The sequence below is a fragment of the Haliotis rubra genome, unplaced genomic scaffold, assembly GCF_003918875.1.
Source record: "Haliotis rubra isolate DU_JTF1 unplaced genomic scaffold, ASM391887v1 Scf396, whole genome shotgun sequence".
Classification (NCBI taxonomy): Eukaryota; Metazoa; Mollusca; class Gastropoda; order Lepetellida; family Haliotidae; genus Haliotis; species Haliotis rubra.
Window position 1 is genome coordinate 634,894 of NW_025767075.1, and position 72,089 is coordinate 706,982.

General features: G+C 40.1%; 3 protein-coding genes across 20 annotated transcripts in view; 2 read left to right on the forward strand and 1 right to left on the reverse strand.

Annotated features, from left to right (window-relative positions):
• Positions 1–345: 345 nt before the first annotated feature.
• LOC124286916 (low-density lipoprotein receptor-related protein 2-like) lies at positions 346–20,064 on the forward strand. Its single transcript, XM_046723372.1, has 16 exons — positions 346–525; positions 1,242–1,452; positions 3,617–3,789; positions 5,945–6,181; positions 6,845–7,013; positions 7,904–8,031; positions 8,427–8,583; positions 9,100–9,209; positions 10,779–10,907; positions 11,633–11,827; positions 13,369–13,611; positions 15,384–15,572; positions 15,850–16,059; positions 16,303–16,512; positions 17,756–17,858; positions 18,734–20,064. The coding sequence occupies exons 1-16, from the start codon at positions 462–464 to the stop codon at positions 18,816–18,818; spliced, it is 2,613 nt and encodes an 870-aa protein (XP_046579328.1). The 5' UTR covers positions 346–461; the 3' UTR covers positions 18,819–20,064.
• Positions 20,065–20,454: 390 nt separating this feature from the next.
• Positions 20,455–54,712, reverse strand: LOC124286912 (hemicentin-1-like). Of its 14 annotated transcripts, XM_046723357.1 has the most exons (31): positions 54,532–54,711; positions 50,027–50,190; positions 47,953–48,094; positions 47,033–47,284; positions 46,155–46,412; positions 45,559–45,816; positions 43,122–43,379; positions 42,253–42,510; positions 41,677–41,934; positions 41,084–41,341; positions 40,208–40,465; positions 39,679–39,936; positions 39,086–39,343; positions 38,210–38,467; positions 37,681–37,938; positions 37,158–37,415; positions 36,558–36,842; positions 35,879–36,136; positions 35,426–35,710; positions 34,481–34,768; positions 33,442–33,699; positions 33,078–33,335; positions 32,367–32,651; positions 31,700–31,984; positions 31,129–31,383; positions 26,355–26,654; positions 26,023–26,151; positions 24,135–24,162; positions 23,295–23,332; positions 22,922–23,020; positions 20,455–21,517 (listed from the first exon to the last, which is right to left on the reverse strand). In XM_046723357.1, exons 1-31 carry the CDS (start codon positions 54,596–54,598, stop codon positions 21,468–21,470), a joined length of 6,822 nt encoding a protein of 2,273 aa, XP_046579313.1. In that variant the 5' UTR covers positions 54,599–54,711; the 3' UTR covers positions 20,455–21,467. The 14 variants fall into 14 exon arrangements, with proteins under 14 accessions (XP_046579313.1, XP_046579318.1, XP_046579316.1 ...); XM_046723362.1 differs by lacking the exon at positions 40,208–40,465 and having other exon boundaries at positions 54,532–54,712; XM_046723360.1 differs by lacking the exon at positions 39,086–39,343.
• A 12,882-nt stretch (positions 54,713–67,594) lies between these two features.
• LOC124286918 (probable jasmonic acid carboxyl methyltransferase 1) overlaps positions 67,595–72,089 on the forward strand; it is an 18,776-nt gene continuing 14,281 nt past the window's right edge. Inside the window, exons 1-3 of one of the 5 annotated variants that reach the window (XM_046723373.1) lie at positions 67,595–67,817; positions 70,709–70,834; positions 71,187–71,279. In XM_046723373.1, coding sequence (XP_046579329.1) covers positions 70,741–70,834; positions 71,187–71,279 — 187 coding nt within the window. In that variant the 5' untranslated portion in view covers positions 67,595–67,817; positions 70,709–70,740. Of the gene's footprint in view, positions 67,818–68,946; positions 69,049–70,708; positions 70,835–71,186; positions 71,280–72,089 lie in introns of those variants that run through there. The other 4 variants (XM_046723377.1, XM_046723375.1, XM_046723374.1 and 1 more) reach the window with 4 other exon arrangements.

Sequence of the window (72,089 nt, forward strand, 5' to 3'; positions counted from 1 at the left end):
CGTCGTCGTCCGTCCAGGGACGTGGGCAGTCACAAAATCTACTCCTTTCTGCTGCTTTCCGATGATACAAATGTGTTCCAGACAGTTTATTATGATCATAGAACTATGAATTGATATATGTTTAACATTTAGACATTAAAGTTATTTCCCATTCTTCCCTACTTGTTTCGAGCAGCATAGCTTACATAACGCAAGGATAAGATGATAGTTGTCTAGTTATCACAATGCTTGCCATTCCGATAAAAAATCCATTCATATCATGCGGACCAACTGGTATGAGTTTGCGTCAACATACCTCGGCGGTATAAGGGAGATATGGTATCTTGATCTGGATATCACCGATTGTCCTTGTACGTAGATATGTGGCTACATAACGTGCCCGTTCCTACAGGCAACAGTGTTCGGTGTTGTACACACCTCTAAATCTCCGAGCATCTCTTACTTGTACCGATCCACCGAATATGTCATACCACAGCCCTTGGTCACCATTGCCACTGCTGCTACTGTTGTCGCATCTCACACAAGGTATGTTGGACAGATCAGATGTAACCGGAGCTTCGAGATACTGCTGTAAATGATGAAGTTGGGTATAGTCAAAGCATCGGATAGGCATCTGCATGTATCTACAAACAGCCAGCATGATAACAATGTGTCCTATCTGTGTCATGTAATATTCAAGCTGATTACTATTTATGATTATCTGACAAACAATTAGGGGATTGAGGGTTGACTGAGATGTTTTGAGTTTCACAAAGAAGACTTGACTTGAACACATCACACATGTATTTTTCTAACATGAACACATCACACATGTATTTTTCTAACATGAACACATTCTACGTTGATGCGTTAACGTTTGGGGCATATTTTTACCACTTGTCTGTGACGGTGGATAAGCGAATATGGTCTGGGCGTTCATTCATTCATTCATTCATCTTCGTACGTTAAACAGTCAACAAAGTACAAACTTTTGTTTTTAAATCGTTACACTGTCTGTTCGACTTGAGAACCAGGGAGAGTAAAGAAAGGAGGTTCCGTTGAATAGCTCACAGGGCACAGTATGGGACGATCATCTGACTCACCTCAGTAGCAAGGCCATCTTCAGAATGACTTATTGTTCCAAACACACTCAATTAACACTTAAGCGACTGAAGGGTGTTACACTGTCCAATGCTTACACATTGACGGAAAACCTTCTGTATATGGTATCTGTACACATTCACACACCTGTATTTTAACAGTGTTACCGATGACGACGGCTGGAACGTCTCTATCCCCTATGTCAACGCCAAACCCTGCTGAAACGTTTGTACGTCTTGTCGGTGGATCTACCTCCTATCAAGGTCGCGTAGAAGTGTACGCTTTTGGGTCATGGGGAACAGTTTGTGACAATACCTGGGACGTCAAAGATGCTGCTGTCGTTTGTTCCATGCTTGGATACTCTGACTTCTCGTAAGTACATAAATTCTATGTTGATGTCCCATGTACATATGCATATGTATCAATAGTCGGAGACATAGGGGTCAAAGTGTACTCCATGCTCCCTCTGACCTCACACATATTCATCATTAGGTTGACGCCCGTGCTTTACTGCGTTATCAAATATTCGCTTCATCACTGGCGACAGTGCACAATCGTGTATTTTATGTACGAGAACAACTTGAAAACAAAAAACCCTCCAGTTTTTACTCATGTTTACTCGATACAAAATAGTTTCGAAACTCTGTGGCCGGACATCAATATCTTTACCTGTACAGGCAGAAATATTTACGTATATTAGACTCCATTCTGATAGACTTGTCCCCATGTGTAAATCAGCCACCATTTGAGCCGCCTTGAATCTATAACTGTTTGAAGATGACCCCAATGAAGGATTGCATTCTGACTGTTTAAAGCACTTTCGTATTTTAAACCCATGACACTCCTTGATACTCTAGTTTGGTTTAGTATTCACACTTATTATCATGTTCCGTCTAGGCGTCATTGGTGTAGTGTGTTGTTTGATAGTGGATGAAGATGAAACACCATTGTTGTCAACAGATGGTTGGTTATGTATGAAGATGGTACACCATTGTTGTCTACAGATGGTTGGTTGTGTATGAAGATTGTACACCATTGTTGTCTACATACGGTTGGTTGTGTATGAAGATGGTACACCATTGTGGTCTACAGACGGTTGGTTATGTATGAAGATGGTACTCAATTGTTGTCTACAGACGGTTGACTATGTATAAACATTGTACACCATTGTTGTCAACAGATGGTTGGTTATGTATGTAGATGGTACACTATTGTTGTCTACAGACGATTGACTATGTATAAAGATTGTACACCATTGTTGTCGGGGCGGTTGGTTATGTATGAAGATTGTACACCATTGTTGTCTACAGATGGTTGGTTATGTATGTAGATGGTACACCATTGTTGTCTACAGATGGTTGGTTATGTATGAAGATGGTACACCATTGTTGTCTACAGATGGTTGGTTATGTATGAAGATGGTACACCATTGTTGTCTACAGATGGCTGGTTATGTATGTAGATGGTACACCATTGTTGTCTACAGATGGTTGGTTATGTATGAAGATGGTACACCATTGTTGTCTACAGACGGTTGGTTATGTATGAAGATTGTACACCATTGTTGTCTACAGATGGTTGGTTATGTATGTAGATGGTACACCATTGTTGTCTACAGATGGTTGGTTATGTATGAAGATGGTACACCATTTTTGTCTACAGACGGTTGACTATTTATAACGATTGTACACTATTGTTGTCAACAAATGGTTGGTTATGTATGAAGATGGTACACCATTGTTGTCTACAGACGGTTGACTATTTATAACGATTGTACACTATTGTTGTCAACAAATGGTTGGTTATGTATGAAGATGGTACACCATTGTTGTCAACAGATGGTTGGTTATGTATGAAGATGGTACACCATTGTTGTCTGCAGATGGTTGGTTATGTACGAAGATGGTACACCATTGTTGTCTGCAGATGGTTGGTTATGTACGAAGATGGTACACCATTGTTGTCAACAGACGGTTGGTTATGTATGAAGATGGTACACCATTGTTGTCTACAGATGGTTGGTTATGTATGGAGATGGTACACCATTGTTGTCAACAGATGGTTGGTTATGTATGAAGATGGTACACCATTGTAGTCTACAGACGGTTGACTATTTATAACGATTGTACACTATTGTTGTCAACAAATGGTTGGTTATGTATGAAGATGGTACACCATTGTTGTCTACAGACGGTTGGTTATTTATGATTTTACAGATTGTTGTCAAACAAATGGTTGGTTATGTTGTAGATGTCAACAGATGGTTGGTTATGTATGAAGATGGTACACCATTGTTGTCTACAGACGGTTGACTATTTATAACGATTTTACACTATTGTTGTCAACAAATGGTTGGTTATGTATGAAGATGGTACACCATTGTTGTCTACAAATTGTTGGCTATGTTTGAAGTTGGTACACCATTGTCGCCAACAGTGCTGCGTACGCTTATCTGTGTGAAGGACGATGGTTCTCCAATGGTGTCTCCTCGTATCTGTGTGTTGTAAGATGTGACATGCTTGTTGTGTCCACTTAGATCCGGAGGTTCTATCCAGCGCCAGGCAGCCTTTGGGGAAGGCACAGATCCAATACGGGTGCAAGGTTTGGCATGTCTTGGATCAGAGGTCTCCATCACACAGTGTCCTGTTGGCGGATGGGGAGCAGGTAGTTGTGGCCATGACCAGGACGCTGGTGTCACGTGCTCATCAGGTTGGTTTCAGCCTATCCCGTGTTTACTTACATGGAGGCCGTCGATGTCATAAGCTTAATAGTAACATAACAAAAACATGCCTGCTCGCATATACGTCAAGTTGCTCAAATATTAACATGTATCTCATTATAAGGACTCGATTCAGTGGCATGTCTGCATATCCGCATCACGGGCCCTCGTGTCTTTGCGAGGGTTAAAGATTTTAAGAAAGCTAAAAAACATTTGAGGACTCGAAATGCTTTACAGTATAATACATTATGACAAGGCCGGACAGTTCGGTGTACCCCACCTCCCTGCTTTGCCGATCGCTACGCTAGGGTACACCGAAGTGTCCGGCCTTGTCATAATGTATTGTACTGTGTAGCATTTCGAGTCGTGGGTCATCATTTGTTTTGTTTTAATCTTTAATCTTCGCAAAGACACGAGGGCCGGTGATCTGCATGTGCACACAAACAAGATGATGATTGTATCGTGAATGTGTCAATGTATATGATTTGTAGCTACGCGTAGGATTTTCGCATCAGAGATGCATATTAAAGTCTCCAAGTGATAGTTGAAATGCCCTCGTGGTCCAACCCATAATTGCCCAGATAATTATCTCACAAACTACAAGTCCCAAATCTCCACGAGAACTGGAGAAAAAAATGTCATCCCTGTTTAATATTAAACAAATTAAACAATAATCCAAACAGCCAATGTGAATCGAACGAATTACACGTGTTATAGCAGGGATAATCTATATATAGGTCACACGCTTGCTTTCTTTACCATTTGTACTAATTAGCGTGTGCTTCGTCATGCTCCAACGCACACAGTGACTTGGTTCGTTCTCAGCGCAACTTCGGCTGCGTTTAACAGTACTTCAGCCAATTTATTGTTTCAGTCGGAATTTTACAATGAATGAATGAATGAATTATAGCAAGAATTAAGAGCAGGAATTATAGGTCAATGAGTGAAAGTAAAAAAGAAAAACAACAAAGGAAAGAAATACATGTGTGAGCGAATAAAAGGATACATGATACACCACGGCCATCCATCCACAAACATGTTAAAGAACGCAAAACTATCGCTAGAACACATGTGTTAAAATTTAGCTGTCCTATTTTTAAAAATTTACTTTGAGACATTTTTCACATTAGTAATTAATTCAGATATCTTATTGCATGTGTGGAATGGCATGGACATTGACAGAATGTTAACTGACACTGTCACACACACCTCGAAAACAGAAAGTTTAGAACTATCACAAAGCCTTGTAAACACCTTTCCAGTTTTGTCACATACTAGGATCAACAAGAAAGAAAGCAGTTTTAGAACTATAACACTCAAGCATCACAAGCATCAATGGCGGATCAGAACAGATCGGCGATATGGTTATTTTTCACATACATCAAATACACCCTAACAGTTTTAAGTTATAAATCTATCACTATTTCTTGCAAAAAACTTTCAACTAAAGGTATATTTCCGTTCTAAAAATTAAACGAATATGTGAAAAAAGTTTTTAGTGATAGAATTTAATCTTTCTTTGCTGTGTACCGAGAATTGAAGCCAGTGAGCTGCAGCATGCCGACTTGAAAATTTACTACAAATCTACTGTGCTAATACTGACACTAATAACAGTTATGTGACTTAAAATGAAGTGACAGAATAGGTAACTTATCTGCTACATGTAGGTTTTCAGTTGTCACAACACTCAGCGAATGTAATCAGCTGTTGAAAATAAACCGGGCTCAATCTTAAAACCTACGCAGCCGCCATATTGGCTACACTGGTCACTTGACGAGCCGAGGCATACACTAAAGGGCTTTTTGAGAAGTGACCACTCCCTGTTATATAGTCGCCCTGGTTCTAGTGGCATTCAGTCAGGACAGCCTTCGTTTTCAAGACACAGTCAAATTTCATTGGTGGCGTCCAACATGTGATAACCACGCAGAATAAAACATACAGATCACTAATTTACACACATTTATATATATCACACAGACAGGCTGTACACTTAAAAGCAGCAATATATATATTCGGGCGACATGAGGGAGCGGAATGGGACAATAGGCTTCACTGTGACATGAGGCTATTCCTTTTCACTTTGAAATAATTCATTGCATAAATATATATTATGAGATCCATAAATGATGCTCTTATCCATTTCAGCACAGCGCCCCAATGACTTCCTCCTCATAACAGATTCGGCAGATAAGAAGATCTACCGTATGGATGGCAGCACCTACAGCTATGTGAACATACCAGTGTCCTCAGCAGACAGTCCCGTGGCCATTGGTTATGACTTTGTAGATGGACGAGTCATTTGGACAGACGTTGGTTCCAAACAAATTCGCAGTGTGACACTTTCTGGCACAACGGAGAAAGTTATCTGGCAGCTTAATGCAGGTAACAGTCCGTGGCCTTTCATTCATTTATTCCTCACGTTCCCATTTTTCCCATTGAAACACTCATAGACACATACGCACAGACACACAACAAAAGTTAACAAATCAAGGCCATTATTATGCAGTATGCCAAGGGCCACGGATTGTCTGTTTCCTTCTGGAGAGTCCCTAGTTTAGTTGTTGGCGATCTATAGCCAGTTTTTATATTGTATTGTCCAAATAGTGCTATTAGTTTTAATTTTCCACACTAGTTTTAGTTGTAATTGTGATCGTCGACAGGTTTTTATAATATACATCAATTCCTCTTCAATGCCACATATGTACTCGTCACGATATGGCTGAAATATTGCCGATGTGACGTTAAATAATAACTCGGTCACTCACTTTCAATTAATCAATCCCATTTCATTTCATTCAAAGTGCAAACATGCAGCAACTTCGTCCAAATATTTAAAAGATATACATTTGTAAAAGTTAAATTAATCTGAATTTTATATCAGCGTCCACCCGTTGATGGTTATGCAAACACTTACACACACCAGCACCGTCCGTCAAGTGTAACAATCACGCAGTTGACAAACCACTCAATTCCCATTCGGTTAATACAAGGAAGTCATGCTGAAGACCATGCTCACACTAAAAAATGTCCTTCATATATCGACAGTGGCTGTGCCCAATGGTATCACCGTCGACCCAGTGACACGCTTAATATTCTACACAGACACTGGCAACAACATCATTGGACTGATGACAATTGACGGCTTTGCTCATCTCACTATTGTCAAGGAAGATCTGGATGAACCCAGGGCCATTGTAGCTGACTCATCCACTGGGTTGGTACACACATCTGTCATGTAGGGCTACCTATAACGATGCTCATAAGTTACTGTTAAGTTCATATGCATCCCAATTTATTTATGAAGATCCGTGATATAAGAAACATTGAAGAAATATCACCCAATCATCCTACAGCCAAATATATTTATATATACATGTGCTGATAAAAATGAAAAATAAAATAACAACCCAAAAAAACAATAAAATTAAGATTTGAACAAAAGGTGGTGTTATTTTCAAGACCTAACCCGGCATCATCAGCATTTTGATAGAAATGGTATCATCGCTTCCGTCATTGCTGCCCCGTGATCTATCATAAGATTGCAATATGTTTTACTATTCATATGGATATGTACATTGATATTGAACAGACTCTTCTCTTTTTGGTCTCATAACATAGCTTCAGTTGGTAATTTTTTCTGCCGGGATATTACTTTACGTTATCGCTCGTGCCACGTTGGACTGTGGTTCATGGTACACATGGTTACGTTTTTATCTTGGTGTCGGGGTGAAAAGTAACAGCATCGATTATTACCTATCACCAATGTGACTTCATAGGACAATCCTTCTTGTAATATTTTACGAATGTAGTCTAGAATCTGTTCCAAAGTTATTGGAAGCAAAGTGCGTAAACATTTTTAATGTAACCGAAAATTGAGTGGGTAAGTGATTTCAAACTTCTTAATTCATGAACATATCAACGAACTGATTCATAGATGTGATATTATTGTCAGTGTATCAACTGTAGTACTGACAGTGAACATATGTTAGTTCATTAGAATTAATTACGATGCTGACTTGAATCCTTTAAATATATTCAATGTCTGGTTGTGGTAGTAACAGATCACCAACGGCTTGCCCCAAGTGTTGTCATTCTATCCCCCAGACTTATCTACTGGTGTGACTACGGAGACAGCCCAAAGATCGAGAGAGCGTCATATGACGGGTCGGTGAGAACCCCTATTGTTACAAAGAATCTTGTTCGACCGACAGGCATCGCCATCAACTCCGACGGTAGTTCATTCCACGTCTCTTTTGTTTTGGTGTTAATGAATATAACATAGTACCAGTATATAAACCCAAAACATAAAACGTATAAAGGGGCATTTCTGCTATCAAAGAGATATTTGCAGGGATTCACCTCAGTACATGTAGGTGATTACTGAACCATGTGAAGGGTCCCGGTAACGCTTCTAGCGCAAACTAATATTTACATATGTCAACTTACCGAAAAAACATTAGCTGCATATTGAATGTTACCATCATATAAAGGACATGGTGTTATTGCAGCTGATTACAGTGGTCAGTCGGTTCAGGATATATCAATTTACCATTGTCTTCCACCTTATCCCACATACACAGCATGAAAGAGGACATGTAACTAATGGTATTTTCTTGCTGTGTTGCAGGCAATGAACTATTCTGGTGTGATGAGGGTTCTGGTACGATTGAAAAGTCTCGGCTTGACGGTCGCAACCGCGTCGTTTTGTCTTCCAGTGTGGGATCTCAGTATTTCGGCATTATATATTTCAGCGATTATCTTTTCTTCACCGACTGGAGCAAACAGTAAGTCGACCCAGTGCTTCATTACATAGTTTAGGGCTCAGTTAACACTTGTCAGTCACCCGTCTGCCCCAACAGTAGGTGCATGCTTTGCTTCAGTGAACATTTTTCAGTCATCTAACTGTCCCTGTTTGAGGTGTATGCATTGTTTCAGTAAACACTTGTCAGTCATCTGCTTCTCACTGCCGCAGACTTTACCAACAGTGTTCCAGTAAACACTGAGAGTCACCTGTCTTCCCCTGTCACTGGTTCAAACAGTGCTTCAGTAAACACTCGACAGTCACCTGCCTGTCCCTGCCACTGGTTCAAACAGTGCTCCAGTAAACACTGGTAGTCACCTGTCTTCCCCTGTTACTGGTTCAAACAGTGCTCCAGTAAACACTCGACAGTCGCCTGTCTGTCCCCGTAGGTGCAAACAACATTTTAGTAAACACTTCTAAGTCTCCCCCTTAAACACGACTGAAAACCGTATTTTATCTTTTATAACGTTCGCTACACATTTGGATTTTGAAAATGCAGCACTGTATTTCGGATGAACGATGACGGCAGTGGACTAACCACAGTGGGGCCAGGTGGGTTTGGGCGCCTCAACGACATCCACTATCACAGAGACGGGTGGGGCCCATCAGGTACGTGAGGCCATATCATTCGATCTAATCCTGACGATGATTAATATAAGTCACTTACGTGACCTGCCAGGAGGTAATTTACATCTTTCCTACACTGCGTGAACAACAGCATTAGAACAATGTCTGAATACAAAAACGTGAAATAGTTCCATTGAAATATTGTCTTGTTATGAACGCCACATTAGAGTGTCTAATCCAGGTGCCTATGATGTTGCAGGTATCAAATACAGTAGTTTCCTCAGCTCTGTTTGCTGCTGAAGTGACAATGGTTGATTAGGTTGCAATATTGGAAGAGATCATTTTGTAAAGTGGTATGAAGAACTGGCGGAACTTGTTACCGACTCACGAATTAAAATTCGTCAAGAATTCCATATTCATAAGAACCCCATTGTACAAGTCCGACTATATCAGGTGTTTCTTCATTAGAGTAGTGATGATACCAGGCACACACCTGCCCCAAACACATGCAAAGGTCTTTACCTTTGTTTATCTGACAAAAGTCACTGGGTATAACTCTGTTATAGACTGGTCGAATTGTAAACACCCTCCATATGTCTAACATAAAACATTTTGAAAGGGCTCCTTGAAATACTACATGACACTGAGCAAGGGACTTGTGTGAGGCGGGTACAGGTAGTAAGAAGTTGTACAACGAGGTAATGCCACATTAACACAAAGTTAACCTTGCACGTCATTAGCATTCTGACATTGTCCGGATCCCTACTCTGACAGAGATCCAGTAACGCACAACCCTTTTCTCTTTAACGCTACAATACGCGTAGTTAAGAATTAGTGTCGATGCGGACTGTCATGTGTCTTTCTGTAACCATTTACTTGGTCTTGTCTAAATTATCTGCATCATTTTTAAAGCCAGTAATTATTTTGGCACATAATGACGTGCAGAGGATATTTTCTCCAGTCTGTTGTAATTACGTCCATGGCATCTACATGTATGAATGAGATACGGTGATCGGTGTAATACCAAGCTGTGCTACACATACGGATGGTGACAGGTCATAAAATAGGCTGATAACGCAATAGTACATGTTGATTTTATCACATCTAGATATGACATGATAACGCCTCTTGTTATAGAATGGCAAAAACTCATCGTTTAGTTATCTTTAGCACTGATTTAATCATTTACTACAATGTCAACAATGTTGTTGTGATAGTGATCGGCAGAAGGTATTACACGTGTATCACGATCAATATGGTCATTAAATTGGTCGTTATTATGCTGAAGGAAAAAAATAAAGGATCGCATCTATTGTCTGACATATATACATACAATAAGGACACTGATTGGAAGTATGCCTAGGCGTTGCCAGACAGTTGCGAGAGCACATGGGGGACATACTCGATACTGACTCTCTTCATATAAACTGAAAACAATGACTCAAGTCTGTTATGTTTGACGTGATTAAAATCTGAAATTTTATGCGATCTCTTATGTTTTTCTTTCACTATAATTATTTTGAATTATTTAGAGACCAGATTTGAAGGGAAAGTGTTTTTAGTTTCTTGCGACGCAAGCCTTTAAGCCATGTGTATTTCCTTTACCCTCAGGTACCAACGGATGTAGTAATGGACGTGGTGGCTGCAGTCACATCTGTCTGCCTAACCCTGACAAGGGTTTCTTCTGTGTTTGCCCTGACGGCCTGACCCTCCAGCCAGACGGACTCACCTGTGGCAGAAGTCAGTTGTTCCCAGTAAAGGAACTTGTAGTTAACTCTCAGGTTCAAACCATGCGAAACCAGATTAGTTTTGATAAATGTGTTACGTTTGTTCACAAATCAATAATCATTTTAGATTCGAACCTACGATCATCGAATTCGTGTATGATCGATAACTGTCCTTAATCTTTGTACTGTTTCCATTTAAGACGTTTAAATCTTTCACTCCACATTCTCCTGCTTTATATGTTCATAATTTATATACACGTGGAAGATAGATTTAGTATTATATCGTCTGTCACAATACATCACTATTTTCAAAAACAAAATAAAGGGTGCTCTTCCTGTCCTTAAATCATGAAGATTGTGTTTTCAGAACGATACACCACCACGTAAATGCTCCCTAAATGCAGTGTTTAGTAATTAAGTAACGCGTACTATACCACACATGACCATTTCACGCTCTACACTAATTTGGTGTTTCACCAAACTAGTCTTATTCAGGTATATGTTAAACAATGTTGTGTATCATGAATGGTAATGTGCACATCTATTCCGTTTGAACGTGTGCCAATGTCAGTGTCGTTATATAGCTGACGTATTGCTGAATGCAGCGTTAAAGAACAAACAAACCTATTATCAACGTTCTTAATGATGGCCATGGCACTCTGCTCTGTCTTCAAACCTGTCCGATTTAACTGTGTGTTCTTCCATGGTAGATATGATGAACATCTTTCTTTATTATAGCCAAGCCGTGCCCGGTTCTGTTTTCCCCGAAGTATGGTTCTGTGTCCCCAAGCAACTGCACAGGGTATGAAGCCACGGTAGGGACGTACTGCACGGTCACCTGCATGCCAGGCTTCTCTCTCATTGGTCAGTCAAATCTACAATGCATGAGCAATGGGCAGTGGAACAACATCGGAGCTCCGCTTATATGTCAGGGTGAGACACCCTAATGGACGTAGAATACCCTATAGTGTGAACATAACCTGTATAAATGAATCCAGTATATTGGGTTCCAGACGTGTGTTACAATCTCAGGATCAAGCGTGTTTAATATTGTTAAGTAGATGTCACATGGACATAGAATACCCATTAGTGTGAACATAACGTGTATAAATGAATCCTGTATATTGAGTTCCCGACGTGTGTTACAATCTCAGGATCATAAGTGTTTAATATTGTTAAGTAGATGTCACATGGACATAGAATACCCATTAGTGTGAACATAACGTGTATAAATGAATCCTGTATATTGGGTTCCCGACGTGTGTTACAATCTCAGGATCATAAGTGTTTACTATTGTTAAGTAGATGTCACATGGACATAGAATACCAATTAGTGTGAACATAACGTGTATAAATGAATCCTGTATATTGGGTTCCCGACGTGTGTTACAATCTCAGGATCATAAGTGTTTAATATTGTTAAGTAGATGTCACATGGACATAGAATACCAATTAGTGTGAACATAACGTGTATAAATGAATCCTGTATATTGAGTTCCCGACGTGTGTTACAATCTCAGGATCCTAAGTGTTTACTATTGTTAAGTAGATGTCACATGGACATAGAATACCCATTAGTGTGAACATAACGTGTATAAATGAATCCTGTATATTGAGTTCCCGACGTGTGTTACAATCTCAGGATCATAAGTGTTTAATATTGTTAAGTAGATGTCACATGGACATAGAATACCCATTAGTGTGAACATAACGTGTATAAATGAATCCTGTATATTGGGTTCCAGACGTGTGTTACAATCTGAGGATCAAACGTGTTTAATATTGTTAAGTAGATGTCACATTGACATAGAATACCCATTAGTGTGAACATAACGTGTATAAATGAATCCTGTATATTGGGTTCCCGACGTGTGTTACAATCTCAGGATCGACATGTTTACTATTGTTAAGTAGATGTCACATGGACATAGAATATCCATTAGTGTGAACATAACGTGTATAAATGAATCTTGTATATTGAGTTTCCGACGTGTGCTAAAAAACAGGATCGACATGTTTACTATTGTTACAGTAGATGTCAGAAATTAGACGCGATCGATGCTTTGACAGTCGGAGATTGGCATGTTCAAATACTTAATTCTTGGAGACTGGTGTGATAAAAGTCAAATTAAGTAGATATTTTCAACAATGTGTAATTCATAGATACAAAGACGATCCAGAAATGATAGATTATTTTGTATAATTTGAATTACAAAAAAGTTGATTTTTAGATATATATGCGTCAGAATTGAAATACGTTGACAGTGGTTTGAATGTGAGAGACAGGTGTGTTTGATAAGCTTGGAATTGATTGCTACAAATGGATGTTTTCAATAACGTGAGTATAAGATATTTTTTTATCAGAATTGTAACGTATTGAGTATTCCCCGAATATAGAGTACTTGTCATTTATGTTCTTGTTTTGCCAACATTCAAACTTTCTTTCACCTCACACAGTGCGTTACTATTGTCAGACACACAAGGTCCTAACATCACTTGCCCACAGGACGTGTTCGTCAAGGCACCCAAAGGACATGAGACAGCCACAGTCAACTGGACACAACCCGCAGCAACCGATAACACTGGCCAGTATGTGAACATATTTCAGAGTCAGACGCCACCACTTAACCTAGGTGATGGAGTTTACACCGTCACAGTGGATGCAGCAGATGTATCGGGCATTACAAGTAATTGCGTCTTCAAGATTACAGTCACAGGTAAGTGCAGGGGAAAATAGTGTGCATTTCCATACTTTTGTCTTCAAGATAGCAGTTACAGGTAAATGTAGTGGAAATATCGATCATTACAGGTACTTGTGTCTTCAAGATAGCAGTTACAGGTGAATGTAGTGGAAATGTCGAACATTACAGTTACTTGTGTTAAGGTGAACATCACATCAAAGGTGAGTGTTTTGAAAATAGCGAAATATTACCAGTGCTTGTGCCTTTGGGATAATAGTGACAGGTAAGTGTGGTGGAAATATCGGGTAACCAGGACTTGTGTCTTCAAGATGACAGTCACGGGTTTGTGCAGGGGACATACAGGTAATTGTGTCTTCAAGATGACAGTCACGGGTTTGTGCAGGGGAAATATCGGACATTACAGGTAAGAGTGTCTTCAAGATAATAGTCACGGGTTTGTGCAGGGGAAATACATGTAAATGTGTCTTCAATATGACAGTCACGGGTTTGTGCAGGGGAAATACAGGTAATTGTGTCTTCAAGATGACAGTCACGGGTTTGTGCAGGGGAAATACAGGTAACTGTGTCTTCAAGATGAGTCACGGGTTTGTGCAGGAAATACAGGTAATTGTGTCTTCAAGATGAGTCACGGGTTTGTGCAGGGGAAATACAGGTAATTGTGTCTTTAAGATGAGTCACGGGTTTGTGCAGGGGAAATACAGGTAATTGTGTCTTCAAGATGACAGTCACGGGTTTGTGCAGGGGAAATACAGGTAATTGTGTCTTCAAGATGACAGTCACGGGTTTGTGCAGGGGAAATACAGGTAATTGTGTCTTCAATATGACAGTCACGGGTTTGTGCAGGGGAAATACAGGTAATTGTGTCTTCAAGATGAGTCACGGGTTTGTGCAGGGGAAATACAGGTAATTGTGTCTTCAAGATGAGTCACGGGTTTGTGCAGGGGAAATACAGGTAATTGTGTCTTCAGGATGACAGTCACGGGTTTGTGCAGGGGAAATATTGGACATTACATGTAAGTGTGTCTTCAAGATAACTGTTACAAGTGAGTGTAGTTGAAATATCGGACATTACAGGTAAGTGTGTCTTCAAGATGACAGTCATGGGTTTGTGAAGGAGAAATATCGGACATTACAGGTAAATGTGTCTTTAAGATTACTGTTACAGGTGAGTGTGTGGGGAAATATCGGACATTGCAGGTAATTGTGTCTTCAAGATAACGGTTACAGGTGAGTACGGGGGGAAATATCGGACATTACAGGTAAGTGTGTCTTCAAGATAACGGTTACAGGTGAGTGTGGGGGGAAATATCGGACATTACAGGTAAGTGTGTCTTCACGATAATAGGTGCAGGTGAGTGTAGGGGGAAATGTCGGACACTACAGGTAATTGTGTCTTCAAGATAACGGTTACAGTAGAGTGTGATGGAAATATCGGACATTACAGGTAAGTGTGTCTTCACGATAATGGGTGCAGGTGAGTGTAGGGGGAAATGTTGGACACTACAGGTAATTGTGTCTTCAAGATAACGGTTACAGGAGAGTGTGAAGGAAATATCGGACATTACAGGTAAGTGTGTCTTCACGATAATGGGTGCAGGTGAGTGTAGGGGGAAATGTCGGACACTACAGGTAATTGTGTCTTCAAGATAACGGTTACAGTAGAGTGTGATGGAAATATCGGACTAATATAGGCAAGTATTGCCAGATACCGAACTGTTTCACAACACATGATATCCAAACATTCCTAACTGCATTACAGAAAATGTTTCCGTGTGTTTTGTGTGTAGTGGTGGCATGCACAGACTTCATCCCCCCTCCAAACGGATACATTGATTCAACCATCTGCCGGTCGTTCTATGGATCAACTTGTCACATCAACTGTCGCCCTGGTTACACTCTGTCTGGTCCACGTAACGTAACATGTGACCTCAATAACGCTGGACAAGCTCAGTGGACAAGTGGTACCACGTGTAAAGGTCCGTAGTAACTGATTTGTCAAAAACATTTTTTCGAACTATTACTCAATATGTGATCAGTTTTATTGTGTGTTTTTATTGGGCTTTTAAACATAGAATTATATCTGAAAATGCACACAAATGTTATTTCGAACAAGCTCCCTACATCACATTAAGGAAGCACTCTATTCTGAAATTTTGAAAAACTCGTAAGACATTTAGTCCTAAGCCTGGTGTTATCCCTCACAATATCCAGACGAATACACATTTCATTGACATGGAACAAATCTCCCTACAGCTATCATCTGTCCAGCTCCACCGACTCCAGTCCACGGCAGATTTCTGAGCTGTGAAACGCCTTACAACTACCAGGAGCTGTGTGAGCAGACCTGTCAGTCTGGCTTCTCGCCTTCAAGTGGGACGACGATCAGGCGTTGTGAAGGAGGTACTTGGTCAGGCGAACAGCTTGTCTGCACCAAGACTAATGACACCAGCATTGTAACACCTAGTAAGTTTTATCATTTTATCATAATCATTATTGAAAGTTCTCACTGTCCATGTATGTTACAACACAGGTATTTCTGATCTATTTAATTCTGCATATTTGTTGGTGTAGTTATATAAAAAACTTAGATACTTGGGTTTGATGCTCACAATACCATCTGTCGTCACACCAACACCCTGTAACTGTTACAAAGAGATGAGATTTACAGGAATGGCAGGAATGGGTTCATCATTATTTCCTTTACAGACAATTCATGTCCCGCCATGGTAAAACCAAGTCATGGTAACATCCTTCCAAGTGCTTGTGTCGGCACCGACCTGGTACCGGGGAGTCGCTGTACACTGACCTGTGACTCGGGGTATCAAGCATTGTCCACAAACACCCTGACCTGCAGCAGCGACGGGAGATGGACTCCCTCTGCCAACCCGCTGCTGTGTCTGTCTTCCAATGCATTAGGTAACTGTTTCAGAAAAACGCCTCATGTTGCTGTATATTTCTGCACGCATGTATGTGTGTTCGTATATATACATTGCAGATATCAGAGTGTGGGATAAACTTAAGCAGCACGTCAGGAATATCTCAGCCGTATTGTGCATATAAACCACATAAAAACGGGCATCGAAGGACAATACAAAAATAGCAAGATACAACTAGTTTGAGAACCTGAAGTAAGACAGCCTTCGAATTATATTATCACTCTTCAAAACGATTGATGTTTTGGAGTGGTCTGCAACAACAACTAAAAAACCCACCAAAAAACGAGTGAATATGTTTATGAAGTAAAAGTAAATACTTGAACAACTGAATATGAACCTTAACCTAACACTTACATGACATGCAAACCAACAAGGAAGACATGCATCATATAGTGTTATTCAAGTGGTATATCCTGTAGCAGTTGCAGAGCGGGAACCCATGTCATGATCGTGTTCCAGGCGGATGTCAGTACTTCATTGTTGAAATGTCTTTGTTCTCATGCCAGACTGACAAATTGATATCAGGCCAAAGTGTATGAGCCCTCATTTTATATATAACAATTAAATCAAAGACTAACCAACTTGCACCAGCTGTGTACACTTATGTGTCAGAAGAGTCTTTAAATTGGTGTCAAGAACACACACGTGAAATGGCGGATGCATTAAATTTTGAGCGGACATACAATTTTAGTAACAGCTGGTCTACAGAGCACTGATGTTAATTTGTAAATGCTGGTCCTGGTTTCTTATCCAATCTTAATGTATACTGTATCAACATTTAGCTGTCATTGGGGACACTCTCTTCAAATTGGCTTCAATCAAGCTTACTCATGCTGCATGTATGCTCATAAAACAGGATGATGCCTTTCGTAAGCTTGTGATTGCAAGAGATATAGGAGCTAGCTTCGGGCGACATGAAAGCTGCATGGTATCTATGTAAGAGTCAGGCCTCTTCAACAATGAATTTATATCTGTAAAATATCAGTTGATATACATGTTGATATTGTCGATGTTGATCTTGCAGTTGATCTTGCAGTTGGTGGCTGAACTATTTACCGCACATGGGCGCCATATACACCACCGGTCGTTTTAATGTTGATACTAACAAGTCTATGCATCTTTAACTGACGCATCTGCCAGTAGATACGCATGCTGGGTATTGGTGATGATAACTCCAGTGCCTCCAAGTTGTTTGTACAATGTCTGTGCGATTGTATTTTCAGGTTCAGCACCCGACAATTCAACACCAGTGGTGGCTGGGTCCGTGACTGGTGTTATAATAGTCGTGTTGATAATCGCTGGCGCAATACTTCTTCATCTACATCTGTGAGTACACCCACCGTACCATGGATGTGAAGTTTTACAAGGTCCAAACTGACCTCAACCAGTATAGTGTTTGAGGGGTGATACTTTGCGGATGCTTCAAGTGTGTAGTGTTGAAGCTTGGTCGGTATGTACTTGGTTGGTGAAATCCCATGACAATATCGTCAAGGCGATATGTTGGCAAAGTCCCTATACACGTAATGATATACCTCCGCCAGACATATATTGTCATCTACAATGAGGGGTCATTGATGAACGGAAATGAACAAATGCTGACGAGTCTGAATATATGTTTGAATACAAATAACGAATTTAACTGAATATAGACTGTTTAAAGGCTTCGTTCCAATTAGTTTTGCAATACTGTTCTAGCAGTGTGAATAAATAAAAAGCGACCAAGGCTACCTGTTCCAATATAATAATAGAATCCGTTTTGGAACATTCACGATCGCCTGTGATCAAAACGTCGGAACACGTAGGATATACAACCTGTGGTTGCCTAACACAGCTAAACGGATATAATGATCAGGCATGTTGACTTAGTCGCCTGGGTGTCATAATTGACTTTTACAGTGATAGATGCTCAAAATGTCAGTCATTGGAGTATCTGGTCTCTGTATGTCGAATATTGTAGAGTATCTCGTGCAAGAGAAAAGCAATTATGCTGTTACCGTATACCGGGAAATTTTCGAGGTATCTAATTTTCGAGGTTTTCGAGGTTAGAAACGCAACCTCGAAAATATTATATCCATGAATTTTTTCCGAACTTCAAACCTTTGGGTTAGATTTCCTATCGATAAGCATTTCAACTGCTGGCAACCAATGACTTCCTGACATGCGCATTAACTCTTTATGCTGTTATTTATTCTCTTTTTCAGGAAACGCCGTCCAGGAGGTTACGTCTACAAGTCTCAGGAAAGCACTAATGGAATAGAAAACCCAACCTTTGACAGCGAGAGTTAGCATGACTGAGATAATCTCGTTCCACGGTACACTTTTCAGAAGACTGTTACACATTTTGGCCATCTCTTGTCATTGCGGATCAAGCTGAATGGCGTGTCGGTCCTCTGGAAGAATTCAATAATTGGCGTATGAACATCAAAACCAGAACGACAACTCTTGTTTCTGTTTAGTAAGTGTGTATTTACTTCATTGACGAAACACAATGGGTTATGACAAAGGTGACGCAGTGTGTACATTCTAGGTATTGAGATGTGCAATTTCGCGTGGAAAATTAGTATATGATCCGCTAATTTACTCTGAGTACAGTCATGGAAAATGTCTACTTGACAATCTCACAATGTTTGAAGATGTGTCGGCAATATGGTCAGGCTACACTATTTAGCATCAGACAAATGTCATGTTGTAGCTCTTAAAATTAAATAATATCAAAGTATACTATGCCACAAATGATCAGAATGGGTCTTTTTGGTTAATTAATGCCATTTGTATTGTTTCTGTAAGGAGGATAACTCGACAATGTCTAGGATTCCATAGTATACTGACTTCGTTCCGACTAGTCTTTATGTAGCAGAATACATGGCCTCGTTGAGTTTGGAGACATTTCAGGTTTTTTCTGTTATCAGTTGATGCTCTTTAATGTATATGTTTGGTTATTCAATCAGTGGAAAAGAGATTTTGTTTAGGGCTTGGTGGTGGAATTTTATATGGCAAAGTTACATCTCAGTTATGTCCCTTTATGTAATATTTACATCACTAAGGAAGTGAGGTTGAACAGTTGGGCCTTAGTTCCACTCATGCACAGTGTGATCAGTCTCTGATTGGGTTTAATGTGTTTATGTATATGGGTTAACCTTAGTGTCTTATGACAGTTTACATCCAGCCTCAACACAGCAGAACTTACAATCTACACAGAATAATGTTAGTTTATACTTATTTCCCAAATAATAAGCTAAAGCTTAAGGTTACATATTCAAGACTAATATTATAATGTGTGAATAACGCTTATGAAATACCTTAAAATTGATAAATTAGTCATTAACATTTGCCATTATTGTATACATTGGGAGAGTATGCATCTGTAGTTTTCTGAAACTGGCAAATGTTGATTACTGATGCCAATGGGTAGAAGAATACCACGTATTAATATACTATGTGAATGTTCCTGACTGTAATGTTTGGGCAATGCAAATGTGTAGATATTTTAAATAATGAATGCAGATAATATATATATTGGGGATAGTTGTCATTATGAATTGTTATTTATTTGTTAAATGTTGCAGGGTGAGTATCCTCACCCCCACCAGCGTTGTGTTGTGAGACATCTGGACACAATTATCGATGCCGAGCCATAGGCAACGTAACATATAGGTTTGTCAACATCATTTGTATGACGTAATGGCGCCATCATCCATGTACTCTCAGGGCAGATTACTATTTAGCTACTAGTGTACAATTACAACATTACATTACCAACACATGCAATTCCACTATACTACCAGGATATAACGCAACAAATGCATCCATTGTCTTTCAGGTTCATCGCCTGTCGGAATAGGAGGTCGTGTGCTCAATAGTATTGCCGAGACAAAAGACCAAAAAGAACCAGAAAACTAAACAACAAAAACAGAAACTGCAAAAAGAAGCGAATTTACTATTGTCAATCATACACAAACATGTCAAGACTTGTCAGGAGATAAAACGACCTATGTTCATACAATTTCATGCAAACTTTCACTTTCATGACATTGACAAAGAAACTACTATCAAACGCGGTACGTGAACCCGACCCAAAACACAATAACGTTTGCTGAGAAATGTGGCGATAAAAACTGACGAAATACCGTTCAGTTTTCATAAAATGCGTTTTGTAGGCACTTAGGATGTTGTGTATCAACCATCATCATATTGGTCACAAGACCATCGTCCAATGGTTTGTCGAGGCCACACTATTGGTGGATAGGACTGACAGCTTTTATGCCGGGGGGATACCCTCTTTCGGGGGATGTATTGAAGGTTTTCATAAACCAACCAACGTCCATTTGTTATCAAATGGTTTATCTCGTATTGGCATGCTATGTTCAACTTTGTGTCGTTTAGTTGTGTGTGCCGATATGACAAATGTACATATGATGATCGGTTGAATTCATTTTGTCTGTGTCGTTATTGCTCAGTGGGTACTTATAAACAGAGTTCATGTTTCATTGTCACTTTTCTAAAAGGAATCATTGCTGAATTTATCTAAAGACGTGTTTTGAATCGGAGAGTCAGAATGTCATAACGAAGCAGACAGTCCATAGCAGACCTTGGCAAAGGGGGCAGTTGACAGGATACGCCCTTGACACATTTCCTCAGTCCATAGTATTTTTCAGTATTCAGATTACACCCAGACTGAAATGTTTGGAGATTTTGTCGAATAGATCAGCTTTAAGAATCACTTAAGTGGACATGGGTAAATATGGAAGAATATCAATGTTATATTTATATCAAATGCTATATGACACCTTCAACGTCACATTACTGAATGCCCCAAAGACAACGTACGAAAGCCCAAAAGGCTTAAAACATGTGGGTGACAGTTGACACCTACATAGTCATTGGCCATCAGCTGATGTGGACAGTAGATGACCAGGAAGATCTCAGCACTGGGCACTAATCCTGTGTTGTGACGTCACAGTTCTTGTTGTCCACGTCAACAGACCCTGGAAAAGAGTTAACAAAACATGTGACTACTGCATGTTCCCGCCAAACTGACCGGTATCGCTAGTGAAATCCTCCTCTGTACAAGGCAGGAATAACACCAGAACCTCATGATGATATACAGATTCAAATATAGTGTTGTGGCAATGTCATGTCACATATGTATTGAGACATGTTCGATACATACAAAGAGTAAGACGGGTATACCGGAAAGGCGCTGTGGAATTCACAACCATTGAACATATCTGCTCCTACTCTTTTTCGACAACACGGACACATTGTAAATTATGAGTTAATTATTGTCATTTATAAATGTAACATTTAATAATAATAGTAGGTCGGCTAGTTGGATCGAATCTACGTTGAGTAATGTTTTTGCTGACTTCCCGCAAAAAATACGTGCTACTCTTAAGCTAAAAATTCAAATAGTTATTGTACTACAAAGTGTAAAGTATATGTGCTCGGTCATTAAATGTTTTAAACAAACTTGGCTATACACTTTCGATAGGAAACCCTATTGTGACGCGAAGATACATTGACGCCATATTGTTAACGTTTTCTCGTAACGTTGTTTTCACAAGGCTATTGTAATAATAATAATAATAATAAATGCATATTTATAATGCGGCCCTTCCACACCCTAAGGCATGCTCAAAGCGCTACGGAATATTTACACTGGAGTATTTACAGATGAAGTTATACATAGTATACTGAGAAAAAGTGGGTTTTAAGTCTGGACTTAAAAATGTCAATTGTGGCAGAGCTTTTAAGGGCACATGGGAGAGAGTTCCAGAGCACAGGCGCGGAGTAAGAGAATGATCGGGGTCCGAAAGATTTCAGTTTGTAGGATGGGATGACCAGTCGGATTTGTGTGTTTGAGCGCAAGTTGCGTGCGGGGACATACGGATGTAGGAGTTCAGACAAGATTGTATCAGATGTAAAACATTTAACGTTACATGGAGTGTTTTATCTGCTATAGGGAGGATCTGATATATCTCGGTAACATGCATCCTCGATAATATCCAGGGTATACGTACCGTAACGTATACTCTGGAGATTATCGAGGATGGGTTACATGGTGTGTACCTCAGACATCTGTCTCACAGAGTTAGGGTGCCAAAATGGTTTGTAAAACCATACAATTGAATACAGATCATGATTTCATATTCCAGCTGACAATAATACTATTATTGCGTTAACCATTAGTCGCTAAATTTCTCATGCTAACATTTTAACGGGTATGGTTGAATGAAATATATGTTCGAAAACCTTAAAACGCAGTTTCATTATTGTTTGAATTATTCTCAAAAGCTGGATCGTTGTAGGCATTGGGCATTTGTTGCGTAGTTTAAACCTAATACCAATGTAGTACGACGTACACTATGTAGAGGGGATCTCCGTCATACCTTGGTTCTTGAGGTCTAAGCCTCTTCGTTCACCTACATCACCATCCGAAGCAGGAGTGCTGTGATCTTCGTCTGCAACGACTGTCACGTCAGGTTTAACTGTGTGGATTAGAGGGCCGTGGATCAGAACCAATTATCAAAATAATGAATATGTTTCTCCAGGATTGGTGATGATTCAGTTAATTGTGAGTCAGATATTTGGGGATGTCAGATGCAATTTATCGAAATCTTATTCGCATGGTTCGTTCATTTGGTTAAATTAGGATTCAGTACAATTCCTTGGAAATACCAGGAACAGCGATCCAAACAAACAATGAATCTGAATGTTTACGAAAACCTGGTCGGGTTTGGACCCAGTGTGGTTTGAACTTACCTTGCTGGGATAAACTGGGCCGAGGCATAAATGGGTTCCTTGAAAGCGACAGAAAACTATTGGTTACTGAAAATAGCAATCCAAATTTCCCTCATCCGTTTAATACTGATAGTTTTAGAACCGTAAGTGAATATTCGTAGGCTTACTGCTGGGCGAAAATGAACATGAAATGTTCTTAAAAGCATGCATGTTCTTTTTGTAGGCACAGTGCTCAACATTCCTCTTTGTTGTAATAATAGCATAGTGACAGCATGCTGAACTCAAATTCTTTTTTAAGACGGAAACTGAATCATATTTGCAAGGAAAACAAAAACAAACTAAGTGTCATTAGGCGCACTACGCCTGGAGACGCGTAGCCGACAACCATCTTAAGCGGTTTGTTTGTACATAGGTGCATTTCTTTATTGGCATGTCTAAGGTCCAGCAATATCCCAGCTACATGACACTGGCCAGTTAACAGTCAGGCCTCGATCCGACAATCAAGTGATTGAAACCATAAGCATTGATCGAGCCCAACGACCATGTTTCGTGGGCGCGCTTGTGCCTAGCATAGATTGCTGAGGAAATGTTTTCTGTTAGCAACAGATTGATCACGATTTCCGAAGGGTATGTTTCCATTGGGTTTATGGCATCAGTGAATCCTCGTATGCACCTTCTTGCTGTAGATGCTGGCTGCAATGACGTGAGGGACCTTGACAATTGTGATCACTTTTACACCTGATCTTTATTCCCCCCTCCCTCTTTTCTTGTTTTTGTTTGTGTCGGTGAGAGAAATAAGTGTTGTTCAACCACATCTGTACTAATCTCATGGACATTTCCCAAAAAGGCATAAATACTTACATGGGTAGGTTTGAAGATTCCTCTCCATCTAGAAAAATGGCCGTAATTCTATGTAATTAAAAATGCATGCTACACCTTTGTAAGAGAATAGCAAACTTCCTTGAACTCATTAATCTACTGATAAGCATGGTCAGAAATGGTATATGTTGATTGAGTAGGGCTGGTGACAGATGAACATGTCAGGGTTAAGCTTTAGTTAGGATCAGCAATTTACAAATCCCCCGAGTCGTGAAAAAGAGTAAAGCAAGCAAATCATAGCGTCATAAGTTGCTTCATTCTACCCACTCGAAATATATATTATGAAAAATCTGAACCCCTTGCTTTGTTCTAAGGATAAATACAGGTTGTACTTATCAATATATATACATTGAATAAATTATTAATATAACTAGACCCTTTAAAGGTCACATGCTACAAAAAAATCAAACATAATTAAAACACAATTATCACTTATTCATGACATATAACATACATTGCTGATTATGAAAAAACATAAAAACAAAATTATAAGCGTACAATCGCAAATCAAAAGTGCAATATTTTGTACTTGGGTTTACTTCCCAAGAAACGAAGCAGCCGGGATACCGAACCCAGTCAGAGCGGGTGGGTGTGCACTCTCAAGTGTAACGGCTGGTTCATTTGCCGATGCCTTCACGGCTCATTGTGTGTGTATATAGAGAGTTTTGTAATTACGTGCTGATTTTTTGTGCGTATAACATTTTGAAATCAACAGACATCATAACATGTCATGTGTACAAGTATCACCTGCCTGTCTGTGTAATTACGTAATGTGACAGAGACCGAACTCGGGCCATAACTCAATGCGTTTTGTTTATGGTATATAGCCTGATAGGTGTTAAGTTCAAATTGCATGTGGTCAGTGATCGCAGTTGTGTATTGAATATTGTCATTAGCAGACAGGCAGGCAGACACATAGGTTTCAATAAAACAGACATTGAGTTTAGTCTGTGACAACGAAATATCTATATCACAGTTAGAAAATCTGTAAACGCTAAATAATGACATTGCTTTTAAGTATCGAACTGAGAAAGTGACTCGGTAAGAAGAACGTGTGGTGAAATAGACAAATGAAATTATATAAACAGTTAAATCGGTAATTTAATGTCATAACATATAAAAAGCTCCCGCCTGTGAAACATCAACAAAACATTAGAAAATTAGCTCACACCAAAGCCTTCACCGAGTATTCACCGGACCACCCGCTTCCAAGCTGCGCGAACCTATTTCACTGGGCATGTGCTATGAGCGCAGCGCAGCCCAGCTGTTGAAACCACTTTTCCCCCCAAGCGCTTGGGGAAATTTAGTGAATTGTTTGAACTCCGATTTCGCGCAGTTTTTTCCATCACGTTATTTTTCAACTTTATTTGCATTTTTGATGATTTTGATGATTTGTTTCGGTAAGTCCACACCGAAATGTATCAGAATCTGCAAAGTTGTGTTTTACGTTGCATGTGACCTTTAAAATTGATGTTAACTTCCTTTCTGACACTAATATTTATAATAGTAATATTATACACTAAACGCCAAAGGATACGTTACCCTCCTACCTTTATGAATTACTTAAAAACTATCAAAGATATGTTTGAATATATTAGTTGAAAAGAAAGCCAAACAAACACTGCTTTTTCGTGATCATATGATTCCATTTTGTCTGGTTATAAAATGCAGCAGAAAGTTTCATCCTCACTTAAATAAAATTTAATAAATTCATTCAGGAAGGAGGGTAACGTTTCTTTTGGTGTTTAGTGTATTTATATTTTTCAATATTTGAAAAGGAGAGGATTGTTGTCAAATAACAACGTCAATGCTTAAGTCCTAAATCTGTAAATCCCCCATTAGTGGGACCTAATAGTTTTAAAATACATGCCAGCAGTGCGTTGTGTCCGTCTCCGACATAGAACCACACAGACCGTGACGAGGACACCCACAAGCAGCACACCGAGTCCAGCAGCAAGACCGACTGGCATGTTATGTCTGCTCATGAATGATGCCTGGGCTAGAAATAACAAATCACATTCATGGCAGACAACAAGTTGGTTGCGAACGAAAGTGAATAGTGAATGCAAATACTAGTGCTTTGAAAATATACCACAATTTCAACCTTAGAGATACATGACAAATTTAACTGTACACAATGTTTGTTTGTTGGATAAGACCAAGATATAGCCTTGGTACGCGAATTACTTTTCTGCCACTTACCTATAAAGGTTGTTGCGTTTATCACAGTCATCTCCCCTTGACCATAGACATTTGTACCATACACCTGGAACTGGTATGTCATGTCCGGCGTCAGTAACGGCACATGCACTTTGACTTGGTGATGTATTCCTGGATCAGCAATGTTGTCGTCCCATGTCAACCAATGAGGTTCCAGTTCCGACTTATACAGAAGAGAGTATGTTTGGTGTGCCCCACCATTGAAACCGGATGTCCACTGTAGTGACACTGATGAATCGGTCACAGCAGCCACCTGCATGTCTGTGGGTTCTGTTGGAGGAGCTGAAACAAGACGAGGCTGATATATCACAACAACTACATGCATGTCTGTGGGATCTGACGGAGGAGCTGAAACAAGACGAGGCTGATATATTACAGCAACTACATGCATGTCTGTGGGTTCTGTTGGAGGAGCTGAAACAAGACGAGGCTGATATATCACAACAACTACCTGCATGTCTGTGAGATCTGTTGGAGGAGCTGAAACAAGACGAGGCTGATATATTACAACAACTACCTGCATGTCTGTGAGATCTGTTGGAGGAGCTGAAACAAGACGAGGCTGATATATTACAACAACTACATGCATGTCTGTGAGATCTGTTGGAGGAGCTGAAACAAGACGAGGCTGATATATCACAACAACTACCTGCATGTCTGTGGCATCTGACGGAGAAGCTGAAACAAGACGAGGCTTATATGTCGACTACAGCAACTACATGCATGTCTGTGGGATCTGTTGGAGGAGCTGAAACAAGACGAGGCTGATATATTACAACAACTACCTGTATGTCTGTGAGATCTGTTGGAGGAGCTGAAACAAGACGAGGCTGATATATCACAACAACTACCTGCATGTCTGTGGCATCTGACGGAGAAGCTGAAACAAGACGAGGCTTATATGTCGACTACAGCAACTACATGCATGTCTGTGGGATCTGACGGAGAAGCTGAAACAAGACGAGGCTTATATGTCGACTACAGCAACTACATGCATGTCTGTGGGTTCTGTTGGAGGAGCTGAAGCAAGACGAGGCTGATATATCACAACAACTACATGCATGTCTGTGGGATCTGTTGGAGAAGCTGAAACAGGACGAGGCTTTTATATCGACTACAGCAACTACATGCATGTCTGTGGGATCTGACGGAGAAGCTGAAACAGGACGAGGCTTTTATATCGACTACAGCAACTACATGCATGTCTGTGGGATCTGACGGAGAAGCTGAAAACAGGACGAGGCTTATATGTCGACTACAGCAACTACATGCATGTCTGTGGGATCTGACGGAGAAGCTGAAACAGGACGAGCCTTTTATGTCGACTACAGCAACTACATGCATGTCTGTGGGATCTGACGGAGGAGCTGAGACAAGGCGAGGCTTATATGTCGACTACAGCAACTAGCTGCATGTCTGTGGGATCTGACGGAGAAGCTGAAAACAAGACGAGGCTTATATGTCGACTACAGCAACTAGCTGCATGTCTGTGGGATCTGACGGAGAAGCTGAAAACAAGACGAGGCTTATATGTCGACTACAGCAACTACATGCATGTCTGTGGGATCTGACGGAGAAGCTGAAACAAAGCTAGGCTTATATGTCGACTAAACAAGACGAGGCTTTTATGTCGACTACAGCAACTACATGCATGTCTGTTGGATCTGACGGAGAAGCTGAAAACAAAGCGAGGCTTATATGTCGACTACAGCAACTACATGCATGTCTGTGGGATCTGTTGGAGGAGCTGAAACAAGACGAGACTTATATGTCGACTACAGCAGCCACCTGCATGTCTGTGGGATCTGTTGGAGGAGCTGAAACAAGACGAGGCTTATATGTCGACTACAGCAACTACATGTATGTCTGTGGGATCTGTTGGAGGAGCTGAAACAAGACGAGGCTTATATGTCGACTACAGCAACTACATGCATGTCTGTGGGATCTGAAGGAGAAGCTGAAACAAGACGAGGCTTATATGTCGACTACAGCAACTACATGCATGTCTGTGGGATCTGTTGGAGGAGCTGAAACAAGACGAGGCTGATATATCACAACAACTACATGCATGTCTGTGGGATCTGTTGGAGGAGCTGAAACAAGACGAGGCTGATATATCACAACAACTACCTGCATGTCTGTGGGATCTGACGGAGGAGCTGAAACAGGACGAGGCTTTTATATCGACTACAGCAACTACATGCATGTCTGTGGGATCTGACGGAGAAGCTGAAAACAAGACGAGGCTTATATGTCGACTACAGCAACTACATGCATGTCTGTGGGATCTGACGGAGAAGCTGAAACAGGACGAGCCTTTTATGTCGACTACAGCAACTACATGCATGTCTGTGGGATCTGACGGAGGAGCTGAGACAAGGCGAGGCTTATATGTCGACTACAGCAACTAGCTGCATGTCTGTGGGATCTGACGGAGAAGCTGAAAACAAGACGAGGCTTATATGTCGACTACAGCAACTACATGCATGTCTGTGGGATCTGACGGAGAAGCTGAAACAAAGCAAGGCTTATATGTCGACTAAACAAGACGAGGCTTTTATGTCGACTACAGCAACTACATGCATGTCTGTGGGATCTGACGGAGAAGCTGAAAACAAAGCGAGGCTTATATGTCGACTACAGCAACTACATGCATGTCTGTGGGATCTGTTGGAGGAGCTGAAACAAGACGAGACTTATATGTCGACTACAGCAGCCACCTGCATGTCTGTGGGATCTGTTGGAGGAGCTGAAACAAGACGAGGCTTATATGTCGACTACAGCAACTACATGTATGTCTGTGGGATCTGTTGGAGGAGCTGAAACAAGACGAGGCTTATATGTCGACTACAGCAACTACATGCATGTCTGTGGGATCTGACGGAGAAGCTGAGACATGGCGAGGCTTATATGTCGACTACAGCAACTACATGCATGTCTGTGGGATCTGAAGGAGAAGCTGAAACAAGACGAGGCTTATATGTCGACTACAGCAACTACATGCATGTCTGTGGGATCTGTTGGAGGAGCTGAAACAAGACGAGGCTGATATATCACAACAACTACATGCATGTCTGTGGGATCTGTTGGAGGAGCTGAAACAAGACGAGGCTGATATATCACAACAACTACATGCATGTCTGTGGGATCTGACGGAGAAGCTGAAACAAAGCTAGGCTTATATGTCGACTACAGCAACTACATGCATGTCTGTGGGATCTGACGGAGAAGCTGAAAACAAAGCGAGGCTTATATGTCGACTACAGCAACTACATGCATGTCTGTGGGATCTGACGGAGAAGCTGAAACAAAGCAAGGCTTATATGTCGACTAAAGCAACTACATGCATGTCTGTGGGTTCTGACGGAGAAGCTGAAACAAGACGAGGCTTATATGTCGACTACAGCAATTACCTGCATGTCTGTGGGTTCTGTTGGAGGAGCTGAAACAAGACGAGGCTGATATATAGCAACAACTACCTGCATGTCTGTGGGTTCTGTTGGAGGAGCTGAAACAAGACGAGGCTGATATATCACAACAACTACCTGCATGTCTGTGGCATCTGACGGAGAAGCTGAAACAAGAAGAGGCTTTTATGTCGACTACAACAACTACATGCATGTCTGTGGGATCTGACGGAGAAGCTGAAAACAAGACAAGACTGAAAGCCACCTGGAAGACCCTGGGTACATAGGAAGGCAGTCGGTGTGTGTGTGTTAGGAAGGAAAAGTAATCTGCTGAAACAGATTCCATTGGAAGGACAAGGCATCCCGGAGCACCCGTTACTCACATGATTTGCACATCTGCAGGCTAGCCAGTTATTTCCAGAACAATTAAATGAAACAGTAACTTGTTTGCTGATAAAAACATTGAGTTATGTACATATACTGAGTCAAAAAAGAAACTGCACAAAATGTAATTTGAAAAATACTGAATAATTTTTCTCTGATGATACATCTATGTATCCGAAATGGGATCCCTATCTTTCGACTCTAGAAAAACGTTAGCAAAACCCACTCAACCCATCCATTCCTCGTGCAAGTAACGTTAGTGCCAAATCAGGTTTTGCACGTGCAGTCGATCACGTGATCGTCGCATCGAAGTTTTCTACATATGCACGTGTTTGTATTGGCCTCAAGAATTGAAGAAACACTTTTAAACCACAGTTCTAACGGTACTTGAAATGCCACGATTGTCAAATGTGCAACGTGAACGTGCCGTTGGCATGTTGCAAGCGGGAAGATCAGTTATTGACGTCGCAAGAGCAAAAGGATGCAACCGTTGTACTGTGTATGACTTGCGAGGTCGTCTACAACAAACTGGCACCACTTCTGATCGCCCAAGGTCGGGTCGTCCACGTGTGACGTCACGAGCACAAGACCGTCAAATCGTCCTACGTCACCTACGTGACAGATTTCTGCCGGCTACACGAACCAGAGCTGAGATGTTTAGAGGTCGACTGTCCTCACAGACCATTCGAAATCGGTTGCGGGCTGCCAATCTCCATTCTCGACGTCCATATTGTGACTTGACATTCTGTATACCCATGTTTTGGAACGGCGGTATAGCCTAATGGAACTGATTATGGCACTGTCAGTGTATCGAGTACATCACACAGATCTCAGCAATGAAATAATAACAATTTAACCATCTTACCATCTCTTGCTTTTTATAGTGCCCTGAAGAAAGAATGTGAAGTTTCTTTTTTGACTCAGTATAGTTTGTCCATACCAATTGTCTTTTAAGAATAACGTACAGTATACAGTCAGTAGGATTTTCTTTTCTCGGGCTTCACCGACGCCGTTCTGCGCATGACAGGTGTAGTCTCCAGAGTCTGTCCTGGACACATTGGTGAGGCTGATCTGACCTGACAAGGGGGTGTTGTCTTTCCTCCATGTTATGGAGCAGCTTGGGTTACACTCAGCACTGCACGTAGCAATGAACGCACCAGCTCCCTCAGTCATGCTCGGTGATCCAGATGATGTAATAGCCACACTGTTCCCAGGACCATCTTAAAACAAGAAAAGGAATTGAAGGTTTTACCACAACAACCTACAGCGATTAAAAGTGTATTCCAAAGTTCAAAAGTGGCTAAAAATCATAAAGCATCTCTTGATTAGAATTGGTTCATTGAAACATAAGCCTACTTTTCGCAAAACGTAAATGGCTCTTCAGGTCACACTTGGTGACACGTTTGTTAATAGTCGTGGAATAAGGCTGTGGGTTGGTGTCTGGTGCAAATATATCAAATCACAGAGCGCCATGATAACAGTGCAATATTGACGCTTCCGGCTTTAGGAAACACATAAAGGTTCTCCCCAACTCACACTGCACATCCACACTAACAGAGGCTGCTGCTGTCCCAAGGAGTTGCCCGTATCCACGTGGTGTCAGCATGTTGCTGGCCGTACAGGTGTAGATGCCGCTCATGTTCCTACCAGTGCTCTCCAGTACAAGGTTTGGTCCTGCACTGACAATATATCCATTATGTGTCCACGTGTAGTTTGTGCTCTCTGGGTTTCCGGGTGATGTTCTGGTGCTGCAGTCTACACTGAATGAAGACGATTCAGCGACAGTAAACACGGATGGGAACTCGGATATAGCCGGTAGGTCTGAAAATAATGACACTTTAACCATTCTACGAAATAAAATATAATTGAATGAGAAAGATTACAAACAATACAAAAGCTACGAAGTCGAAATTATGTATTCACAGAAAGCCCTCTGTGTAAGCTGAACACTATGAGGACGGTTCTATACAATGGACATGAAAGAGAACATCCTTGACATTATTGCCATGTATTGTCATTGGTTCAGAGAGTTTAAACATTTGTCTATATTGCACATATGCCCATATTTCTGTTCCTTTCCTTCCTTTAATCGGAACACTCGTGTTAAATTGTAAACATTTTCGCTAAACCGATGAAACACACCAAAATGATATCCAAGGCAAGAGGTTGCATGATATGAATCAGACAATCCATAAAGACTCACACTGTACATCCAGTACGACATGTCCAGTAGCTGTGCCCAGATACGGAGACCCATCCGTTGGTGTCAGTGTGTTATACACTGTACAAGTGTAGCGGCCTCCCTGCTCCCTGCTAGTGTTGTGTATTTCCAACACAGGACTGTTGGTGATAACAGAGCCGTTAAATGTCCACGTGTAGTTTGTTGATGGAGGGTTTCCTTTGACGACGGAACTGCTACAATCTACCCTCACTCTGGATGTCTCAGTCACGCTGTAAGTCCATGGGAAGCCCATCAAAGAAGGAGGATCTGTCAAAGTAAAAGTCGAGTTGATTTTAGGATGGTACTTGTTTCAATGATCATCTTCATGTGTAGTTTTGAGTTAAGGAACTAGTACTGGTAGCACATTTCAATTCATTATGATGTCATTATAGATGGACACATGAACGTCAGTTTACCTATGTATTATCTGTTTTGATTTACTATGTTGCCACTTATCCTGTTTATTTGTATAAAGGGCTTACTTGCAGATGATTGAACATGTTAAGTTGTTTAAGGATGTTTCAGATCATAGGCTTGACCATGTTATATTGTCCTTTGAGTACGACCCCGAAGATCCAGATGGTGACAAACAAAAACCAAAATCATTATGGCTTTGATATTACCTGATACACGGGGGCTGTTATGTTAGGGTTATATTTTTCTGCTTGTAGCATGAGAACTATCACAACTCACACTGTACATCAACGCTGATTGCGGCTGAGTCTGAACCGACGTCGTTGTACACTGTACAGATATACAGGCCACTTGCAGTTCGGTTGATGCTACTGCGTTGAAGAACAGCCACGGTCTGGGTTACATGTCCCTCATAGCTCCATGTATAGTTACTTGTTCCAGGGTTGCCAGGTGAAGTATAGTTCAGACAGCTGATCCTGAGGTCAGATTCTTCAACCATTTGGTATGAAGATGACAAGCCAGTGATGGATGGAGCATCTGTTGATGGGAAAATGTATATAATTACTCAGCATACTTGTTACCAGATAGATAACAGCAAATGTTATTTCATGAGATGGGCTATTGGTGTAACATGAACACTCACATCGTACGTCAACACTGACGGTCGACGACTCCGACCCTACACCATTGCTGACATAACAGGTATATTGTCCGGCGTCTGTCCTGTTCATGCTGTCCACTTGCAGTACTTCCTCATCACTGACCACTGACTGATCATAGATCCACGTGTAGTTTGTCGTTGTAGGGTTGCCAGGTGTAGTGTACTGACTACAGTCGATTAACAGCTGGGACTGCTCTACCACCCAATGTGTAGATGGGAGTCCAGATATTGAAGGGGCATCTGTAAAATGAGATCAGGAATATATTTAAACATACTTTATTGACTGATTGGGTCCATATATCAAAGTCATTCCTCGTAAGTACTCAGAACACATCTTTATTATTTGAGTTGTCGGTGTGTTGTCCCTGGGTGGGAAAAGCGGGTGTGAAACTAACGTTTAAAAGCACGGATAGTATCCACAGGCAAGATATATTAGAAACACATGTACATAACCAGACACATTATTCAGTACATGAATATCGTAGTATTATGACCTGTGTGTGTTATATCACTATACCATATACACCACCATATGTAATGTTGTAAGATACTACGTTGGGATTTGATAATAAATAAAGGAGTGAGTGAGTGAGTTTATTTTTACGCCGCACTCAGCAATATTCCAGCTATATGGCGGCGGTCTGTAAATAATCGAGTCTGGACCAGACAATCCAGTGATCAACAGCATGAGCATCGATCTGCACAATTGGGAACCGATGACATGTGTCAACCAAGTCAGCGAGTCTGACCACCCGATCCCGTTAGTCGCCTCTTACGACAAGCATAGTCGCCTTTTATGGCAAGCACATGGGTTGCTGAAGATCTTCACGGGTCAATAAATAAAGGACTAAGACTGAAGATTTATGATGTGTATACGTAGAATTAAATAAGCACCAACTGAGACAAAGCTTCAGGTCCATAAGATAATATAACACCAAATTAGGCAGTGTTCAGTATCAGCGTACGTCCACTTAGAATAGCCTCCTCCATCTCACTGTTAAATGTTGTCATTTATACTTACACTCCACTTCAACCTCAACAACGGTACTCGCTATACCCTGTCGTTGGGAACCGCTGGTTGGGGCCAGAGTGTTGCTAGCTGTACATACATAGTCCCCCTTCTGACTCCTGCTGATGTTGTGTACAGTCAACACAGCGGAGTCGCCGACAGTAGCACCGTTATATGTCCATGTGTAGACTGTATCAGGTGGGTTTCCTGGTATGGTAGTGCTGTTACAGTCTATTGTGAAGGTAGTAGACATCTCCCTGACTGTCCTCGGTGTAGGCGATCTGGTCAGTGTCGGAGGGTCTGCAGAATATACGACACGTGTATGATATAGGCTAGAGGGTATATATAACATATATATCGAGTTGAGTAAATGACAGCATTCGAAACGATGTCGGGTGAAAAAGGACGCCATGTGTTTGACGGCAACGAAAAATACCTTCAATAGTCATGTCATCCTTGCTAAAAGCAGACTTTAATACAAACTGCTCTCAATGTCACAAAACAACGTGGGGAAAGATGGCTTTCAAATAATGACGGTACCAATGCTCAGCAAAGGCTGTGCACATTATCAACTCGTGGCACACATAACAAACACAGGCAAAGTTAAAAATGTCTTCACATGAAGCAAACATATGGTTCAAATTATATAAGATATTCTACTTAACGGCATTTTGTAATCTGATACATTAGAAATAACAAGAACTCCACATATCTAGCATAAATTGTTGATAAGTTGTAACCGATAAAACAACCTGCTAGTTTCAGGACACACGTAAAGAAATTATCTGAAAAACACTACTGCGACTGCGCGTTAATTATTATTAGCTGAAGCCCTCCAATTTGTTTCGGACTTTTGGATGGTAAAATTAAATTAAGAAATAAACACCATGGGTGATAAAGCTTAGTATGTACACACTCGTCTAATCTACTGTCACAATATAGCATGGAGAAACTCACACTGTACATCAACCTTGACCTTGGCTGTTGCTGTGCCATGGTGTTCAGTTTCTCCACTTGGTGCCAGGATGTTGCTGGCAGTACACGTGTACTGCCCTCCCTCACCTCTGCTGATGTTGCCCACTTCCAGCAAAGAAGTGGCACTGACTTGAGAGCCATTAAAGGTCCAAGAAAACCGCGTTGTTTCTGGATTCCCATGTGTGGTGTATGCTCTACAGTCAATCCACAATTGTTTTGACTCGATCACCCGGAAGTTGGAGGGGAAGCCGGATATAGATGGCTCATCTTAAAGAAAACATTACTTGTAATATGTATTTGTTTGTACCATCACACAATTATAATGTCTATTTTATGTCCTAATTCTGTATACAGTTTGCAGATCAATGGTAATAATTTCATACAAATATTCCTTTTCAGGATCACTTAGAGTGTTTGGCGTCAATAAATACTCACATTGTACGTCAACACTAACGGAAGCAGACTCCGCCCCAACATCGTTGCTGACAGTGCACGTGTATAGTCCGCCTTCAGTTCTGGTAACGTTATCCCTCTGAAGGACTTCCTCACTACTGACAACCGATGTTCCATAGCTCCAGGTGTAGTTAGTGCTTGCTGGGTTCCCTGGCGAAGTGTATTTACTGCAGTTGACCAACAGCTGGGATTCTTCCACCACCGAATATGATCGAGGCAGACCATATATTGAAGGGGCATCTGTTCGTTTAAGACATTTAGTTTAAATACAATTATTCCTAAAATGAATCTGAAAGTATGTACAGGTAGAGAGATACCCAGTTTCTGCATAAGAGGGTCATTTACAGAGAGAGAGAGAGAGACAGGAGAGAGAGAGAGCACATTGTGGAGAGATCAGAGAGAGAGAGAGAGAGAGAGAGAGAGAGAGAGAGAGAGAGAGAGAGAGAGAGAGAGAGAGAGAGAGAGAGATAAATGATGCTATTTCCTTTCCTGGTGTCCTCTTGTCGGCGTTGCTGACAGCACATGTGTTCCGTATTCCGTGTATTATTTTTCTCTCTTCCCTAATATGTGTGATGTTCCTTCTGTGACAAAAGCCCCAAGTGCTGTTTGATAACGTACTTGCTTCAACCATTCCATATATGATGCAAGAAATGATACTCACACTGTACGTCCACGTCGACCTGTGCTGATGCTGTTCCCTGTTGTTGAGAGCCTCCACTTGGTGAAAGTGTGTTGCTGGCAGTACACGTGTACCTTCCTTGGTGGGTCCTGTTTACTGTATCTATACTCAGTACCGCTTCAGAGCTGACACGTGACCCTAGAAATACCCAGGAGTAGTTAGTAACAGCAGGGTTGCCATCGGTTGTATAACTGCTACAATCCAGCCACAGTCTGGATGACGTATTCACTCGGTACGTTGAGGGAAAGGCTGATATTACTGGTGAATCTGTAACAAAAAGGAATACGTAGTCATCGATCTACCTAATTTTGGGATGAGATGACATGTGTCAACCAAATTAGCGAGCCCAATCCAGTTAGTCGCCTCTTACGACAAGCATGGGTTACCGAAGACAAATTCTAACCCGGATCTGCACTGGTACGTACATAGTGTATGAAACGGAAGCCTCATCATTTGTCTCACATCATATTACACGCTCTGTGGTGAGGCATCTAAGCATCCATGAAACCGATGACATGTTGGTCGTTATTAGATGAATTTTAGACAGATAATTTAGTGAAGAGAGAGTATAGTACTACCCACATTGAACATCGACTGTAACAGAGGCGGACTCATTCCCAACAGCATTGCTGACAGTGCAGGTGTACTCTCCGTCGGCAGAACGGTTGATGTTGTAGAGTTGTAGCACAGCCGTAGTACTAATAGCTGATGTCCCATAGCTCCATGTGTAGTTAGTTGTTGACGGGTTGCCCAGGGACGTGTAACTCGTACAATCAATAAACAACTTGGAATGTTCAGTCACTCGGTAATCAGATGGAACACCAGAGAGTACAGGTGGATCTGTATATGAAACAATACATTCAGATAGTCTTATTCTTCCAGCAGTAACACTGTATGTACATAGTGATGAGTGGTTGCATGCAGTGTTTCTCCTTAGGTCTAAAACTATGGATTTATTGTACAAGATGTATATAACAAAAACACTTAACATGCACAGACATAGCTTAGTTTTTCATCGCTTAATGGTGATAACCTCAATACAATTGGCGTCATGATACACAGCGGAAATAATATTGCAAAGCAAGAAAATTATAAAAATTCATACATTGGACATCTACACTAGCCGAGGCGGAGTCTGATCCTACTGTGTTTCGAACAGTACAGGTGTACTCCCCTCCCTGTCTTCTACTGATGCTGCTTCTTGTCAGTACAGCTCCTGTACTGACAGTTGACCCTCCATGTGACCACGTGTACTTGGTTGCTGATGGGTTGCCCTGTTGTGTGTGTTTGCTACAGTCCAGTCTTAAACTAGCTGACTCAGTCACTTGGAAGGTGGATTGGAGTCCAGATATTTGTGGCGAATCTGCAACATTACGGAATCAACAACACTGTTCATAAACCATTGATATTTATGGATGCAAAGATGTTCCACTTTTGCAAATGCATTCGATCGTTAACAAAACAGTATTCACTACCCTTAGGACCAGACCGCGTCATACCAAAAGACGGTAAATATGGTACTTGTTGGTCCCTGCCTGGCGCTCGGCATTAATGGGTACAACAAGGACTGGTCGGCTCGGAGTCAGTATAATGTGTCTGGGTGGTGCCGGTGCCGAGTAAAGAATTTTCCTTACATCTTACGTCAACGTTTACCGAGGCGGAGTCGGTTCCTACTGTGTTACTGACAATACAGGTGTACTCCCCTCCCTGTCTCCTACTGATGCTGTTTCTTGTCAATACAGCTCCTGTACTGACAGTTGACCCTCCATGTGACCAAGTGTAGTTTGTTGCTGATGGGTTGCCCCGTGTTGTATATGCTCTACAGTCCAGTCTTAAAGTAGCTAACTCTGTCACTTGGAAGGTGGATGGGAGTCCAGATATTCGTGGTGGATCTGAAACGTAGTCAAATCGATAGCACTGCTCGAGCACCATTTATATTTATGGATGCTAAATTGTTCCAGATGCATGAGTCATAATCATTACTTAAATGACCTATGATTGATCAAATGGTGTTTGCGTCGCCACATTACTGAGATAATGCCGATGCCACGGAAAATTGTAAGTGACTGACTCATTCACTTCTCGAAAAAATAAAAATATGTTTACAACTGCGTTTGTGAAATTGACCTTGTTTTTCACTTGATTTACTTATTTAGGATGTGCACAAAAACAGTTCACAGAGCAACGGCACCTGGGTCAGTGTAAAACGACAAAGATTAAAGTTTCAGCTTACATCTGTTATGCTTTTGCAATCATAGATGAGTTTACAAATCAACCGGTTTTCAAATGCTCAATTATTGTAAGGTTGTTACTTGTTTAAAAGTCCGATTCAAAATATATTAAAACTGATGCTAATTGTTAAAATTGCTCATTATTGTTTCTTAGGAAAAAGCAAGAGTGCTGCTCACAATTGTGCTGATTTCGAAGATCAGATTGCTCAAAATATATAAGACTGGGCCTGTCATCATTTTTTCTACCATATCTCGTGAAAATTAAACAAAGATCCTTACATCTTACGTCAACGTTTACCGAGGCGGAGTCTGTTCCTACTGTGTTTCTGACAGTACAGGTGTACTCCCCTCCCTGTCTTCTACTGATGCTGCTTCTTGTCAATACAGCTCCTGTACTGACAGTTGACCTTCCGTGTGACCACGTGTAGTTTGTTGCTGATGGGTTGCCCTGTTGTGTGTGTTTACTACAGTCCAGTCTTAAACTAGTTGACTCAGTCACTTGGACGGTGGATGGAAGACCCGATATTTGTGGCGAATCTGCATCATTAGATAATCAACAAAAAAGATCGTGATCCATGCATATTTATGGATGCAATGTAGTTCCAGATGTTTAAATGCATTCGGTCTTTACCATAGCAGAATTCCATACCCCTTGTTCTAAATAGGGGACATCTCTTCAGATATGCAAATAGGACTTTACCATTGTTGCCTTGCTTTAATTACCATAATTTAGGAATTACTTATGAATTAATGCTGTGCAAAGCACGAACATCTGACACCAAGGTATAGGGTATTCCGACGTGATAACGTTTACGCTTTAAACTTGTCACTGATTTTGTTCTTTACTGTGAACAATAAACAATGTTCCTTACATGTTACGTCAATGTTGACCAAGGCGGAGTCTGATCCTACTGTGTTTCTGACAGTACAGGTGTACTCCCCTCCCTGTCTTCTACTGATGCTGCTTCTTGTCAGTACAGCTCCTGTACTGACAGTTGACCCTCCGTGTGACCACGTGTACTTGGTTGCTGATGGCTTGCCCTGTAGTGTGTGTTTGCTACAGTCCAGTCTTAAACTAGTTGACTCAGTCACTTGGAAGGTGGATGGGAGTCCAGATATTTGTGGCGAATCTGCAACATTACAGAATCAACAACACTGGTTATAAACCATTGATATTTATGGATGCAAAGATGTTCCACTTTTGCAAATGCATTCGATCGTTAACAAAACAGTATTCACTACCCTTAGGACCAGACCGCGTCATACCAAAAGACGGTAAATATGGTACTTGTTGGTCCCTGCCTGGCGCTCGGCATTAATGGGTACAACAAGGACTGGTCGGCTCGGAGTCAGTATAATGTGTCTGGGTGGTGTCGGTGCCGAGTAAAGAATTTTCCTTACATCTTACGTCAACGTTTACCGAGGCGGAGTCGGTTCCTACTGTGTTACTGACAATACAGGTGTACTCCCGTCCCTGTCTCCTACTGATGCTGTTTCTTGTCAATACAGCTCCTGTACTGACAGTTGACCCTCCATGTGACCAAGTGTAGTTTGTTGCTGATGGGTTGCCCCGTGTTGTATATGTTCTACAGTCCAGTCTTAAAGTAGCTAACTCTGTCACTTGGAAGGTGGATGGGAGTCCAGATATTCGTGGTGGATCTGAAACGTAGTCAAATCGATAGCACTGCTCGAGCACCATTTATATTTATGGATGCTAAATTGTTCCAGATGCATGAGTCATAATCATTACTTAAATGACCTATGATTGATCAAATGGTGTTTGCGTCGCCACATTACTGAGAAAATGCCGATGCCACGGAAAATTGTAAGTTACTGACTCATTCACTTCTCGAAAAAATAAAAATATGTTTACAACTGCGTTTGTGAAATGACCTTGTTTTTCACTTGATTTACTTATTTAGGATGTGCACAAAAACAGTTCACAGAGCAACGGCACCTGGGTCAGTGTAAAACGACAAAGATTAAAGTTTCAGCTTACATCTGTTATGCTTTTGCAATCATAGATGAGTTTACAAATCAACCGGTTTTCAAAATGCTCAACTATTGTAAGGTTGTTACTTGTTTAAAAGTCCGATTCAAAATATATTAAAACTGATGCTAATTGTTAAAATTGCTCATTATTGTTTCTTAGGAAAAAGCAAGAGTGCTGCTCACAATTGTGCTGATTTCGAAGATCAGATTGCTCAAAATATATAAGACTGGGCCTGTCATCATTTTTTCTACCATATCTCGTGAAAATTAAACAAAGATCCTTACATCTTACGTCAACGCTGACCAAAGCAGAGTCTGACCCTACTGTGTTTCTGACAGTACAGGTGTACTCCCCTCCCTGTCTCCTACTGATGCTGCTTCTTGTCAATACAGCTCCTGTACTGACAGTTGGCCTTCCGTGTGACCACGTGTAGTTTGTTGCTGATGGGTTGCCCTGTTGTGTGTGTTTACTACAGTCCAGTCTTAAACTAGTTGACTCAGTCACTTGGACGGTGGATGGAAGACCCGATATTTGTGGCGAATCTGCATCATTAGATAATCAACAAAAAAGATCGTGATCCAGGCATATTTATGGATGCAATGATGTTCCAGTTGTTTAAATGCATTCGGTCTTTACCATAGCAGAATTCCATACCCCTTGATCTAAATAGGGGACATCTCTTCAGATATGCAAATAGGACTTTACCATTGTTGCCTTGCTTTAATTACCATAATTTAGGAATTACTTATGAATTAATGCTGTGCAAAGCACGAACATTTGACACCAAGGTATAGGGTATTCCGACGTGATAATGTTTACGCTTTAAACTTGTCACTGATTTTGTTCTTTCCTGTGAACACTAAACAATGTTCCTTACATGTTACGTCAATGTTGACCAAGGCGGAGTCTGATCCTACTGTGTTTCTGACAGTACAGGTGTACTCCCCTCCCTGTCTCCTACTGATGCTGCTTCTTGTCAGTACAGCTCCTGTACTGACAGTTGACCCTCCGTGTGACCACGTGTAGTTTGTTGCTGATGGGTTGCCCTGTAGTGTGTGTTTGCTACAGTCCAGTCTTAAACTAGTTGACTCAGTCACTTGGAAGGTGGATGGGAGTCCAGATATTTGTGGTGAATCTGCAACGTTGTAGAGTCAACAACACTGGTCATAAACCTTTCAGATTTATGATTGCAAAGATGTTCCTGTTTTGCAAATGCACTCCATAGTTACCATCACGGTATTCATTACCCTTTCTTCTCTACAGGGAACATATTTTCATGGGAGCAGATACGACTTTACTAGTGTTTGGTCGCTTTCATGGACTAGATTTAGAAATTACACATAAATTACTTGCTGTGCAAAGGACCATTTTACATCGTGGTGGAGGTTAACAGACGAGACTGTATTTCCGCTTTAAACCTCCACGCCGAGTAAAGATTTAACAATTTCCTTACATCTTACGTCAATGCTGACCGAGGCGGAGTCTGATCCTTCTGTGTTTCTGACAGTACAGATGTACTCCCCTTCCTGTCTCCTACTGATGCTGTTTCTTGTCAATACAGCTCCTGTACTGACAGTTGACCCTCCATGTGACCACGTGTAGTTTGTTGCTGATGGGTTGCCCCGTGTTGTATATGTACTACAGTCCAGTCTTAAAGTAGCTGACTCTGTCACTTTGTATGTGGATGAAAGACCAAATATTCGTGGTGAATCTGAAAGGTAGTCAAATCGACAGCACTGCTCGAGTACTATTTATATTTATGGATGCAAAATTGTCCCAGATGCATGACCACTACGTAATTGACTTCTGACTTATCAAATGATGTTTGCGTCGCCTTATGGCTGAGATAATGCCGATGCCACGCCAAATTGTAAGTTACTAATTCACTGACGTCTCTAAAAAGTGAGCATATTTTCACGATTGCTTTGGCGAAACAGCCTTGTTTTTCATTTGATGTACGCGATGTGCACAAAACAGTTGATACAGCAACAGAACCTGGATCTGTGTAAAACGACAATGACAAATGTTTCCGCTAACAAATTAATGAGCCTTTGCAATCATAAGTGAGTTTACAAATCAACAGGTTTCAAATGCTCAAAAGACTGTAAGGTTGTTATCTGCTTCACTGTAAAGTCATGTTACACTTAGTATATACGACTGATGCTAATTGAGAAATTGCTCACAAATTTATCTAAAGAAAAGCAAGAGCGTTGTTCACAATGATGATGATTACATAGACCAGATTGCATAATCACCTGGAAGGTTTGGACCTGTCATCTCTTTATCAGCTTTACATTATAAGCATTAAGCAAAATTCCTTACATGTTACGTCAACGTTGACCGAGGCAGAGTCTGATCCTACTGTGTTTCTGACAGTACAGGTGTACGCTCCTCCCTGTCTCCTACTGATGCTGCTTCTTGTCAGTACAGCTCCTGTACTGACAGTTGACCCTCCGTGTAACCAAGTGTAGTTTGTTGCTGATGGGTTGCCCCGTGTTGTATAGGTACTACAGTCCAGTCTTAAACTAGTTGACTCAGTCACTTGGTAGGAAGATGGGAGTCCAGATATTTGTGGCGAATCTGGATCATTAGCTAATCGTCATTAGATAATCAACAACAAAGATCCTGATCAATTTATATTTATGGGTCAGTGTATTGAAGAACATCAGATACCTCATCACTTCTATGCAGGTGACTCGCAAGTACAGGACACCTTTAAGCCAACACCCGTCATCATGAAATGGAACAGTGCATTGCTGATGTCAGTACATGGATGGAAAAGAACAAGCTAAAACTCAATTCAGACAAAACGGAGGTGATTCTGTTCGGACCTCGATCCAGATTGCGGAAATGTTCTTTGGATCATTTGTCTATTGGGTCAGCAGACATCACCGTCAAGTCATCTGTCAAGAACCTCGATGTGTACCTTGACTCCTCGCTACCCACGGAAGATCACGTGAGTCACTTGATTACCACCTGAGGAACACCAGTGCCATCAGACATTTGCTGACGAGAGACGCAGCTGCCTTCCTTGTGAGATCTCTGATATTCTCTCGATTCTACTATTGCAACATTTGCTCAATGGAATCACCAGTCAACAGATGAGCCGTCTGCAAGACATCCAGAACTATGCTGCCAGACTGGTCACGCGGATGATCATAAAGGATCACATCACACCAGTGCTCAACTTGCTTCACTGGCTCCGCATTCCTGAGCGAATCATATTCAAAATACTCTCGCTCACTTACCAAGCTGCCCTTGTGAATGAGATGCCTATCTGAGTGATCTGACTGTCCCATACTTTCCTTCAAGAACTCTGCGCTCTAGTCAACGACAGCTCCTTCGGGTGCTTGTCACCAAACGTAAAACATTTGGCTCCATATTCTTCTCTGTCTCAGCCGCTACACTGTGGAACTCTCTACATCTCTAGAAACTATAAATCCAGTCTTACAACCCACCTTCTGAAGCACTATACCGAAAAAGAAAACCCCTAAAACTCATACCATTGTGAAGAACTCAACTGCCTCTGTTACCATCGTTTGTGGCAATGCGCTTTGAGCATACCTTCGTGGCTTGGATATCGAGCAATATAAGTGCCATTACTATTACTTTTTACAGATTAAAGATAATATGCAGCAGAGAGGGTTCGGGTGATCCTGGCACAGTCAGGCTGGTAAAGCTCATCATCAGCTCAGGGGCCTTGCCCCCTCTACACGCAGTCCAGACAGCTAATTGGACGTCTCCCAGGAAACGCTTCCAAGTCGAACACACCAAGAACTTTCCGGGGAATATGTCGACTCCCCAACACTGCAGCCTTCTGCATTACCCAGAGTGTCAGAAGGGATGTGCACCCGGTGGAGAACCGCAAGCGATCAGGAGGTATCAAACCTAGGGCACCGAGAACAATGGGCAGCCTGACGAAAGTGTACTTGGGATGCAAACGAACCATTTCAAAGGCCAGGTCCGCATATTTAGCAAGCCAATCTTGCCAATCACGTTGCTGTCAAAAGGGACAGAAAATTCAGTGGTATAAATAAATTCACTGACTATATAATAAAAGACAAGATCAGGTTTGTTGGCTGGAATTCTCCTCAGCCTGTATATGGGCCTATTACATAGAAGTTTGAAAGAATCATTTTCCATAACGCTCCAGATATGTTCAGTGTCGTACCATGGATGGAGTCAAAGCCACAGGCATGGCGGAGGTAGTAAAAGCAACACGCCATGCCATCATGTCTTTTAAGATATGCTGTTTGTGCCAAGGAAGGGCATCCACTGACAAGGTGTTGGACAGTCTCTGTAAATTCATTACATAGTCGACATTTTATGTTGATATTTTGTTTAAGAATCACATTCTGGCGATTGCGAGTGGGAAGCGACTGGTCTTGGGCAGCAAAATGGAGGCCCTCACTTCATCCAGGCGAAGGAGTCGGTGGGATTGCTATTCTGTTCCACACACTAGCATTATATTTATGGATGCAATGATGTTCCTGACATTTAAATGCATTCGGTACTTACCATAACTGCATTCACTACCCCTTCTACTAAATAAAGTCATCTCTTTAGTGATGCAAATACGACTTAACCATTGTTTCCTTGCTTTAATGATTATAACTTAGAAAGTTCTTATAAATAATGCTGTGCAAAACACGAGCATTTTACACCATGGTGTAGGGTACTCAGGTTCGATAGCGTTTACGCTTTAAACTTGTCACGGTGGTTTTGCTCTTTCTTTTAAAAACTAAACAATTTTCCTTACATGTTACGTCAATGTTGACCAAAGCGGAAGCTGATCCTACTGTGTTACTGACAGTACAGGTGTACTCCCCTCCCTGTCTCCTACTGATGCTGCTTCTTGTCAATACAGCTCCTGTACTGACAGTTGACCCTCCGTGTGACCACTTGTAGCTTGTTGCTGATGGGTTGCCCTGTTGTGTGTGTTTACTACAGTCCAGTCTTAAACTAGTTGACTCAGTCACTTGGAAGGTGGATGGAAGACCAGATATTTGTGGCGAATCTGCAACATTGTAGAGTCAACAACACTGATCATAAGCCATTCATATGTATGGATACAAAGATGTTCTAGGCTTTCAAATGCATTCGATCCTTTACCATAACGGAATTCACCACCCCTTCCTCTAAATAGGGAACATATTTTCGAGAAATACGACAATACCAGTGTTTGGTTGTTTTTATAGAATTGATCTTAAACAACTACGCATAAATTAATGCTGTGTCGAGCAGGGACATTCTATATACATCGTGGTGAAGGAATTCATACGCCACAGGGAATACGCTTAAAAACTGTCACAGTGCCATTGCCATTTCTAATAAATAGTAAACAATGTTCCTTACATCTTACGTCAACGTTGACCGAGGCGGTGTTTGATCCTACTGTGTTACTGACAGTACAGGTGTACGCCCGTCCCTGTCTCCTACTGATGCTGCTTCTTGTCAATACAGCTCCTGTACTGACCGTTGACCCTCCGTGTGACCACGTGTAGCTTGTTGCTGATGGGTTGCCCTGTGTTGTATACGTACTACAGTCCAGTCTTAAAGTAGCTAACTCTGTCACTTGGAAGGTGGATGGGAGTCCAGATATTCGTGGTGAATCTAGAACAATGAACGGTCAATAAATCATTTCATGAGTATGAAACGTTTTTGCCTAGTACAACACTGATACCAAAGATACATGACTTGTACGTTTTCACATAACAAAAAGTATACCATGCAATACACATGGTTAGTTTGTGCCTACAGAAGGTGTACACATGAAGACTCTCATGGTATTATCAGCGATTTATATGTACAAACCTCAGCACTTGCATGTTGGGGATGTCAAGCGAAAATTCACGTTTCTGTAATCATTTGTATAGACCCGTGAAGATCCGGGTTAGAGCTGTTCTCTAGCAACACATGCTTGAGGCTACTAACGAGATCAGATGGTCGTGCTCGCTGTATTGGTTAATCATCGTATCCCAGTTACGTAGATCAATGCTCAGTCTGGTCAAGAGTCGATTAATTACAGACCGCTCCCATATGGCTGGAATATTGCTGAGTGAGGCGTTAAAAAACAAACAAACAAAATATGAATTGTCGGAACTCTTCCATTAAGCCCCTTTCTTCCTATCTAAACTCTTTCACAACCTAGTTACCATTTATGTCCGCTTCGTTAACAAACAAATAGACATTATTATACACGTTAATGCCTGTTTCATCATACTGCCACTCACATTGTACTACGACGTGGACCGCTGCGGACACAGGTCCAACTGAGTTGGTGGCAGTGCATGTGTATTGTCCAGCTTGATTCTTGTCGATGCTGCCAATGTTCAGTACAGCCCCCGAGCTGACAGTGGAACCTTTGTACGTCCAGTTGTAGGTAAGTGCTGTAGATGATTGAGTATAGGAACTACAGTCCAGTCTCAATCTACCTGACTCATTTACTCGGTATGTTGTTGGCAAGCCAGATATCGTAGGAGCAGCTGTGAGAATAGATGTGATGAGATTAGAGACTATGAAAAAGCAAACAGTTTGTGGAGGCATGTGCTAGGCGTTGATAGTCATAACAATGGGTAGCCTCTTTTGTACTGTTGTAATCTCATTTAATTGCGTGTGTTCGGTCAGATATTGTACAAATATACAATTTCGTCCAATTACCACATGAACCCTCATCCGGCAGTGAACAGCAAGACTCGAATAAAATGTAGCAAATTGTTTGTTGACATTTCAAAGCTTTTGGTCTTTTGCATATACATTTCAATGGTAACATAATGGTATGCATATGTCAGCAATCAGTTCTCTGGTAAGGACACTCCTACAACACACAGAGAAAATATATCAACATCCTAACATCCTGCACATATTGGAATAAGTTCTATCGTATAGTTTTATCCAAATTCACGCTCTACAATACCAGAAATATGTTTTGCACATTACACTTATTTAAGGATTCCAACCCTGCCGTTCACAGAGACGAGCGAGGTCTTGACCCAATGGGCTACCCAGCCGTCATAGTGGAAGTGCTGATATAGACGTAACAGACATTTTATGCAGGATGAATCTATCACCACAATTCCACTGTTCCATAGAATGTATACTATGAACGTGTAACATTGTGGACATAATTATAGTGTATCTGGAAGTTACGCACAGCTCCACACCGCCCTGAAGCCGGAGGACCCAATGGACACGTCTGTCGTAAATGTCATACGATAGTAGGTGGAGGGAGGAACCGTGTACCCTCCATGGGAACCTGACAGAGATGCCAACAGGTTGCCCGTGCCATTGTACACCTGAAATCAAATAAAGTGAATGGAAGTCTCGATACTCTCAGGAAGCACTCTGTCCTTTTTTTTGTAGGAGATGACATGAAAGGTCTGCGTAACTACAAACGAAAATGCCTTGCTCACAATCAGTACTGACATGAATATTCAGCTATATGTGCTAAATTCCCTGAAAACATATCTACCCCATATGCGAGATATTAAATGTTTATTTTGTTTTTGTATTTATCACGGCGGAGGACACTAGAAATGGGTTCATTGTTCCCGTGTTGGGAATCGAATCCGGTTCCTCGACGCTCTAACCACTAGGCTACCCCGTGGTCCCATTTTGTGTTTCTAAAACTGAACCAAATGGACATTCAATACGCAGCAAGGCACACATCATGTAATGTAGTACATGTTTTGTCTTGTGAACGATCAGCAAAGCAACATACCCATTATAACTATGTGTGTTTGTGTGATTATCTACTCATTTCGGGTCCACCATATATTTGTTTTAGGTATTAGATATGCACGCTTCTCATGAAGATCAGGGTTAGAATTGACCTCAGCATCTCCTGCTTGTCATAAGCGGCGAGGAACGGGATAGGGTGGTGAGACTTGCTGACTTGGATGACACATGTCATCGTATCCCAATTGCGTAGAACGATGCTGATGATGTTGACCACTAGATGTTCTGGTCCAGACTCGATTATTTACAGACCGCCACCATATAGCTTGAATATTGCCGAGTGCAGCGTTAATAAACAGACTCACGTATATATGCAAGATCAAAGGCGAGCATCACGCTCATTACGTGTACCCGTCATGAAGTAGACATGAAGTTTCAGTTCTTACAGCTCAATAACTCGAAACTGATTTAGTTGTTGATAAGCAAATATGGGGTCTGCCCAAATAGCAGTGCTCAAAGAAGGCAAGTTATTGATGGCTATTGCCAGATATTAGTCAGAAAACATCAGCAAACTATAATGACGTTAAGGACCAACATCGTCCATATCGACCACTAGTGACAACTCATGAATCATAACACTTCCTCCGTTCATGCCATGTGGTGTGTTAAATACGCCAGGGGGATCTTCCAGTACAAAATCTTGATGCATTAGAAGAAACCCTCCACCATGAATGGAACGCACTACCTAACGTCTGATACAGGCAATCACGATGAGGGTCATGGGTGTTATTGCAATTGACCTAGTTCCAAAGTATCTATCTGACCTGATGGCCAGATATCAGCCCAACCGAAGTCTCCGATCTGAAAATCTTGGTCTTCCTGTTGTCCCACACTTTAGGTCCAGTACCAGGTTTGGGGATCGATCATTTCAGGTGGCAGGACCCACTCTCTGGAATCAACTTCCACTGGAGTTAAGGACAATTAACAACCTGAAGATTTTCAAGTCTAAACTGAAGACAGACCTTTTTAAGAAAACATACAGTGTCTAACTTTTCATTCTTGAGCAGTACTTTTGGACTGGAATTGGCGCTACATAAATGTTTGCATGATGATGATGATGATGACGGAGGTCTGTATGCCAGAACCTTGAAATGACTGCACTTGTTAACGTCATGCGACAATAATTCAGCAAACGTCAGCAAAATAATTAAAATTTTGGCCATGTTTTTCATTCTTTTTGGGGAGTTTAATTATTCTTTGAGAATCAACTCATACAGATAGTAATGTAAATTTTGCTATGATGAAGGGAAGCAGATTGATACTATTGACAATATGGGTTCTTGCGATACTATTTTTGCAGATTACAGTGTTATCCCTTCTTATCACCGTGACAGAGTTACTAACATGACCATCAATGTCCACAGGTCTCGCACACACACCTGTTTCTGTACACCTTGCACCATAGCCATGGCGCCCCCGAAGTTTAAACTCTGAATGAGTGTGTCATGTACAGCTGTATTGACAATGGCAACACAATAAGATATGCTTACCTTTACGTAGTCATAGCCACCTTCTGTAGCGAACGTTTCAAACTTAAGCTGGATCAGCTTTCTGGGGGTAATAACATATGTGCAGGAGAGATGATTGGAATATGTGTAAGGGTAATTGGGGGATCTGATTGTTCCTGAGTATCCCCGGTAGGTTCCACCACAACCTGAAGCAAAATATATGTTGGCATCATAGGGAGTAATATTGACATAGAGCAATGGACGTATTGTCGTAATATAAAGGAGATGTTGTGTGATATCACTGAACATCTGCTCTCATAGTGAAGGTTTAATGATCCGATATGCAAAAAAACATAATAGCCCCCAAAACAAGCAATATCAAAACAAGTTAAACAATCTCTCCCATGCGATTGACTTGATGGTGGTGATGTTGCAAGGGCACCTCGGATCAGATTCTCTGATAGTTGAATGCCTGTGCTTGCTATCCGTGTTAAACTGCGACATCTCAGCTGGCCAGCATAAGACGTGGGATACAAGGTAGGATACTTTTGAATGACTCATAAACTTATTAACTTCATTTAACTGAAATGTGTCGCACCCAGATCAGTCTCACTTTGTTCGTTGTTAAAAGTACAGTAATCGTCAAAGTGATGATGAAAAAACATCACCTCCCTTCACATCAAGGTCGAATTTTAGCCGCTTTTAGCAATATCCCAACAATATCAAAACCAGAAAATTGGCTTAACACATAGTACCCAATAAGAAGAATCGAACCCAAAATGACGAAAAAACTATTTAACCACTAGGCTACCCTACCGCCCCTTATACGCCACCTGGCTGTCAATGGTAGACTGTGAGTACAGTATTCTGCATTCCAAATTAATTCAGCGGGTCAAAACATGATGAAGATTAACAACAACTCTGTGAGATTTCACGTTGTAGCTTGTGACGACTTTCATACACGTACAATGCTGAGCCCTCACTCTATGACAGTTCACACTCCAGTGAATTTGCACAAGTTCTTGTCAATGTTATACCACTATTGTTACCTTGAGGGATGTATTACACCACTTCATATAGCACGTTAATGTTACATAAACACCCAAACAACGCTTTAACGTAACGCGGCATAAAATAGTTCAGCAAATGAAGATGTACCATAACCGTAGGTATTCACAACGTGTACAACTGGAATATATTTTGTATTTTGGTTACAGCAAAGAGATACAAAGAATAACATCGATAGATGAGATATTAAAATATTACGAACTACTTCAGTGGGTCGATCATTCACCGTGACAGTTTGACGCGTTGTGATGCATTGGTGATACATTAAATACACGACGTCAAAATGACCGACACGACGGGACGTGACGTGACGGGAGAGATTTCCAAGGTCTGAACGGTGGACGATGGACGATTATAAGTGTTAGGCATCATTTTCACTTGGCCGATCACCGAAAGATAATTCTAAAAATGTGTCAAATTGGTACAAAGAAACATTCACAGGTTGCTGTTCATAGTCCATAGTTTGGATGTGCATTTCTTCCTTTCGTTCACTAGAATCTGTCAAAGGGGGGGATTTTCTTTAACGAGCATACAATTAAGCTCCATGACTTATCCCTATGTGTACTAAAACTTGCCTTTTATGGCTAAAGAATGCAAGTGATCACAAAAAGTACTTCGCTGTGGATCAGTGCCAGGGAATTGATTTCCCAGGAATGTGGTCGTAGTCTGACAGCGTTTACGTCATTTCATAAAGTCTCACAAAACGTGTGAACCTCAAAATGTGTTAATCACAGACCTATTAACGTCACTCAAATGCGTTTATCTGACCCACCGCTTTAGACTTTAGGCTTTCATCTAAACTACCACTCGTGAAAGGTAACGTCGTATATCGTGTCAACTACACGTGTAAAGAAACATTGACGCTGAAACTCGGGTGCACATTGATTTTGGATTTCAACATAGGTTTGCTGATTTCAAGGAAAAGTCACCCAGTTCATCCATTTTACAGTCAACATGTAAATGTGGTTTCAAATAGTTTAGGAATTGTTCTGCTTTGATGGTGATTGAAACATATCATTATGGTTGACCAAATCCGATAGTGCAGGCTTGAAACATACTTAAATGCTAATGGTTTAAGTATGTGAGTGAGTTAAGAATTTAAGTCACATCAATATTTCTGCCATATCGTGACTAAATATAATTTTATATTTATAGTAATTGAAAGTAAATTTTAAAAAACTTGTAAGGACGTAAAACAACTAGATTATCACCGATATGAATTAAAAACTAGTAATTAAATCTAAAAAACTTCAATTATAACTGACAATACAATATAGAAACAAGCTATACATTGCTAACAACTGAAGGTAGATCACCATACTAGGGACCATGGGGACTTACAGAACATTTGTTTCCTGCATGGACCCTTGATGTGTTTACACCATCCCTTCAGATGTTAGCAATGTTTCACAATCTAGCCATAAATTCAAATAACATAAATGCTGCAGTTAAAATAGGAGTACGTTTAAATTTACTATAATTGTTGTGAGACCTACGTGCCCTCTCAGGAGGACAATAATATTACAGCACTTTAACTCCCTTCGAGGATACAGCCACTAACAATATCAGGTGTTAATTTAAACTACTAATCATAAAGCATTTCACTATTTGCACAATTGTATTAAAAATTTATCTAAGAACTCTATTTCTTTAAAAAAGGTCAAATGATAATTAACATTAGTAAAACGGTCCTTAACTGTTTTGACATTAAAATATTTATCCCTTGTAATGGAAAAAATCAATACAGTCAAGCAGGACATTCTTTCATCACAACGGATGCAAAACGGAGGATCCTCATGAGTATATTTTGCATGGCCAAAGCAACATCGTCACATAATTCTGGACTGACAACCAAAGTTATTGTTACCTACTTGGGTGTCCTACTTCTTTTGCATTAGATCACGTAATCAGTGTATGGAACGAGAAGTGGTATCACAGACTTGTTGAGTGCTGCCAGCAAAATCGGCCATTGTGTTACCAGAAATGCCAACATGGCTTGGTACCCAACAGATACGATGTCGTATTGGCCAGTAGCAAGATTATTATATAAGTCAATTATTTCGATTAAAAGTGGGTGTTTACGGGAAAGATATTTCATAGCCTGAAGGCAAGATAGAGAGTCTGAAAATACGATATATTGTTAATATTTAGGGTATCTATTAATATATTTAAGAGCTGTTAGTATTGCGTTTGCTTATGCTGTGAATATGGGACTGTCATCTGGTAATCTAGATGATATTTCCTGGACCCAATGACAGTGGCACAAGCAACTGCGCCACCATCCTTGGACCCATTTGTACATAAGGATGTGTATATATTATATTTAGTTTTTAATTGATTAAATTCTTGTTTATTTTAATCCATAAGATTCCAATTGTTTAAATGTGGTTAATGTTAGGCCCTCGTGTGGCCTCACCAATTGCCAAGGAGGAGAAGAAAGAAGTTGAGAAGAGGATATATTTTCCAGCTCAAGGCCGGCAGCAGAAAGGAATGGTTTAATTCTTAGACCAAGAGGCGGAACAAGAGAAGACTTCTCGTTGTATAGATCCTCATAAAGAGAATTAAAAACACAGTTAAATGCAGGATTTGTCAAAAGGAGAAGTTCTGAAGGACACACGACAAAGTCTTAGACCTTGGTGGTGGACATAATCTAATAGTTTTAGGTTGCTTTAGCAGGCTCCACTATATGCGATAAAACCATGATCAAGTTTCGAGCGGACCAGTGATCTATATAGATGTAGGATGGAAGCTTGAGCCCATACCCACTTTGAAATAGAAACGACTTTCAATAGATCAAGTGCTTTCAGGTATTTATTTTTTAGGGATTTGATATGTGAAAGAAAAGTTAAATTGAAGTTGAAAATTAGACCCAAGAACTTGGCCTCCTTGACAAATTTGATGGGAATGCCATCTAAAAATAGTTCTGCGTCCTTATGCGGCTTATATATTCTACAGGGGTGTATAGAATTATTTTTTTACTTAGAAAATGTAAAGCCGGTTACAAGACACCATTTATCTAATTTGTTTAAACATAACTGCAGTTGCCGTTCAATAGCATGCATATTTTTACGGCGACAAGGAATAGTAAAATAATCCACAAAAAGTGATCCATCGATTGAATCATTTAAAACCTTGGATAAACTGTTGATCTTGATACTAGATAAAGTGACATACACAATACTGCCTCATCGGACACCCTGATTCTGCTTATAATGGTCAGACAAGGTCGAACCCACTCGGACTTGAAATTGCCGGTCTGTTAAAAACTGTGATATAAAAACAGGTAAACGACCCCCTTTAACCAAAATCATGTAAATCCATTAATTGTTTGAGACATTTGCATAGAATGACTCACTAATATTAATTCAATAACTTTTGAGACATGTCATCTGAGTTACTTGTTAATCTAGTACAAGTAAAGTCTTCAAGAGTTTACAAAAATGCAAACACACAGCAGTTAATGTAATAAAGCAATTCACCTGTTGTTTGATGAATCCAGCCGATCAGTATATAACACACCACCACCCCATCCAACCAGTTCGTCATCCTGTCTGTATGATATTCTGCTTCAGCTCCACGTAAAGCCACAATGTGCCATGGTGTTTGCGTTGAAAGCCCAGCCTAGATGGATAATTTACATGATGTGTTGAGTGTGATCTCTAGTGAACACGCACTTCCTAGTTTCCTAGAACTGTCATGTGTCAAGTGAAAATGAAACCCAAAGTGTATTGGGATCAAAATACCAAGTAATGTGTTGAAGCCTGGGTTGACCCAACAAAACAGGTCAATGCCTACAAGTACATCTACCACCACCAACACCACCACCACCACCACCACCACCACTACTACTACTACTACCACTACTGCTACTACTACTGCTACTACTACTACCACTACTACTACTACTACTACTACTACTACTACTGCTACTACTACTACTACTACCACTACTACTACTACTACTGCCACTACTACTACTACTACTACTGCTACTACTACTACTACTACCACTACTACTACTACTACTACTGCTACTACTACTACTACTGCTACTACTGCTGCCACTGCTGCTGCTACTGCTGCTGCTACTGCCACTGCTACTGCTGCCACTGCTGCTACTGCTGCTGCTGCCACTGCTGCTACTGCTGCTGCTACTACTGCTGCTACTGCTACTACTACTACTGCTACTGCTACCACCTGCTACTGCACTACTACTACTGCCACTGCCGCTGCTACTGCTACCACTGCTACTGCTGCTACTGCTGCACTGCTACTGCTGCTACTACTACTGCTGCTGCCACTACTACTACCACTACTGCTACTACTGCTGCTACTACTACTACTGCTACTACTGCTACTGCTACCACTGCTGCTGCTACACTGCTGCTACTACCACTGCTGCTGCTACCACCACCACTACTGCTACTGCCACTGCTACTACCACTACTACTACCACTACTACTACCACTGCCACTGCTACTCACCACTGCCACCACTCTGCTACTGCACTGCTACTACCACTACTCACTACTACCACTACTACTGCCACTACCACCACCACTACTACCCACCAATTCACACTCACCACTACCACTCACCACCACCACTACCACTACTACTACTACCACCTGCTACTACCCACTACTACCACTACTACTACCACTACTACACTACCACCACCACCACTACTACTACCACTACTACTACTACCATCACTACCAATACTACCACCACTACTACTTACTACTACCACTCACCACTACTACTCACTATTACTACTCACCACCACTACCACCACTACTACCACCACTCACTGCTACTACTACTACTACCACCACTACTACCACTGCCACTACTACTACCACTACTACTACTACTACCACCACACACTCACTACTACTACCACTACTACTACTACTACCACTACTACCACCACTACTACTACTACTACACCACTACTACTACTACTACCACCACTACTACTACTACCACCACTACTACTACTACTACCACCACTACTACTACTACTACTATTACTACTACCACCACTACGACGACGACGGCAAGCATCACCACCACAGCTACAACTACCACTACAGGTAAGCTAAAACTTATAGTCATCATCATAATTATAACAGCAATAATAACATTGTTTTTCACAAGGGTCTCAGATATACCATGCGGCGCTGGCACACTCTTAGAGGGAAACCAAAGTGATACACGTTACACACACTTTAGTACCATAGCAAATATGACAGTCCAAACCCAGTATCAGTCCCTGTCCAAAGTCGCACGTTCATTTCGCAAGTCATTCATAAAAGTAGTTTTGTGTTGTAGAACATAAATATGTTGCATACTCTAGTCTTGATGTAATTGGGTGTATTATCAGTACACTTTACTGACTGCGTCAACATACAACCATGATGAGGTTCGAACAACATTTTATGTCGCTTGGCTGCAGCCTTCTTCACATGACAAAAGATCCATCCAACAGATACATGCCAAAGTTAGAAAACACGTCACGTCCCCGAAGAGCCACGTGGATATATTAAGCAGTTACTGAGAAGAAAGCCACGCGACAACACTAGAACATCCGATTCCACTTGTCTCTACACTGACAATGAATTGTGTGTATCCGTGTAACGTATTCCAAGTGTTACAGACGAGGAGATACTGGTACTAGAAAGGAAAGGGGTTGTAGAGTTTACCATTGTCCTGTATCCGTATATGAGCTGTACTCAAACATTCCATGGGGATGATTAAATAGCGTTTTTGACTCGAAACAATAACGGGTTCATGCTGGATGTGCTACATTGCCACATTTGAATCTATGCAATGTCACATATATCAAAGAAGCAACATACCTAACGTACTGAAAATGAAAAAAAGGAAACAAAATCTGAAAATAAAAAATAAAATCAAAACTAGAAATAAAATAATAAAATTAAAAGTATGCAAAAATGTTCTGCAACTATATCCAAAATGTTTCCTTTCCTTTTTTCCTTTCCCTGTGTTTAATTTGTCCTTCCCTGTGATTGACACAAATATTGATCACTTACGAACAATCAGTAACTAACAATCAGTTGAGTGAATTTGATTCATTTATTACATTTGCTGCTCATCAATATTTTAAACAACCGGTGACATGACAGATTTTGTGACCCACGCATATAAGTTTCACCACCAATAAATGGAATTGTCACCCAGTGGAATCTGATAATTGAGATTCATTCAGCTGGCAATAAAAAAGGGGACAGTTGAAAATCACGATTATGCATTTCGCATCTTTAGCATGTATTGCTTTAATGCTAGTAGTGTCGAATCTTGAAATATCTGCTTTCTTCCATGTTTCAGTTGCAAAACTTCTTACACCTCTAATATGTCCCAAATTTGTGACGCAACTCTGGCGTCCAGGTACAGTTTTCTCCGCAGTATAACTGGCCAATCGCAGTATTAAACAATACGTGTTAAGTCTCACATGTGAGGGGCGGTGGGGTAGCCTAGTGGTTAAAGCGTTGGCTCGTCACGCCGAAGACCCGGGTTCGAATCCCCACATGGGTACAATGTGTGAAGCCCATTTCTGGTGTCCCCCGCCGTGATGTTGCTGGAATATTGCTAAAAGCGGCGTAAAACCAAACTCAGTCAGTCAGTCAGTCTCACTTGTGATTATATACTCCCCATCAAAAGTTTAGACTCATTAGTGTAAATGTAGCCACGTACTTAAGTCAACTCTTCTAAACTAGATTTTGCAAAATTGTCCATACTGTTTAAAGGTACTGTTTACACATGAACTGATGTATTGTAAAACAAATTCGTAACGTTGAAAAGATTATTGTCATGGGTTAAAAAAAATGATGAAACTGAGAAAATGGCGAATTATTTTTTTAACAAACGTTTAACCACAACACAGCTGTTCACATGCACGATATTTGCACATGATTTTTAGCAATTTAATGCATGATCCTCGTGCAATTGATCTGCATAAAGTTTGCAGTTGGTTCCCCAAAGTTAGTGGAGAAATTCATCTTCGATGTAACCGTAAATATACACATAACATATAATGAGTGCTTTAAGTGAGTCTAAACTTTTGATATACATCAAGCTGTCTGGTAAAACATATTGTCTTACATTTATTGATATAATGTTTTCAAGTTCAAACTCAATCTGGTTAAGGTTCGTACCATATTAGACTGACAACTAACATGCGTTCGTCCAGGTACCAAAGCCATATAGCTGGAATCATGCTGAGTGCGGCGTTAAACAACACACAAGATATCTAAGTCCAGATCTGAAACTGTTCTATACAAGGTTATCTCTCAACAATAACTGACAGGACGTAGGAATCTTCAGATATGTCTTCGTGATGCTTGAGGTCCTTGAGTCACACTGCGATATCTCCATCATGGAGGGAAGCATCATCATTCTAGAAACTTCATCACATTTAATAGCTCAATAGATAATGATGGATGTGTTATTTGTTTTGTTTTTGTGTTACCTCTTGTGCATGTTCACAATACCATGCCAGAATTCCTATACAGTCGGTAGAGGTGTCCTATCTGGGGCATGTATTACAAATATATGAGTGACCAGATCAGTGCTGTACCTGTTTACATTATTAGTACCACACAAAACTGTTGGTCTAGTAATATAACTGAGTGTTAAATCGAAATGCCATCATCCCTAAATATCCATTATGTCAGTATTACCATTATGGCTCCGCGATATATTAGAAGACAAATGTGTAAAACTGTTGTACAAAACAAACCAGGAGGTATTTAGATTATTTACTTTTCAAGCAGCATAATGTTTCACAAAAGTGCAGCTGTACGGTTAACATTCCGCATTCAGGTGACCGTGACCTTGGCATCACTATGCTGCAGGAACGTGTCGCAAATCAACAATGTGCCAGGTTCTGACCGAGAAAGAACAAAACAGCATTGTACTTGAAACAAAATAGCTTCCATTTAATAAGTATAACTCTTCGAAAACTTCATAAATTGGAATAGCCATGATCTAAATCATGTCTAAATCTAGATGTAAGGATCCGAGTAATGCTATACAATTGAATTCTTTACTCCCATAAACCACCTTGGTGGTACAAGAGCTTATATTGTAAACATATATACAAATACAAATTCAAATTCAAGATGGCAGTAAACAATATATTAGCATTTTTTTCTGACCAGAGATGATAGGATATATTTTGATAGATTTACTTTGTCTCGAGATATTTTTACAGATAATATTTTCGTGAACTTTGTTTCATTGGGAAAATGGGTTAGATGGGAGGGTAAATATTGTTTCCTCAAAGTATCTAATGGTTTGCAATGAAACATATTATGATATTCATCGGCTTTTAGAAGTGCATAGTTGACACGTTCTCTCATCCCTTGGAATATTATACCAGCGGCCCGTCTTAATAGATGAACTATGGCTACATGTTCTAAATCTCAATAATGGTAAAGAAATACGTTTTGGAAGGAGGAGACATACATCAAAATTGGGAAATGGATTTAGGTGCTCATAGTGAATTCCCTTGGGGCTAGAAATAATGTCATTGTGCCAGTTTTGGAGAAATTGATCTTTAAGAATATGTTCAACTTTTGAGACTAGCCACTGGGTAGTACAAATTGAGAGTTTTTCCAAAACATACGAGAGTCCAGTATTGTCCAATATGTTTTTAACGGGCGAGAGCCAGGGACGATCATTTTTATTTATTTCTTTGAAGTGATAAATACTTGTTAGTTAAGTTCGTAAGCTTAAAAACACCTTCTTGGTAAGTAAACTTGTGCCAAAAGTTTAATTAACGTTTATATATTATAATTCTAATAGGGAATATTCCTAGTTCTCCATACAGCATAAAACGAGGGGTTGAATTTCTTAATCCTGTAATGAGTCTAAAGAATATTACATGATTTTTCTCCAAAACGTCAAGGTTTTCGAAAGACCAGACTTCTGCACCATAGGTCAAGATAGGTATTACCATTAAGTCAAATGCTAACAATAAACAGTCTCAAGGCCAGTCTAATATTCTAGCTTTTTTCACTAAACTATACATTGCTTTTGAAGCACTACTGCTTACAGTTTTAATACTTGATACGAGTTTTCTATATCTGTGGAGCGTTTTACCGAGGTAGGTATAACTATCAACTATTTCAAGTAATTTACCATCCAAATGAAATTTAATTTTTGTACTTTTTTGATGGTCCTCCCCCGAATATTACTATTTCAGTTTCGTTTATATTCACTTTTTGCTTCCATGAATCACAATAGTCCTTAAATGAGTTCAAAGCATCTTGTAGTCCCTTTGGCGATTGATCTAATAATCTTGTATCATCTGTATGTAATAAAATTAACAAATTTACAAATATCACCAAATCTTCGTCTTCAATATAGTTCAGATTTACACCATTATAATCTGAAGTAAGTAAATGAAATTCAATATCATTTATGAAAATGGAGAATAGTAAAGGTGACAGATTTTCCCCTTGTCTGACACCTTTGTTACATGAGAAGTAGTTTGATACATCATTACTATATTGTACAAGTGATCTGATATTGTTATACATTGATTTAGCAAGATTCAGGAATTCACCCTCTATACCAATCGTTTGCATTTTTTTCCACGATCCCACTCGCCAAACAGTATCGAAAGCTTTTGTAAAGTCTATAAAGGCACAATAGAGTTTTTTGTTTCCTATATTTCAAACTTTGCATCAGATTATAAATTATAAATACATTGTCAACAGTGGAGAATGACTTTCTAAACCCGGCTTGGGCAGGTGTTAAAACATTATTAGTATCTAAGAAATCTGAAAAGCGGTTGTTTAATATTTTAGTGAACAATTTTCCGAAACAACTAAGTAAAGTGATTGGTCTATATGTGTTAGGATCAGATTTATCGCATTTTTTCTTATAGATCGGTTTAATTATACCCATTAACCATGATTCTGGTAAAACACCCTTCTCAAATATGAGATTAAATACCTCAACTAATAATGAAACCATCAAGACAACACTATCTATAAAATATTCATTTTCTACTAAGTCTATCCCCGATGCCTTACACCTCTTGAGTTGTTTAACTGCAGAAATGATTTCTTCTTTCGCAATGACCCTATCTAAAACATCACATGTAAGCTGAATACAGAATTCGGGTAAGATCTCCCTGTATTGCTTGGTTTTCTGGCTATCGTAAGATTACATGGGTACATATTTACCTGCATACATACATACGCATATACGCATGTACAGGCAGTGTTCAACTTTACAATGTGTAATTTATTTTTGTTTACAGTTGATAGTACACCTATGTTGTCACCACGCAAGACCTTCCTGAAGCTATCTAACAAATCGTTTTACACCCACGTTAAGCTGACAACTGTTCCCGCCTTATCACGGATCAAGGCAGCCTTTAACTAGCACACAAGCTCGTGGTATAGGGCAAGTGTGCGCATCTATGTGCAATAGCAAACATACCTGAATAGATTCATTTGTGAGACATATTGATAGCATACAGTATGATGCCATGATCTCTCGTTGTTCGTTTGAAATGTTAACTTGCAGAATTACATGAAACTAGTTGCCATACGTTGTGATTAGGGTGAAACTACGTTTCCGTGTTGACGCAACAGATGTCAATGTACAGTCCGCCTACATACGTTAATGCATGTGAACAGGACATCTGTCGATAGTAATCACACCCAGACACGTTAAGGCCTGTTGGAACAGCACCAGCACTAGAAGTGCATGATAAGATCCGACCTTGAGTTGCAGCGACATTTCTCAGAAGAGCCTTAAGTGGTTCAGTGCCCGTTAACATAATGGCGAGATATGGTTTCTTTTTCCCCACATGCTATGTACGATATATGCAAGACTTACGTTTTGAGTTAGTTTTGAAGTTACAATCAACTGAAAACAGAAAGATAGGATACCTGCAGAGCTTACATATTAGATTATAACACGTTACATTTAAACTACTAACCAAACATGATTTCTAAGTACACGAATGATCTTAAACATGTTATTTCAAAAAGTAATTTTTGTTTTCTGACTAAAATGTTGTTGTCTCTGCTTACATTTTCACGTGTCAGAAATGCTTTCGTTATAAATAAACATGGCTTATTTGTGGTGAAAGAAGGCTTAAAACTGTTTTTTTTTGTCTGTAAAACTCAATAACCATATTTTCACATCATTTTTTGCAGGTATAGGTTTGTTTGGTGAATTGTGTCACCGTGCTACCATGTCTATAGAATTCAGTTTGAGCAGTGTTCGTTGTCTAAAAATATGGTTACTCCCATATAAATGTAAATGTAAGCGAGCATTATGCCCATGCGCCAAATTATTGTCACCTCTTCAGGTATATATGTTTGTTTGTTTTGTTGGCTGTTTAACGCGGCACTAAGTACTTTTCTCGCTATATGACGACGGTGTGTAAATAATCAAACCGGATAATCACCAGGTGACTGATATTATGAGCATAGATCTGATCAAATGGGATACGATGACATGTATCAAACCTGTCAGCGATCCCGTATGACGTCTGTTACTGTGTAAGCATTGATGTAACTACAATTATTAGTATGGGTATAAATGTATCTTTGAAAACACTAGCATAAGAAAACAACATAAAATATCAGTAAAACTCTCTAAACCTATGACTTTGAGATAGTTGTGACTGCACAACACCTGGGGGTATACAAATAACCTCTCGTATCGCGATAAAAGCTGGAGGCAGAGGACTCAAGACCTGGCAATCGTGTTTGTCTGCTTTCACAGATTTGATCCCGGTCCTTGGTTATATTTCGAGGACCTCGAGTAAGGAAATGTTAACATTGTTAGATATGTTCTGAAAGTATTTATTGTTTCTGTATCTCAACTTAGCAAATAAAACGAGAATATTCTTTTTAGACATATGACAGAATAGAATAATATATCGGGTAAGGAAATAGAATTGAAAATTTCATAGGCGGATCACTGAAGATCAGCGATGGTACCAGATGACCCACTCCACAAGTAGCACCTGCCGCTCACACAGTGTGCATACAAACTAAGTATTTGTCTGTTACCCCACTCAGCACAACAATACTCCTACCAACATGTAAACACCGAGTCTGCTATCAACTGATTGTCGAGACAAATATGTGACACGATAACATGTCACCGACTTCGTTGTACAAAAACACAAAAAGCCAAACCGTCACAAAGAGAGACCCGGATGTGTCATTTTGAATTTTGATTCTGCTGCTTGCAAGCAAGAAAAACGAGTATGAAATCAACTTGTTTTGGCGACACAGTATGGGCTCGGGATAGAGTTTAATTGGTTTCGATTAATCCTGAAACAGATCCCTCTTGTGGAACCTGACACGCACACACTTTGCATGCAAAAGTGAAAACAATACCCACTGTTGCTACCTGTAGAAGTTGATCGTGGGACAAATGTTCCTAGAGAATATCGTTTTTGTAATGTATGTAACTCGCATGCAGTGGAGAGATGAATTCCATTATCTGATCAAATGTGAAGCTTTACTATTGTATAGACAAACATATTTATCATCTTACCGGAAGTCAGTTAACTTATGGAAAGTCGACAAACCGTCCTCGTCTAAACAAACGTGTAATCTTAAAAATCTTGTTATGTATATGAATGTAATATTTAAGTCTACAAAGATACATTAACGTCTGTTTTTGTTGTTGTTTGTTTTATTTGCCATCTTGATATGTTAATTTATATGAATATTCTACTTTTGTATTCTCATGTAGCACCGTTGGTGGTGTTTCGAGACATAAATTGATTTGAATTTGATTTGAGTATGCTACAGACTTGGAGCAAAGTCTTTGGTGCATCCTGCAGATGATGCACTGTGCTGACATTGATGAACATTCGTATCCTAACAGGCTGGTCGATCTCATCAATGTTCGGGGTTGAAAATATAAGATGCTTTTTTTCTTTAAATGTTATGCACACACTACATGGTTCAGCTGGCATTTAGCAGAGAAAAGAGAGCGAAACACCTAACTGTCCGTCTGTCTATCCGCTCTACCGTCTGTCTTTCGGTTTTGTTTTTTTCTCTCTGTCGAAGAGCAAATGCACTTCTAGTAGTGCATATTTATATTGCGCACATATCCATGTTCGTAAGCATGCTCTTGGCGCTAAAATAGGGAAAACCTATTCCATACTTATTCTCAAAATGTTTCGACCAATCGACACACGTCTTTAGACAGCAGATATATGTAACTGAATGAAGGAAACACACATCTGTACACAGGGGACGCATGTCTCTTTACAGCAGACATATGTAAGTGGATGAAAGCGACACAAGTCTGTATAGAGCAGTTGCATGTAACTAAAAGAAGTAGAAACAAGTATGTATACAGCAGATATATGTAACTGGATGAAAGAGACACAAGTCTGTATAGAGCAGTTATATGTAACTGGATGAAAGAGACATAAGTCTGTATACAGCAGATATATGTAACTGGATGAAGGAGACACACGTCTGTATACAACAGATATATGTAACTGGAGGAAGGAGACGCAAGTCGGCATACGGCAGATACATGTAACTGGAGGAAGGAGACACAAGTCTGTATACATTTTGCTCTAGACTTGATTTCTACACAAAATTGTAAAATGTCTGTATTTTGGATAAACATACATCAAACAATATAGTCTATGTACCAAAGGTACAGTGGGTTAGGCGGTATCTGGACATATCCTGTCTCACACACACTTGAGTAGCCCACCGTACAGTTTCTGTTTCATTAACACAGTTGATAACTATTTTACGCCATGAGGATTTACATGGAAACTTCCCAGTTTCGCGATAGTCACTTACATATTTAAAAAAGATTGTATTTCAGGATGGTCTGTAGAGACATGTCACATATACTATGTGACGCTGTTGTTCTATTTAGAAAAGTGGCTAACTGGGCACATAATAAATCCTTAAAGGAGGAGTCGCATTGACTGTTGCATAGTCTGCCAAGAAATATAAGCCCTAGCACCGAGGCAGATGAAAAAAGTTGCCAAAGCCCTGAATACATCTGGCAAAGTATCTTTGCATGCTTTCGACTAATTCATAGTCTCTACCATGCAGAATAGGTAAACGTTAACACATATAGAAGCTTGTGGGGAGTATCATCCTCCTCCATATTTTTACACAGGAGGTAGGGTGGAGATCTTTACTCTTTAAGCCGAGATTACTTAGGGAGCTTGCAGATTGTCGTGCTTTTTGACAATATGCGTACAGTCTAGATTTGGAGGATAAATCAGAGGAAAGCATAATACCTCCGTATTTGACACTTTCACTTATTGGAATATCTGTTTCGCAAAATCCGAAAGAATAATCAGTCATCTTGGCCTTTCTTAGATTTACGGAATATAATGCAAGTACTCTTTGAACCGTCATCTGTAAACCGCCACTTACAAGGATAGGTATACACAGTGGCAAGTGACGACTGTATACTTCAGGAGAAGTAGAAGCAAGTGTAGTGTCATCAGCCAATAAAATACAGGGGATATCAATATCGTATTCGCGACTACCAATGTTTAAGGTTCTAAGTTCACATATTAAGTCATTGATAAAAAGGAGAAAAAAAACAGGAGGACAAGACCATTCCTTGTCCGACACCTTGTTGTATAGCATATTCATTTGATTTTAAGCCACAATGTTGAACAAATGCAGAACTTGATGTTTAGCTTTGGTATAGGAGCTGCCACATTTTGCCTTTCATACCCGTTTCATACAACTTTAAAAGAGTCATATGCGGTCGGACGCATTTCCGTGGTCCATAAAAGCCGTACAAACCTGTGAATGTCTGCTTAAATAGCAGGGTCAACTTTTATTTAAAGTAAACACTGAATTGGTTGCTCCGTGTTGTTTTCTAAAGCCAAACTGGAGCTTGTTTGGAAATGTTGGTAAATGCTCTTGCACTCAGGCTTCTACTCGAGCGAGAATTACTTTCTTAAAGTAGTTTATACATCAGCTAAATGCAAATGAATAAAGGAGACACACGTCTCTAATACAGCAGCAATAGGTGACTCAATGAATGAAAGCGTAACACGTAAAAGACAATTGCGGTTGCACATAACATATGTATGCGACAGATGGGCGTCTGTATTCATCATATGTATGTGACTGAATCACTGTGGCGTATCTAGCAACAGGTGTATGCAGTAGAATACTGGATACACACTAAATGAAGACTTGCAGAGACATCTGGCATGCAAAAGGAACGGAATTAAGGATAGATGTCATTACATGGCAGGTGGAATGTGACCTTATGAATACCAGATGTCCAGGAAAAGAATAAAATTTCTGAAGATATAGAGGTACGTGGCGTAAAGCACTAGGACATCCATGTAGAGTAGCATTGCATCAAGCAAACCTTGCGTCAGACATAGTGATGGATAGGGCTGGCCAAACTGATCGATAATCGGAAATATCGTCAATAGGAAAAATATCAAATAGAAGCGAAAACATCATGTCCACATGCATAAGAAATATCTCCTTAAAGTACAGTCGAGTGTACAATTCTGACTATATCACGAGTATGTATTTGGTTCAGCAGTATTACAGCTGTACGATGTTGTTCGTAAACAAGTCGAGTCTGGACCAGACAATCCAGTGATGGCCACCATGCGATACGATGACAGAGCATGTGTTTATGAATCACTATGAAATAGTGATAATACCAGGTGTTCGCGATAAGATGAACGTATCCCGTCCCACCGATGGCACCCGTCATAAACATATGCTTAGTCTGTCAATTGTTCACCTGATATAATTCGGGAACGTATGGTACAAGTCAAAATAAGGAATTGCATTGGACATAATTTTTGTCCTCAAAAGTTGTGAAATGTAAAGTTTTAACACAAAAGGATTGATCTGTTGGAATATTGCTCTACATGAAAGTGAAGTTGCAATCATCCCTTTTGTCGAAAAGTCATGTGGAGAGGTTTTTTTTGTCGCTCTGAATCTTTATGCATATATCTAAATATCAAACAGTTGGGACGTTCTCACTTGTCTCCTAGAATAACAATATGAAATCTGTATTGGCGATAATAGCGTACATAAACTTTTATGATAGAAAAAAGTTATTATTTCCTAAGGCAAAATACAAATTTAGGACTCTTTTCATGGTCTGCTTCTGAATTACGTACAGGGCTCTATTTGGTTAATGATTCATGTAAACACATGTCACAACTCACCAGTGATGTGAAATATATCCATTTGTTTCAGACGGTTTAGCATTTTTGCTCAAAGCTACGTCCCTGATATTTATCGATAATCGACCGATATTGTGTTAACGATGATCGATATCTATGATCTATTTATAGCCATCCCTAGTGATGGAAATAAATAAAGTTACAGGGTGGCTTCTGTGGTGTTATTTGGTTTTGAATGTCTCATCACATAGTTGTTTACGGTTAATAAGCATTATTATATTACCTACGTCGTATGTCACCAAACCAGTCGTACAATCAGGCGGGACCATCACAGGAAAGCATGACTGTTTTATCGTTCGTTTACCATGCCTTTGATATCGCTTCGTGAACTAGTAGAACGAAGAGTCGGGGCCAAACTATCACTGTCAATGCACGTGGCAAGACATTCCATGACCAAGTGCATGTCATTACGTGATATCTGTGCAGTGGATTACAATAGTACTAAGTTGCTATAACTAATATCGCGGATTACAGGTAGAAGGTCCATCTGTTAACAGGACGATACGGGCTGTGTTTAGACTCAAGACGCGGCAAGTATGTGTCCTCTGAACCATTTTGAATTCTGCTGTACACACTGAGAGAAAAGCATGGTTGATACCTATATTGTATCACTTATATTTGACTGGTGACTTCCAATTTTTATGTCAGCAAAATAACTGTAAAATAAGGCGACAGGGCTATTTCGCGGGGACGGGTTTGGTACTATGTCTTATGTTAATTGTCTTATATGTTAACAATTCATAACCCTTGCCGACCGTGTTTCCACTGTTGATGGAGGTTATATGTGAGCTCATCTTGTGTCATTACAATTTGAAAATGATTCATAAAGATATGCTCAAAATTTGGTTGGAATTGTAGAATGGACAGTTTCTCGTCACGGAAAAAGATTTTGTCGCCAGTAGTCGACAAATTGTTAAGAGTGAGTGAGTGAGTTAAGATTTGAAGTCACATCGGCAATATTGCAGCCATATCGTGACTAAAACTAGTTCTAAATTTATAATTTATAATACATACATATAATATATAAAACCCTGTCAACGAAGGACAGTAAAATAACTAAAGTATCACAGATGGAGTCTAAAACTAGCATGAACATCTAAAACTATTTTAATTACGAAAACAATACAATATAAAAACGGGCTATAGATCGCCAACAACTGAAGGTAGATCACAAATTGTTAAGATATCATATATTACGTATGTATATTTTGGGCCTTAGGGAAGGATTTTGATATATTCATCGGTCATTTTTAACCACCTTAAAGGTCATAGTTGGAACACTGCTTGCTGCATGGACACCTCAGGATTCTAGGGCTTGGCACGTGCTATCCGTAGGCCTAGGCTACACATTTCGTGCATAGTCACGGCACATTGTGAAGTATACTGATCAGTTCTACTAAACTGTGTATTCTTGCATATAATCCACATCTTATCCACCTAGTAGTCATGCATTTGTAAGGGAATATGGTGAAAACACTGTTTTTGTAACAGGAGTAAGGTATCGACATGGTGATTATTTATAAAAAAATTAAAGAAGGTCAAGGGCATTGGTACCATGATCTGTAGACCTGTTCGTCTCTACTGAACTATGACGTGTTTGTGAGCGTCAGCACATACATGGCCATATATAAATAATGAAGCAGCTGATTAGGCAACATTGAGAGTCTATGCTATTAAACAAGAAGCGCATATCACTGTCGTTGTCTACATTCAGAAGCAGTGTGCACCATTTCCGTCAAAGGTTGCTGACTTATACTTCATTAAGGTAAATGGGAATACTAATGTTGGCTTGAGTTAGATAAATGAAGAGCAAGTAACGTTTACCTTTATGACACTGTTACATTTACGTTTTGTTATAACTATTTATCCTATATATTTACTATGTGATGGTTCTATATCGTGAACCAATTTTAAGCTAGTAGTTAGTGTCAGAAAGTCAAATCATGTTTTATCCTTTCTAGTGAGAAGTACAATGCGTATTAGTGCAATGTTGAGTAAATTACAGCGAGGCAGATTCATATGAATTCGATCCAAGCTGGACCCAGATTTTCTTTTGCGAAAACTCCATAGCGTAGTTAATTGAAAGGAAAGAAAAGTATAAGCTGAAATATATGAAAAGGTGATACCATTGTCGATGCATTTACTTCGTGCGTACATAAATTGTCTATGTCTTTAAGTTCTCAAACTGTCCTATTTAAAATGCCAATCGATCGATATCCAGTTCGAATTACGTCTACATCATCAATAACATATTTGTTTATGAATTAGTATAATCTATTTTTTGAATCTTTGTCAGCTTGATATGCCGAAAGCTTTGATAATCCCTTGCATTTTTCAATGTTTTGAGCAGAATGCGAAGATATATTCGAACCGTATGCATAGAGGTGAAAGCCTTGTGTGAAACTGTGTCGCTCTGAATGTTTATGCATAGACGAGGCGGCTTCACTGGTCGCTTAATTTGTTCCGCAAGTAACCAGCAACAAGGTGTCCTTATAACCTTTAAGGTTCAAAACAAACCTTCATGGACCTGAACAGTGATGCCAATTTCATCTCTGATCTGTTACGAAATGTTTGATACATTATCTCGAATGTTATCTTTCCAAAAACAAATTATAAAGTCACTATCAACATTTCTTCCCCCGACAATACATAATTCAAGAAGCAGCCTCACATAAACCCGATAGTCCTTCCTTGTCTGGGGTTGATTTACTTATGAATATAATGTTTGTGTTTAACGTCACATGCCTCGTTCGTGCACACATTGAAGCACAATACCTTTTCGATATGTACATGTAGGAATGGTTTTGTTAAAGGAAGTGGCTCTCACCCAGAACCCTTCTATTCTATGTGGCTGGTGGCATTGTCTGATCTGCGTCAGTCTGCTCCTGCCGTGCGTCTCCCTTATCTGCAAACGCCGTCGTATTCTATTTAGAGTCGGGCTGTGTCTTTCAGGACACACATTTTTATATTACTTCCTTCTGGAAAGTTTGCTTGAGTTGAGATTTTAAGTCACATCGGTAGTATTGCAGCCATATAGTGACGAAATCAAGTTATAGATTTATAATAATTAAAGTTAAATTTTAAAAAACTGTCAACGAAGGATAGTAAAACAACTAGATTATCACAAATATGAACTTAAAATTAGTAATTAAATCTAAAACAGTTTAACTATGGATGACAAGACAGTAAAAGAGGCTATAGATTGCCAACAACTGAAGGCAGATCACCATACTAGGGACCCTGGGGATATACAGTACATTTGATTCCTCCATGGACCCTAGATGGATTTACACCATACTTTCAGCTGTCAGCAATTGTCGACGAATCTAGCCATAAATTAAAATAATACATATATTACGATTAAATATAGCAGTTGGTTTAAATGTACTTTGAATGTTTTGGGGACTTACTTCACTTCTTTGAAGACTACAACTTGACATCAGAACAGATTTACAGAATGGAGGGGATGAAGCGAGGCAACCACAGGGTCCAATTTGTTAGCGAACGTAATGCAGCTGCCGCCATAAAACACGACATCATCGACGCTTTACGTGAGTGTAAACCAGGTCCTTTAAACAATTCCTTCTGACTAACCTAAATGCGTTTCATCTTTTGCATATGCTATAAATCAGCGGGCATGTGACATGCACAGTATAAACACAAGTTATCCATTATTGTGAATACACATACAACGTAGAACAAACAAAGTAAAGTACTATTTGAGTAATATTATGTTGGCATTTTAATATGAAATGGTACGAGATTTAGTTCACTATTACAAAGACGTTCCTTAGCTATTCTGAACCTTTATTGTATCCTTTATGGTAGTTCTGAATAGTAACTTGTGATTTGGTTCATTCTTGCTTCATTATTTTGATGATGACAAACATCGCGTTTTTGCAGGTAAGATTCCTGTGTCGTCCAACGAGTTCCACATAGGAGACTATGGTGTGGCGGATGCATCCATATCGATGGACGTTATACAGGCTATGTTAGGTCAGTATCAATATCTTTTGTCTAAACCTCGTCTGTAATTGTCTGATAGTTAGAGATCTATTATAAATGGTGTTTTTCATGTGTCATATCCATACTGCGTGCAGTCAAAACTACAGTCATAGGCTCTTCAGTCGATTCTTATCACTGTATCACTGAGAAAGTGTAATCCCAAATATACAAATGCGTTGTATTTGACCACTTTCTAAAATGGCATTATATTTCAAATAGATAAACTAACTGTGATTATAATAATCATGTCCTCAAAACAAAGATATCCATATTTTTTAAGTTTGGTCATATATTAACTTTGCTAATATATAATATTATGTCTGGTCATGTTTAGATTAAACACTTCATTGTCCTCTAATCAGAAATTACATGAAATTACATCCGGAGTATTACTATACTATGGTTGTACAATGTGTTACATATGTATTTTGAGTGAGTGAGTTAAAATTTAAAGTCACATCGGCAATATTTCAGCCATATCGTGACTAAAACTAGTTCTAAATTTATAATACATACAGATAATATATAAAACCCTGTCAACGAAGGACAGTAAAACAACTAGAATATCACAGATATGTATGTAAAACTAGTAAATAAATCTAAAACGTTTTAACTATAGGGGAAAACAATACAGTATAAAAATGGGCTATAAATCGCCAATAACTGAAGGTAGATCACCATACCAGGGACCATGGGCATATGTATTTTGAAGAGCATGAACAATGGTGACTTGTCGTGTGGTGTGAAAGCACTCAAAGGGGTGACCTTGAAACACTGACCGTCATTCAGGTCACAATGTCT

What these genes read in the sequence shown, in the direction of transcription:
- LOC124286912 (XM_046723357.1), bottom strand. Translation starts at nt 54,598, where the DNA reads ATGACGAACTGGTTGGATGGGGTGGTGGTGTGTTATATACTGATCGGC. An exon ending in GGTCAACGTTGACGTAAGAT is followed by an intron (nt 45,817 to 46,154) that starts GTAAGGAACATT and finishes ACAATGTTGCAG; the next exon opens with ATTCGCCACAAATATCTGGT. An exon ending in GAATCTTCAAACCTACCCAT is followed by an intron (nt 23,333 to 24,134) that starts GTAAGTATTTAT and finishes GTCGCTTTCAAG; the next exon opens with GAACCCATTTATGCCTCGGC.
- LOC124286916 (XM_046723372.1), top strand. Translation starts at nt 462, where the DNA reads ATGTCATACCACAGCCCTTGGTCACCATTGCCACTGCTGCTACTGTTG. An exon ending in CTTGGATACTCTGACTTCTC is followed by an intron (nt 1,453 to 3,616) that starts GTAAGTACATAA and finishes GTGTCCACTTAG; the next exon opens with ATCCGGAGGTTCTATCCAGC. An exon ending in TCTGTCTTCCAATGCATTAG is followed by an intron (nt 16,513 to 17,755) that starts GTAACTGTTTCA and finishes TTGTATTTTCAG; the next exon opens with GTTCAGCACCCGACAATTCA.